At 38.6% G+C, this 71,136-nt stretch overlaps 6 protein-coding genes across 9 annotated transcripts in view; all 6 read right to left on the bottom strand.

Moving 5' to 3' along the window:
• Positions 1–5,357: 5,357 nt before the first annotated feature.
• Positions 5,358–7,245, bottom strand: LOC113046175 (interferon-inducible GTPase 5-like). The gene is made up of 2 exons (XM_026207099.1): positions 6,342–7,245; positions 5,358–6,218 (listed from the first exon to the last, which is right to left on the bottom strand). The coding sequence occupies exons 1-2, from the start codon at positions 6,901–6,903 to the stop codon at positions 5,590–5,592; spliced, it is 1,191 nt and encodes a 396-aa protein (XP_026062884.1). The 5' UTR covers positions 6,904–7,245; the 3' UTR covers positions 5,358–5,589.
• A 10,114-nt stretch (positions 7,246–17,359) lies between these two features.
• Positions 17,360–24,052, bottom strand: LOC113046181 (gastrula zinc finger protein XlCGF8.2DB-like). 2 transcript variants are annotated; one of them, XR_003276056.1, is made up of 3 exons: positions 23,934–24,052; positions 17,914–19,000; positions 17,360–17,879 (listed from the first exon to the last, which is right to left on the bottom strand). XR_003276056.1 is itself a non-coding variant. In XM_026207119.1 (2 exons), the coding sequence occupies exon 2, from the start codon at positions 18,955–18,957 to the stop codon at positions 17,995–17,997; it is 963 nt and encodes a 320-aa protein (XP_026062904.1). In that variant the 5' UTR covers positions 18,958–19,000; positions 23,934–24,052; the 3' UTR covers positions 17,913–17,994. The 2 variants fall into 2 exon arrangements, 1 of the variants encoding a protein (XP_026062904.1); XM_026207119.1 differs by lacking the exon at positions 17,360–17,879 and having other exon boundaries at positions 17,913–19,000.
• Positions 24,053–25,578: 1,526 nt separating this feature from the next.
• On the bottom strand, positions 25,579–27,797 carry LOC113046184 (gastrula zinc finger protein XlCGF8.2DB-like). Its single transcript, XM_026207121.1, has 2 exons — positions 27,748–27,797; positions 25,579–26,700 (listed from the first exon to the last, which is right to left on the bottom strand). Exon 2 carries the CDS (start codon positions 26,678–26,680, stop codon positions 25,865–25,867), a length of 816 nt encoding a protein of 271 aa, XP_026062906.1. The 5' UTR covers positions 26,681–26,700; positions 27,748–27,797; the 3' UTR covers positions 25,579–25,864.
• Positions 27,798–33,129: 5,332 nt separating this feature from the next.
• On the bottom strand, positions 33,130–44,363 carry LOC113046154 (NACHT, LRR and PYD domains-containing protein 3-like). 2 transcript variants are annotated; one of them, XM_026207067.1, is made up of 7 exons: positions 44,292–44,363; positions 41,460–41,634; positions 38,929–40,863; positions 38,611–38,784; positions 35,398–35,571; positions 34,953–34,999; positions 33,130–34,861 (listed from the first exon to the last, which is right to left on the bottom strand). In XM_026207067.1, exons 2-7 carry the CDS (start codon positions 41,609–41,611, stop codon positions 34,314–34,316), a joined length of 3,030 nt encoding a protein of 1,009 aa, XP_026062852.1. In that variant the 5' UTR covers positions 41,612–41,634; positions 44,292–44,363; the 3' UTR covers positions 33,130–34,313. The 2 variants fall into 2 exon arrangements, with proteins under 2 accessions (XP_026062852.1, XP_026062853.1); XM_026207068.1 differs by lacking the exon at positions 41,460–41,634 and having other exon boundaries at positions 44,292–44,338.
• Positions 44,364–53,831: 9,468 nt separating this feature from the next.
• Positions 53,832–56,191, bottom strand: LOC113046180 (gastrula zinc finger protein XlCGF8.2DB-like). 2 transcript variants are annotated; one of them, XM_026207118.1, is made up of 3 exons: positions 56,132–56,191; positions 55,346–55,510; positions 53,832–54,883 (listed from the first exon to the last, which is right to left on the bottom strand). In XM_026207118.1, exons 2-3 carry the CDS (start codon positions 55,428–55,430, stop codon positions 53,988–53,990), a joined length of 981 nt encoding a protein of 326 aa, XP_026062903.1. In that variant the 5' UTR covers positions 55,431–55,510; positions 56,132–56,191; the 3' UTR covers positions 53,832–53,987. The 2 variants fall into 2 exon arrangements, with proteins under 2 accessions (XP_026062903.1, XP_026062902.1); XM_026207117.1 differs by having other exon boundaries at positions 55,808–56,163.
• A 2,120-nt stretch (positions 56,192–58,311) lies between these two features.
• Positions 58,312–71,136, bottom strand: part of LOC113046168 (alanine aminotransferase 2) — a 15,414-nt gene continuing 2,589 nt past the window's right edge. The window contains exons 3-11 of the mRNA XM_026207088.1: positions 66,862–66,970; positions 66,333–66,466; positions 65,958–66,201; positions 64,806–64,885; positions 62,500–62,636; positions 60,519–60,693; positions 60,103–60,258; positions 58,733–58,845; positions 58,312–58,525 (exon numbers count right to left, since the gene is read on the bottom strand). Coding sequence (XP_026062873.1) covers positions 58,435–58,525; positions 58,733–58,845; positions 60,103–60,258; positions 60,519–60,693; positions 62,500–62,636; positions 64,806–64,885; positions 65,958–66,201; positions 66,333–66,466; positions 66,862–66,970 — 1,239 coding nt within the window. The 3' untranslated portion in view covers positions 58,312–58,434. The remainder of the gene's footprint in view (positions 58,526–58,732; positions 58,846–60,102; positions 60,259–60,518; positions 60,694–62,499; positions 62,637–64,805; positions 64,886–65,957; positions 66,202–66,332; positions 66,467–66,861; positions 66,971–71,136) is intronic.

Below are 71,136 nucleotides of genomic sequence, written 5' to 3'. Positions count from 1 at the left end.
AAGATATACAAATAAAACAATAAAAATAAGGTCCTTTCTTCTTCTTCTTGGCGTGTTCAGTATCACATTCTTACATACTGATCGAGTTCTCTTCACAGTCAGTGTGGTTTACAAAAATGAATTATAAACCGTATTATTAGCATGAATGTTGTACATTGTAAAAATAAAAAAAAATCTAGAAGAATCTATAATCTAGGATTAAAAAAAAAACAAACAAAAAAAAAAACATTATGTTTGTATGGCAAGATTCTGCACTGTAGTAATCCAGTAATCCAGGAACCAAACATTAGATTAGCTCAAAATAAAATAACACCGATGAGTGCATTTGCAGAGAAACAAGTCAATTGTCTCATGCTTTGTCTTTGATAGAATTAATAAAACAATCAGCCTTATTTGGTAAGTGTCACTGTTGATAAAGGTCACTTATGGAGCAAACTTTGTGCCAATATTCATGAAACAAAATCAGTGTTTTGCAAATAAACACATTCTGCTTTGCAAAGAAAAACTCACCGTTCAAACAAATGCAAAGTGATTTGCAAATACAAAACTCTGTTTGAAAGAACATGCAGAGGTATGGACAATATGGACAGGTATGTTAATATGGTGTGTTACAATTCTGAGACTCTTTTGGCCTTTTATGAGGAAACTTGGCTTGATTTTCTCATAAATGCAATTGAGCAACTTTCTTTTCCAAAAACAACAAACAGCAGTTGGTGCTGTTGGTCAGTTTACGCTAGTCTCCCGAGACTCGAAACACCTCATTACTTCTCCAGGGAATACTGCAGACCAATATGAGTGGGGGACAGCTGAAACTGTCTTACTATTTATTTGTTTTCACAAAGCATCTCTATACTACAATGTCAGTGAAAATCTCATAAAGTTGTTAACATTATGACTTAGTTAAAAAAAAAAACAGTAGAGACTTAATGGCTAAACACTTAACTAGGCACTCTTTCCTTATAAAACCTGATCCATTCTCCATACCTCTTATCCTCTGTTGGATCGCCAGATATAGAATATATAGGCCACATATGTTGATACAATTATTCAACATTCAAAACAATGCTGGGGTATAACAATATCTTGTATCACACTGTAATACTCAAGTGGGGTTTTGTATTCCAGAATCAGAATGAGCTTTATTGCCAGGTATGTTCACACATACGAGGAATTTGTTTTCGTGATAGAAGCTCCGCAGTACAACATAATGACAGTGACAGAACATAAAACACAATAAAATACTAAAAATACAAATAAGTAGGTAAGGGATGACAATATACAAATTGACAATTGTAGGCAGGTATATTACAATAGGCAGTTATGTATGTACATGTATATATGTGCAGAATTTAAGTGTACACTAAGTATGTGTGTTAGATAAATAGTGTATGTGTATATAAATATAAAGTGTAGTGTGTTCGCCGTTATTATCAGCTGTTCATAAGATGGATTGCCTGAGGGAAGAAACTGGTCCTGTGTCTGGTCGTTCTGGTGCTCAGTGCTCTGTAGCGTCGACCAGATGGACACAGTTCAAAGAGGGAGTGTGCTGGATGTGAGGGGTCCAGAGTGATTTTGACAGCCCTTTTTCTCACTCTGGATAAGTACAGTTCTTGAATAGAAGGGAGGGTTGTACCAATGATTCGCTCAGCAGTCCGGACTACCCTCTGTAGTCTTCTGAGGTCAGATTTAGAAGCTGAGCTGAACCAGACAGTTACTGAAGTGGAGAGGATGGATTCAATGATGGTGGAGTAGAACTGTTTCAGCAGCTCCTGTGACAGGTTAAACTTCCTCAGCTGGCGAAGGAAGTACAACCTCTGCTGGGCCTTTTTCACAATGGAGTCAATGTGAATGTCCCACTTCAGGTCCTGAGAGATAGTGGTGCCCAGGAACCTGAATGACTCCACTGCGGTCACAGTGTTGTTCATGATGGTGAGTGGGGGGAGAGCAGGGGGGTTTCTCCTGAAGTCCACGATCATCTCCACTGTTTTGAGCGTGTTAAGCTCCAGGTTGTTGAGAGTGCACCAGACAGCCAGCTCTTTTACCTCCTGTCTGTAAGCAGACTCGTCACCGTCCTGAATGAGGCCAATGAGTGTGGTGTCGTCTGCAAACTTCAGGAGCTTGACAGAGGGGTCCTTAGATGTGCAATCATTAGTGTACAGGGAGAAGAGCAGTGGGGAGAGAACGCAGCCCTGGGGAGCTCCGGTGCTGATTGTACGGGTGCTAGATGTGTATTTTCCCAACCTCACTAGCTGCTGCCTGTCTGTCAGGAAGCTGTTGATCCACTGACAGATGGAGGTGGGCACGGAGAGCTGATTTAGTTTGGGCAGGAGGAGGTTTGGGATGATCGGTTTGAAGAGCCGAGCTGAAGTCCACAAACAGGATCCTCACATAAGTCCCCGGTCTGTCTAGGTGTTGCAGAACATAATGCAGTCCAATGTTTACTGCATCGTCCACAGACCTGTTTGCTCTGTAGGCAAACTGAAGAGGATCCAGCAAGGGTCCAGTGATGTCCTTCAGGTGGGCCAGCACCAGTTTCTCAAATGACTTCATTTGCAAATCACTTTGCATTTGTTTGAATGTTGAGTTTTTCTTTGCAAAGCAGCTTGTGTTTATTTGCAAAAGGCTGTATTTGTTCATTCATGCAGTCCAGTTGTCTATCTGTGAATGAAGGTGTTCCCAGACCTGCGTGTGTATCCCACTGTGTGCTGACTGTGTTGTTGTGTATTTGGTTTGCAATGTGTTTCCCTGACTGGCAGTATCAAACATGTATGGAAAAGTTAGTCAGGATGTGACTTTCACATGAATGTCCAGACTAGTCTAAAATCTTCTAAATTATTCTTTCATCTTTTCTTCAAATGTCTCCTTCCTGACTTTCGGGGCCTGTACAACAGTGTTTCTGCCGACACCTCATCATGGTCTGATCTATAGTCTGTATGTAAATGTCTCTTACCTTCTGAGCAGGAAGGTGTCTATCTTTTAGTGGTGGAAGATAAAACAGCGTCATGTGTGGGGGTTGTACTTTGTTTTAGGTTGAAAGACACATGTTTATCTGATCTATGGGCTAAATGCTTATGGCTTAGACAAAAAAATCAAAGCATTTGAGAAGACCATTACTCTTCATAGACATAATGGTTTTAAACTATACTGTAATTAAACTACTATCACCATACACCCAGTTCAGAACCTAAACCTACCTCACAGGAAAATATGGGCAATTTCTGAAATTCATTAAACAACATTACAGATGTAAAGTACAAATATACATTTCACTTAAAGCATCTCAGTAAAATAATTACACTCACAAATTTTAAACGTATAAAAGGTTAAACACATTGTGTGTCACTTAATTAAGACATACTGTTTATTGCCTTCAAATTAAACTGGTTTTATTCCGTCATTTTTCGAATAACCTCATGAACAGAATTGTTTTTAGCCAAATGTTTTTCTCATATGAACTGAAAACTCTTTGGATGTGTTTATGATAGACAATTTTTTACTTCAGAAAACTTTTTAAATGTATGACTGAACTTTTATCATTTGACAGATCTACGTTTAAAATTATTTATCCGAGGTGTTAAACACCTTTTTTCATATACCCCTAGATTTTGGCTTATTGTCAATGTTTTAGATGGTCATTCAGTTTGTTGTTAGTTGGTTGGGCTGTGTAAGTTTGTATATGAAGTCTCCTCTTTGTGAGCTGTCATCATAATAGGAATAAATGAAAATTAAGAAATTTAGTAACAGTCTTTCTCTTTGAGATATTTCTTTTAGTGCAACTTCACAAAGTCCGATCACATGAAGGATCAACACAAAATAAAGTCTTGCTGTTTTACATGAACATGTTCAATGTGTGCATGTGCTAAACATCTTTGTTTCTCAACTTCAGTCATATTAGTTAGATGTAATGCAAACACATTTGAGAACTATGATGTTCCACACTTGGCCAAAGAGAGTTTTATCTTTGAACACATAAGAGAAAGCCTCTCTCCTTCTCTGATGTGAATGTGTGATTTGAGATAACTATCTTCCACCACTAAAAGGTAGACGCCCTGGCACCTTCCTGCTCAGAAGATAAGAGACATTTACATACAGACTATAGATCAGACCATGATGAGGTGTCGGCAGAAACACTGTTGTACAGGCCCCGAAAATCAGGAAGGAGACATTTGATGAAAATATCAAAGAATATTTTAGAATATTTTAGACTAGTCTGGACATTCATGTGAAAGTCACATCCTGACTAACTTTTCCATACATGTTTGATACTGCCAGTCAGGGAAACACATTGCAAACCAAATACACAACAACACAGTCAGCACACAGTGGGATACACACGCAGGTCTGGGAACACCTTCATTCACAGATAGACAACTGGACTGCATGGATCCCACTTTAGCTCATGTAAGCTCTCTTAGAACTTTCTTGTTTTATTTCTTAAACTTATTTACTGCTTCTTCATATGAATCATGAGTGGAAAATGTGCTGCAACTCTTAAGGTTTAAAAAGAACATGTCCAGACATAACACTTTTTTCAGAAGCCTGGATGGATTAGATAGTTGCTGCCTCAGATAATTGTTCACCGTTTTGATCTGTTGAGCAACCTGAGCAACCACTGATCGCAAATGGCCACTGCCATAAAACATCAAGGAACGAGAGTTCAGAGGTTTTCAATTCGACACCTGGGTTCATAAACATCAAGGAAACAGGAAGTCAGATGTGTCAATCTGACACCTGGGATCATACGGTGATTTTCTCAGATATGTGTCAATGCAAATCTTTTTGAAAATGTTGTAGTGTATACAAAAAACGTTCAGTATATTGACTGCATCATTGTCATGTAAACGTAGCCTAACACCGTGCCCTAACAGTTTACGGCACTGACTCGTGCAAAATCCATTTTTAAAAATACAGTTGTCAACATATTCAAACACTATTTTTACAATGGAGGCTATGTTCCCCTCACCAAATGAAATAACTTAAAATACAGTAGCTTTAATTATTTCAAATGCAGTAGGTTTACTCTCTGCTATTATACACTACCGCCCTTGTAAATTACTGTAAATGTAGGCATATATGTTCCTTTAAATCTTTGTTTACACCAACTGTGCAACACTCTTCTTTGTTATGTTTTGTTGTATGTTACCAGTTTTGACTGCAGTTGTTTGAAGTATATGGGGTATATATTGAATGCCACCAAATTGGAAAACTGGTTTCATTGCATCCACTGGTCAGAGAAAGTGTTAACAGCAGTATAAACTGATGCTATGGACATTTAAGGCAATCAGCTAACATACTTTAGTTATATTTTTTATCATATCAAGAAAAGAACTGAATACAACACTCATCCCAAAGTGATAAATGTTTATTTATTTTATTATTGTAATGTATCACGAGTATAGCAACAGAGATTATGATGCCGCATTTCTTTCTCCAAAGTGGGAAAGTAAATTTCAGTTAAAGAAATGAAACAAAAGAGCCAAGTAAAAAGAAATGAAAGATCATATTTAGTGAACTAACAGAAATTTGCTATATGCTTGAATCAAAGCAACTGCTACTTGAATACACATATTTCCATGTCACAATCTGTGTTTACACTTCAGTCTGCAATGAAGCCATTAGCACGTTTCTGGCATCTTCTGCTATGTCATTCAGAGCTCTCTTCAGCATTGTTGAGACTGTCATATAGGACATTCCTCCTGCCACCAGACTGCCAAGAAGAGGTACGAGACTCACAGCATACTCAACTGTGTTTTCAGCCACAACCAGAGATGCAGCACCTGCTAAGGATAATATTGAAGCTGGATTTATCCCACCACTCAGTGGCGATTTCATAAGACTTTTGAATTCCTCAATGGTCTTTCCAGATCTTTCACAGAGCTTCTGCAGGGAAGGATTATCCAGACCAAAGACTGTGTAGTATGTTTCTATCTCCCTGGTTACAATAGCTAAATCCACAGCAACTGAAAGACCAGGAACAGGGACTGTAGCCACCAAAGCAGAGAGTAAGGCAACTTTTCCAATGTTTTCCTCTAGAGCTTTCTTCTTTTTCTCATTGATCTCTAGTGTGATATTCGGCAAAGCCAACATCAGCACACGTCTCTTATGCTGTGGAAGCTCTTGCTCCATTCTCTCCTGCAGCAGGTTTAAATCATAGTTGCCGAGCTCAAAGTTAGAGATCAGGAACACAATAGGATCCTCTATACCGATCTTTCTCAGACCTAGACAAAAACAGGATATGGCAACATTAAAAAAGTAATTAAGTATTTTATAACAAACTATTATATATTTTATTATAATTACTGTATCTAATAAAAAAATTGTCTGTGAATTGAAAAACCAACCATTTTCACAGTACTTTCGAATAGTATCCAGTGTCTTTTTCTGGTCAAAACTCTTCTTCCTCTTCTCAGCTTCAATGCTTGAGTCAATCTTGGAACGAACAAAATAAAAGGTTTTCTCCATTTTCATGATCTCTTTGGCCAGCTGAGTGTGGCATTCTCTGAACCGATCTGAACCAATGATGATGAAAAAATCATAGCGTTCAAACTCAACCAGTTTAAGGTACTCATCGGCTTTGAAGTTTGGTGTTCCAATGCCAGGAAGATCCCACACTTTCACATTTTTGTATTTTGGGTGAAGATAAGCTTCAGGCTCCATAGTGGTTTCTACAGGGCCAGTTTGAGCAGAGCCGTCTTCTTCATCCCCTAAACCCCTGAATGCATTGACAAACGTGGACTTTCCAGAACCAGACTCCCCCGTCACACCAACGTTAAGTTCTACATGATACGGTTTTTCAAGGAATTCCTTGATCGTGTTTACCGCAGTTGGGAGATCCTGAGTAGATATGGATTCTTTAATATCTTCCAGGTCCTTCTGAGTTATCATATAGAAATCATCCATCATAGCTTTTTTAGAAAAAATAAATACAAAACCATGTCAATTTCAACAGGGTTATAAAAAAGAAAATCTTGAAAATACGTATACACATATAGCATCCATTTAGGTGTATATGGAGAAATTTGAGGTGAATAAAACCCTCTTGGGAAGGCAGAGGTCTGCCAGGGAAACACGGGCTCCAAGGCTAAACCATGGACTATACAAATATGAGTACTGCTTAAGTATCAATACAGAACCTAGCCTTCCACGGTTCTCACCGATTCATCTTGAAGGCCTGGCGCTGGATGTTCCACCGCGTCCAGCTGCCTAGGGTGATGGAGGATCTCAACAGGGTCTACAGTACGGACAATCTGGAGCATTTTAAGCAAGCCGACACTAACCGGGGCCTCTCAGTGCCACTACCCGTTTGAGGTGAGAACACTGGAGGATACCGGCTCTACACGAAGGCTATAGAACCTAGCGAACGTGTTAAGGGGCGCCCAGTGAGGTACCACGAGCCAGGACACTCTGCTTAGAGTCGGCACTCCCCTTCTGCCAGCCTTTGTAACAGACAAAGAGCTGGTCTGAGGTCCTGAAGCTTTGTGTCTGGTCTACGTAGCATCACAATGCTCGGACAGGACAGATCAAAGCCAGGGCTGGGTCTGCCTCCTCCAGGGGCTGCACTTGCAAGTCCACTACTTGGTCTTTGAAGGATGCTGTGGGAACCTTAGCACATAGCCAGGCTGGGGCCTCGGGATTACCTGGGAGTCAGACGGCCAAAACTGTAGGCACGAATTGTTGACCGAAAATGCGTGCAGGTCCCCTACCCTCTTGATGGAGGCCAGCACAAGCTGGAGCAGAGTTTTCAATGAAAGAAAATTGAACTCAACTGAATTCAAAGGCTCGAATGGGCCCTTCTGTAGTGATTTTAGTACTGGAGTCAGGTCACCTAGAACCTCCGGGTCCCGTCCAGGGACCAGATATGGAGTTTCCAAAGGACTGGATGAGGGGGCCAAACGTTGCCCCGTCTCTGAGTCAGTAGATCCTTCTTCAGAGGAATGGACCAAGGTGGGGCTGTTGCGAGGAGCACCTCATGATTCTGCTGGAGCAGTCTCATATGTAACAGGCCAAGCGGTGTAAGTGCTGCTGAGTTCACCATATGCCCCAGGAGCCGCTGAAAAAGTTTCAATGGGACTGCTGTCCTGCCCTTGAACGTATTCAAGCAGGCTAGCACTGACCATGCACATTCCTCTATGAGGCACGCTGTCTGTTTGATTGAATCCAACTCCATACCGAGAAAAGAGATCCTCTGTGTCAGGGAGAGTTTGCTCTTTTCCCAGATGACCTAAAGGACCAACAGGCTAAAGTGGGAGGGAACAAGAGCCGCCTCCACGACTTTCATGAAGCTGTATGGGTACGGGACATGGTGGAGATTTCCACTCAAGCCCTACCCTCTCGGCAGCCCGGGAAAACATAGCTGTCATCTCCGGATCATCCAGATGACCATCACCCATTGCCACGTAACGACCGCACCCAGAAATGCACGGGTGAAATGGCATCCTTATAAGGACAATCCGTCGTCTTTACAAAGACGCACTCGTGCAGCTCTTTTAGAGAAATTACCGCTTTAGGAAATTATCTTTTAATGCTGAGGCGCACAGGGGAATTGGCTGCTTGCAAGACGACAGGGGGTAGTGCAGCCTGAATTGCACATCCCACTTGATATCCCAATTTGTCGGTCACCGACGTGATGTCGAGAGTGACTGACTGTAAGGGATCTATAGGATAAGCCTACACTACATGTCAGAAGTCCCTTTCTCTGGCCAATTTTATCTAAGACTTAATGTCCTGGGCTGCCTTTCCCAAAAGCATCATAAGGCTAAATTGATCGTAACTCCATTGGTTTCAATGGGTCTACAATGTACTTAAGCTTGCGATGCTTTTGGTAAATCAGCACAGATCCTTTCCAAAACATTCCCACCTAACCATGCTAAGGGAAAATTGCTGTTTACTCTGAATGCTAAAGCCTGATTTGTTAATGTGACAACATACAGTGAGTGGCATGACATACAGCCTAGTATGGTGACCCATTCTCAGAAATCATGCTCTGCATTTAACCCATCCAAAGTGCACACACACTGCAGTGAACACACACATCGTTGAAGACACACCCGGAGCAGTGGGTTTGTTCATGTAGCTGCATTAACAAATTACATTTCAGCCAGGCACAATTGGTGGAGCCGACTGCTAGCATGCATGGCAACTGCATGGGTGATCAACAAGGCCATGTTTAACTTGGTTATGTTTGAGCACCACCTTTGGCTAAATATTAAGGAGATCAAGGATGTGTCTACCTCATAGGGTCATTCAGTCTTGCCGTAGAAGGGTTCGCACAGCACATGACTGCAGCACAGAAGTCGTGGCAGCCCATGCGCCACTTCCTGCCCAAGCATTCCAGTTCATCAGCTGGTTCATGTTTCCAGAATGCTCCATCTTCCCAGCAAGACAGGTTGGTCATACATAAGGGAATGCTCTGGTTACTAACTTAACCTTGGTTCCCTTAGATAACGGGAATAAGCATAGCCTGCAGTGCTATTAAGTTGATAAGTCGAGTCGATGACTGTAGCTACAATTATCTGTCGCAAAAGATTCTGATGAAGTGACATTCGGCACAAACTTCTATAGGCAGCTGGCTCCGTCTGATTTTGCAGGCTGAAATGTCATTGGTTCATGCAGCTACAGAAATGTGAACAAATCAGGCTTCAGTATTCTGAGTAAACAGAAGTTTCTCCAAAATGCTCGTTCCAGTTATTTCAGGGGACTGAGGCTGCTTCAGAAACCAAACAAATGGACCAACAACTAAACAGTATTTTATAATGTAGGTTATTTTGGAGATCTCAGCATTTTTCCCAGTAGAGACTATCTAGATGTGATTCTTTCATACTCAATACTTTCCAACGAACATATAAATCATAAAATTATTTCAATAAGTTTTCAAGTTTTATAAAATAATTTGTGCTTCTACAAAGCAAACATGTAGACCTCAATCCGAAATGTACGTCTTAAATTAAATGAATTGGTATGATCTGAAAACTGACTCTGACACGTTTCAATCTCACCTTTATGTTTCAGAGCACCAGACCCAGGAAAAATTATTAGACAGAGAAGACAAGTTCTGTTGCTCCCTTCACAGATGTGAAATTCACTGCTGTTCAAAGAAAAGTACATTCAATCAGTGCAGTTTAATTCAATGCATTTTAATGTTAGAAAAAGCTTCTAGAAAGCATTTCGCATTACAACATTCAAGAAGACTTTATATAAAGAAATTTACATTAAACATGAGGTAGCAAAACACAAAAATGAGGATATCCCAGATAGACCTCATTTTACAATTATATTCAGGTCAAGAGTTTTCAAAAGTTCTTTAAACATTTACAAGATCAGTGAATCAGTAAAAATACATTGCAAAGGAGCCGATTAGCCTGAATACATTTCTTACCAAAGTCTTCTGAGCAGACCCTGACAGCAGATGATCTGAAGTGAAGCCTGTGAAACCCGGACCTAAACTATTATACTTTACGCAAAACAATAGCATTGAAAGCCACCGAAGCAATGCTTTCACTTTCACTGCTATGAATCATCATAATAACATAGTGAGAGATTTTGAGCATATTATTTACACCCAGAGGCTTCTGGTGCTGTCTGTGGCTGTGCATGTAGATTTTTGTGAAGACAAATTAAAAGACCACCAACAGAAACTGAAGCCACACAAACAGACAGAAGGGCTATTAGTTTCTAGTTTCCTCCCACTACGTTATGATATTCAGGAAAGCCAGCATATTTTAAATCATTGCCAAATCAGGTAATCCCTTGAATATACTTGAATATGGCACCAAAAGTCACAGATAACAACATTTTAAATTAAGTAAATGGTCTATAGAAAGTGTGTTGTTGAGTCTTCATGCAAAACACATGCAAATATTCATGAGATCACATGGCATATATAACAACAAAAATCAGAAAAAAATCCTTAGTCCTTGATAATTAATAACCACCTTTTGTAACACACTATGTGCACTAGACACTTTTCAAACTTCTCAAAATGATGTGTGTACAGAATCCCAAAAAAGGGATAAAAAAGGGATGTATAGGTAAACATATATATATATATATATATATATATATATATATATATATATATATAGTCAAAATCTGTCAGTAGATTAGTTGTGTATAGGTTTATGCTGTTTTACTTAATTGTTGTATGTCTGTATTTACATAGCACAGTGGTCCTGTGAGACTCGACTTTTTGATCCACTGTATGTTCACACATGTAGCAGATTGACATTAATGCTCAACTTTACTTGACTTAAACACATTTACTTGAAAATAAAATCATGTAAAAAAAAAACTATTGTAATTATAATATTTTAGAGTCTTATTTAACCACATTTTAACCACAGTTTTGGACACTATGGGGTATATCTGGATTCTCAGAAGTGTAAATAGCATGCTGCTGTATGTTAATTAAGTGCTGCAACGACATTCTCTTTTGTTTCTTGTAAGGAAACACTGAATGGACCTTTGAAGCCTCGTTATATCTGAACATCAGAGTTTCTGACAAAAGGTTGTTCTCGTTTTAAACTGGTTCTGTAACTTGTTAATGAAAAGCAGTACAGTAAGTCATGAATAAAGAGTGTCAGGACATTTGTCAAACACAGATACCTTCTCAAACAGCTCTAAAGTAATTGTACACACCCAGGTTTTAATAAAGGATTACAGGATTACAGCACTGTTTGGTAAGAATAAAAATAGTTTAAACGAATCACCAGTGTAACAAATTATCTTGAAATGTTAGTGTGGCCCTTTAAAACAAATGTCAAAATGTTATGAAAAAAATAATTGTAGGCCTTACAAATGCAATACAATTTTTAATATATATATATATATTTTTTTTTTTTGTAAATGTAGAAAATGTATTTTGATATCTACTGTTCTTCTTTGTCAATGTTTTATTTTAGGCTTCCTTTATATTATACACTTTATGTAACATTTATGCATAATAAACTTCATTTGAATGCTGACTATTGCACATAATTAAGTTCAGTAGCCAAGGCATATGGTTAATATAATAACCTAATAATGAAATATTTTTTTAAATAAATAATATAATAATTCAAAATAATATATCAATGAATAAATCTCTGCTAATCCTGGGTTGCTATGGTCATGCATGTTTGTTTATGCATTAAACTAATGGCCACGAGAAAAAACATGTCATTCCCTCAAAATAGCATCTCATGGCCACAACATATTATCATGTTCCCATGAGTTATTATTTCATGGCCACGACAAAACTAAGTGAACCATCAATGTCCTCGCCCAGGCACCGTAGAAACCGGTTCCATAGCTGAAACTTCAATTTTAGCTGATGGGAGAAATATCAAAAATATATTTTATTTTGCTAATTGTCCTACAGAGATAATGAAGATATCAATCATTAAAGCTTTCATATGTCCATACATGTCTTTTTTAAAATGATTTGCCCTGCTGCTTTAAAACACTAATTTTATGCCAGCTAATGATGTGGCAATAATTCAATCGCTTGCAGTGAATAGATAATCTAAATGATTTTTGGCATGCCAATGTGTAATTCACAGCTGTAAAAATAGATGTAGTAAAAAAAAAAAATATAATTCTGCAGAAACAAATTCCTCTGATAATGTGAAACTTTAAACAAAGACTAAATCTAATTAAGACAAAAGCTTCGTTAGTATTGAAAAGACTCAATTTAAAATATCACATTCAATAATATTTTGCACTCTACAAGCTAACAATACAAGATATAGAATACTCTAGCCGGTTTCAGCAATCAGAGCAGCTCTTGTGTGCTTTGAATGCTGCTGCTATGAAATTATGAAGCAAATATTACCTCACTTTGTAATAAATGCCAGGGGAATGGTCTCCTCTTGAGCTTTGTCCAGTAGTCTCCATTGGAGATATTTTGTTGAAGTTGGCTGGTCCTTGCTGTCTACTTTCGCTACTTTTGTTTTATAGCCTAGACACCTCTGTATTTTAGGCACAGATTTCGGCAAACTAAACCAGCACATACACCTGATAGTGGTCTGGACTATGTATGTCTGAGAACTCCGGCCTCATTGATTCTGGGTTAATTTTCCCTTTTATTTGCCAATGCCATCCTTAGGGCCCTCACCTTGGACACCAGGACTAGAATGCCATTTATTCATGCAGCTACACAAATGTAGCAATTCAGACTTCAGTATTTGAAAATAACATTTTCTCCATTGCATGGTAAATGTAATGCTCATTAGTGTTATCTCAGGGAACCTAGGTTTCATCAGAAACCTGAGCGTTTTACTTTACAGTTTTTTTTTTTTAAAGTTCTTTGATTCACTGGAGGTTTGTTAAAAACACCTACAATGTGCATAAACTGAGCTGAATTAACATAAAAGGACCTCATCTCCAAGGTCTCAGGGCCTTATGTTCTCATGTTTGATGAAAGCTTAAATCACACAAGCAAGAAGAAACAGCTGGACATACACGTTCGGTTCTGGAATGACGACAAGGTGCATTCCCGGTACCTGGGATCACACTTCATTGGCCATTCCACAGCCCAGGATTTGCTAAAGCACTTTAAAGTGAGTAATTAAAGTTTAATATTTAAAACAAATATGATTTCTAATGCTGCATGTAATATTTGAAATAATTTCATCTTCAAACCTATGACTATGAATAACCTAAATCCTGTGTTTGATCCATTTATTCAAACCAATTTGGAGAGTAGGGAAACTGTTATATAATAATATATGTTAATGGTCTCTACTCTGCACCACTCTAGCCATACTCTTTTGAGAAAATAGAAAAATAACTATATATAATCTAAATCTTTTAATTTGTTTCACCAATTACATGGCGTGGTTGTATTTTCAGAAACAGCCCACATGGATAACTTGAATAGAAACAGACATGTAGGCCTAGTCAAACATTATACTTGCTTGAACTTGAAAAATGCAAAAGTGTGTGTGTTATCAATTAAGTGTATATTTATTTATACTCAAATCTTTTTATTGTTTTCCCTCAAGGAGTGTGTGCAGCAGCTGAATCTCAGCAGGCTGGTCTCTGTATCGATGGATGGGCCCAATGTAAAGTTCTTTGAGCTTCTCCAATCCGACTTAAATAAAATGTATGGAGGTGCTCAGCTGGTGTCTGGGGAGCTGTGGGCTTCATACTCTGCACAATGCTTTCAAGGCAGGTTTCTCCATGTGGCAGGTGGAAAAGCTGTTAAGAGCAATGCACACACTCTTTATCAATGTTCCAGTGAGGAGGGAAGACTACGTGACAGTCACAAAGTCATCAGTGTTCCCGCTATCATTCTGTGGCCATCGATGGTTGGAGAACTTGCCTTTGGTAGAGAGAGCTTTGGAGGTCTGGCCTTCACTTCAGCTGTATGTGGATGCGGTTAAAAGAAAGGAGCTGCCAAACCCTGGTACAGGCTCGTATGATACAATAGAGGCCGCTCAAAAGGACCCCTTCCTGAAGAGGTACCAGACGGATGAGCCAGTAATGCCATTCCTTGCCAAAGACTTGGCTGAGTTGATCAAGTTATTTAAAAAATACATTTTGTGCTTGTCTGGCTCCTCAGCTACTATACTTAGGTATGAGTATGATGTATTATGTACACCGTGTTTAATGGATGAAATTCTTCAACCTTTGTAAAAAAATTTCTTTGTTAAAACTGTGACATTACTGCATGAAAAAATGGGGATGTAGGGCACTTACATTTTTCATCTGGATTTTTCTTCTGACAGAGTATACTGAGGCGGTTTGTGAAGCGAGAAGTCCTGCAGGACAAAACTACAGCTCACTAAGCTGGACTTGAGTGAGAAGAAGAATTTGCTCCTCCCACAGAAAATTGACATTGGCCTAGCTGCAGATAAAGCCCTGAAGGTATTATGGTCAACTTTGAAGTTGTAGTCGAAGTAATTTTAGAAATTTTGGTCAGGATACAAGAAGCAGGAATCATTGTGTTGTACATTCTACTTGTTTTTTTATTGTACATCCCTCTTCAGGACACTTAAATATCAGATCTCAGAGTCCTTGAATTTAGAAGGGACTGCATGCAGGGGCTGACTAATATAGTCAGAAAAGTGCAGGAGAAGAGCCCACTCAAATACGCCACTGTTAGGCAGATGGCCTGTCTGGACCCCTCTAACATGTTCAGAGACCCAGACAGGTGCAAGGAACAAATGAAATGTCTGGTGCAGACCTTTCTACAGGCAAAGCAGCTGGCAGGAGGTGTATCTGCTGGTATGAGTAGTTCTGGAAGGGGCTTTGACCAAAGTTAGAGTACCACACTGAATTATACTAATTATTTAAGTGTTTATTAGACTGTGTTTACAGCATTATACTTAAGTGTGCCATCTTGCAGACATTTGCTACATTTATATACCTTTTCTCTTTTCCCATCAGGGGTATTTTTTAGGTGGATCTCTAACATTTGTCATTTCCTCTTGTAATGGTCCTGCACCTGTTCTGTGTGCAGTGGCTCATGATTTAGGATTATTTTACATAGGGTTTTCCTTGCTTACAATATAAAGTTTAGGTGCATCACCTGAGTGTTTTTAGGAAGCACATAAACCTAATCAGTGTTAACACATTTGAGAAAATAAATGTAAAAATTAGAAGGTAGCTTATAGTCTCAAAATGAAAGGTATCATGACAACAGTAATCAACAAAACAAACTTGATGAGCGAACATGCAGGTGTTGCAGATTAACACATTTTCTGGTCATGAGTTTAAATTTTTAATTATCTGAGTTTAGTGGAGTTTCTATGTCCTCTGAAATCTTAGGAAAAAAAAAACTGAATTTAAACCATCATAACCAAATGTTATTGTAGTCTTTATAGAGGTTAAAGTGGATCAATATAATTCTAACTAATTCCCTTTGTAACTTTTTTTTATTTTTAAGGGGATGTCATTCTACAACAGTTTGAGGCTCTCCTGACTCTTGAGTGTAGGAATGAAGAGTTTCTCTCCTTCCAGCCAATGGTAAAACGGCTGGACACCTTCTTGTGCGGATGTTTAAGCCTTGCCTATCCAGTGGTTTGGGCAATTTGCCAGAAGTTGCTCCTCCTTTCTCATGGACAAGCTTCAGTTGAAAGGGGGTTCTCTGTGAACAAGGAGGTTGAGACTGACAATATGCAAGAAGAGACAATGATTGCACACAGACTTGTGTGTGATTATGTAGATTTGCACAGTGGGGTGACCAAAGTTCCCCTCACAAAAGAACTGCTGGTATCGGTGGGTGCAGCCAGGTCGAGGTACCGCATTTCCTTGATCAGCAGCGTGCAAGGAAGGAGAGTGAAGCAGGGACACAGAAAAGAAAGCTGGCAGAGGAGTATTTGACCGACCTTAAGAGAAAGAAAACCACTGTTCAAGAGGTTTCCACCTGTCTCGCCAGAGAGGCTGACATGCTGGCAGAGGAAGCAGAGGGCAAATCGGGTTCAAAGATGGCCCAGCTCCTTTCAAAATCAAACGCCCTCAGGCGGGCAAGCAAGGAGAAATTGGCTGAGCTGAAAAACGTTGAGGAGGAGATCAGCATCAAGGGAGCTGAGAAAAATGTAGACAGCCATTGACTGACTGACTTGTTATTTTGGAAAGTAATGCCATAGAATAATTGTTAATTTACAATGTTACTTTACAATGTTTCAATTGTTAAGTGTGTCTGTGTTCTTGATACTCAAGAAAAAGGAAGGCGAAGGCTTTAATCCTAAGTAAAAAATAATAGAATTACTCTTTACATAATAAAACTTGTTACTTTCAATGAAAGTCAATAATAAAGACTTTTGAAAGGAATTTTATTGACTGAAGTTTTTTATCGTAATTTGTGAAGGTCATAAATTCAAATCATAATGGTCATAAAAAGTTTTAAATTTGACTGATAAAGCCTGCAGAAACCCTGCTCCATGAATCCGTGAGAACCGGTAGAGGGCTGGGTTCCACATGTCCCATATGTGTAAAGCCCACAGTATAGCCTCATAGCCTGTGTTTCCCCAGAAGGCTTCTTGCTATTTTCTAAGAGGGTTTCAATCACCCCTAATCTCCCATAAGCACCTAAACGTCTGTTCATAAGTGCTTCCAAAACCTTCTTCAGGAAGGATGGGGCTTCTGCAACGTTCCTGTCCCAAGTTACACGGGTACGTTTTCCCAGTGTTATCCAGTCTTACTGAGTGGGTTGAGCCATAGCAGCGGGAGCTGGTCTTCTTGTGGTAGGCACTGGCCAGCACCAAAAAGTAGGGATGCAGGAGGCTTCCACAGGACACTGGAAGGGCAGTACCTGTGGCCCTTTGGTAGGGATTCCAATTCGTTGGTCATCCAGCATGATGTTGAGAGTTTACGACTGGAAGGGAACGTCTTGATTAAGTATTGTAACCCTAATTCCCAGTAGGAAGGAACAGAGACATCGCATCCTGTCGCTACACCTTCTGTACCACTGCTGAGCGGACAGGTCACCAGCTCGTCTCCTTAGCAAAAACCTGTTATCAGCGGCAGCTGGATGCAATAATCACATACCAATGTGCGTTGGCTTGTTTAGTTTACACTCAAAGTGGATTGGTCTCTCGAAGAAAGATTCCAATTCATTGTACATGCAACGAGACGTCTCTGTTTTACCTTCTTCAAGGACCGAGGGTTACCTTCAGCTTTGCAATTATATAAAGCCACAGAGATTCAAATTTGCATGTAAGAATGATTCTGTTGCAGTGCTCTCAGTGGAATTTTTGTTTTAATAAAAGTCCATCACTACAAGAGAATATTTTAACAGAAACTGGATCTTATTTTGTTCCTTTTCATCAGCAACATTGAATTCTAAGAACCCATTACAGCAATACAAGTGTATGAAGAATCAAAGTAATAAAATAACGAAAATTTGAACTTTACTACATCATTCATATTATATGCATGCTCAGTAAGGTGTGTCACATTTTGAATCCCAAACAGGGTGTGTTTTTTTCACATTTCGAATCCCAAACAGACTAAAACAAGGGCGATATTTCAGCACTCATGGACTGCTGAGCTCTTAAGCTCTTGTGTCTCCAGTCATACTGACTTTAGTTTTGGGCAATGCTTCTTTCTGTGCATCATTGCAGTTTTGGAATGAGTGAATCTCCTGCCGCACGCAAGGCACTGGAACGGTTTCTCTCCAGTGTGGATTCTCTCGTGGTCTTTTAGGGCTCCTGACTGTTTGAAACTCTTCTCACAATGTGAACATTTGTAAGGTTTTTCTCCAGTATGGATCCTGCGGTGCACTTTCAGCTGAGTGGCTGCAGTAAAAGATTTACCACAGTCTTTGCACAAATACTCTTTCTCACCAGAGTGTATTTTCAGATGGTCTTTAAAACGTATCAGCCATGCAAAACTCTTTCCACAAACAGAACACAAGTAAGGCTTCTCTTTAGTGTGAGTTTTCATGTGGGCCTTTAGGTCTTTTTCCAGGACAAACCTTTTATCGCACTGATCACACTTAAATGGCTTTTCTCCGGAGTGAAACAGTTTATGAATTCTGAGACTATTTGACCATTTGTAACTCTTTCCACACTGATCACATGTGAACGGCCTCTCTCCAGTGTGAATTCGTATGTGACTTTCAAGGTTGGTTTTAGCAAAAAAATACTTCTCACAATGTGGACATGAGAATGGATTTTCTCCACTGTGAATTCGCATGTGACGATCGAAGTGGTCTTTACGTCCAAAACTCTTTTCACACTCAGGGCACTTGAATGGTTTCTCAATATTGTGAACCCTTAAGTGAATGTTAAGACTTCCTCGACTTGTGAAACTTTTTTCACACAGCTGACACGAAAATGGCTTCTCTCCGGTGTGAATCCTTATGTGAATAATAAAGCATTCTTTGTGTCTGAAACTCTTTCCACACTGAGGGCATGTGTACGGTTTCTCTCCAGTGTGAATTCTCATGTGTACTTTGAGGTTTCTTTTACTTGTGAAGCTCTTTCCACACTGATGGCAAGTATCATCATCATTCTCCTCTTTAATAAACTCCATCTTTACGTCACTGCTTATTCTTATAGAGTGTGGAAGGCCTTATCTGAAAATAAATAAATAATAATAATTACACACACACACACACATTACTCCATAAACTAGGACTGAAACAATCAGTCAACATTATCAACAATAAACCATTCTCAACATATTTACGTTTGAAAAGACTTTTGAACTCATATGACCGAATGCTCAAGACTCAAATAGTTAGTTACTAGTTACTTTGGGTAATATATACTGAGCCTATTTTTATTTAGATATATAGATAAAATGTATGTAATGTATGTGTGTGAATAAATGTATATATTTCATCAGCCTTTACTGCAATTTATGTAATTTATTATAAAACCCTGTCTGTTTACTTAAGTAACAGATATAGATGTCATACCATGACATATTTTTAATATGACTGACTTTATATTAAATGTGAATTTAACATTGAAAGTTAATGTGATATAAATATTGCTACTAATCTTTCATTGTTCAGAAAGAGAGCAAATAACATTTACATTATTAAAGATCATTTTCACTGACAGTCTAGAGTTCAATCACTCTCAGAAACTCCCATTAAAATCACTGAAACTGTTAACACTGTGAAATCAATATCTTAATTATAGATTCGTACACACATCTGCACTTTGTTGTTTCTGACGAGAGAATTCGCCAGAGAGCGGTCTCCAGTCACTGAGCAAGTGAAGGAAGCACCGGCATTTCAGCGATGACTCATCGGAACACCTCTGATTGGCCATTGCATTCAAAAGCTCAACAGAACCGTCTGTGATTGGTTATAATGCGCAGCGCTGTAAAAACGCGTCTGTCTCTGGCTCAGCGCCAGAAAGCGATCACAGATCTGAATTTAGTAGCTGATGATATGAATCGCTGAATGTACTCTCACCGGTGTGATTGTATTTAAATTAATAAAATCTTAATCGGCTATTTTTTGTCTTTTGGAAGCTGCATTCAGCTTGACTCCCCTCTGTTATAAGCCACACACGTACAACAAACTAATGTCACAGTGGTATCTTGTACTGTAATCGAATGTAGCCCAAGTTATTACCTGTTAAACAGTAGACAGCACACGCGGTGTTCATCTAATAAGGATCTCCATCGCAAGCAAATAATAGCCTTTGCAGATTTGCTTTCAATTCAGTGCAGTTCATAGCCCCGTTTTCAACGCTGCTGATGTTCTAAAATGTTACAACTCTGAGTGAACCGCTTCAGTCGCTCAGCGCGTGCGGCAGGGAACTGAACGAATCATTCAAACTGATCCATGAACCAATTCACTCGTTTGTCTATTGGTTTGATCAAGCCTTTGAACCGAGTTGACTCAAAAGAATGAATCATTCGCGAATGGGCATCGCTCATTGCCCAGAGAAAAGTAGACGGCGCGTTTGGAATAAACTGAAGCATTTATAACATTTATTGCATTAAGATAAAGTAACGAGAGGACAGTCGCCCACAGTAACGAAGTAAAAGTACAGATTTTTCCCCAAAAAATTACTCAAGTAAGAGTAAAAGTACCCATCTTTAAATATACTCCGAAAAGTATTAGTTACCCCAAAAAATTACTCAAGTAAATGTAACTCGTTACTACCCACCTCTGGCCAATGGTGACCTTTCAAAAATGGGCAAAGAGCACTTTTCAAGTTTTTTCTTAAGTTTGCAGGCCTGTAACTCAAAACGTATTAAAGGTTTTGTAATTCTCAATTAGGTATTGGGTCTTAACAAACTTCTCTTTTGGCATCTTTATTTTTAAGGCCCTTAAAAAATACATGAATAATAGAATAAAGAATAGATTTAACATGATTTATTGGAACACTACAATTTATGTGCATGCTTGTGTGCTCCATCCATGTGCAGCATTGTAGCAGCAAATTAGTTTCGAGCAGAGATTAACAAACTGTATGACTTAATCAGTTAATTAATCACTAAATTACTGAAAGAGCTGTTACCTGTAGCCGAAGAACCGCTTCTCAATATCATTAACTTGTCGTTATCTTTAGGTCACGTCCCAAAACCATTCAAGCTGGCGGTTATCAAGCCTCTTATTAAGAAAAACCAAAACTAGATCCTAGTGTACTGGCAAATTATAGGCCTATTTCAAATCTTCCATGTCTAAAATTTTAGAAAAAGTTGTGTCTTCTCAAATGAGCACCTTTCTGCACAAAAATGATCTGTATGAAGATTTTCAGTCAGGTTTTAGGCCCCACCATAGCACAGAAACGACAAATTACCTGCTCCTTGCGTCAGATCAAGGCTGCATCTCATTTCTAGTCTTACTTGATCTTAGTGCTGCGTTCGACACCATAGATCATGACATACTCATAGATAGATTACAAAACTATACAGGTATTCAAGGGCAGGCTCTAAGATGGTTTAGATCCTACCTGTCCGATCGGTACCATTTTGTTTATTTAAATGGGGAGTCATCTCATTTATCATCAGTAAAATATGGAGTGCCACAAGGATCCGTCCTAGGTCCCCTTCTATTTTCAAAATACATGTTGCCCCTTGGTAATATTATTAGAAAATACGGAATTAGCTTCCACTGTTATGCTGATGATACTCAGCTATATATCTCAACGAGACCAGTTGAAACTTCCCAATTATCTAAGCTAACAGAGTGTGTTAAAAATGTAAAAGATTGGATGACAAATAATTTTCTCCAATTAAATTCAGATAAGACGGAGATATTAATTATTGGACCAAAAAACACTACACAGAATCTTGTAGATTACAATCTTCAACTAGACGGATGTACTGTTACTTCCTCTACAGTCAGAAATCTGGGTGTTATATTAGACAGCAATTTGTCTTTTGAAAATCATATTTCCCATGTTACAAAAACTGCATTCTTCCATCTTAGAAACATTGCCAAGCTACGAAACATGTTATCTGTTTCTGATGCAGAAAAGCTAGTTCATGCATTAATGACCTCTAGACTGGACTATTGTAATGCACTTCTAGGTGGTTGTCCTGCCTCGTCAATAAACAAGCTACAGGTAGTCCAAAATGCAGCAGCTAGAGTCCTTACCAGGTCAAGAAAATATGATCATATTACCCCAATTTTACAGTCTCTGCACTGGCTACCTTTTAAGTTCCGTATCAGTTACAAATTATCATTACTTACCTATAAGGCCCTAAATGGTTTAGCTCCTGCGTACCTAACTAGCCTTCTACCACGCTACAACCCATCACGCACCCTAAGGTCACAAAACGCTGGACTTTTGGTAGTTCCTAGGATAGCAAAGTCCACTAAAGGAGGTAGAGCTTTCTCACATTTGGCTCCCAAACTCTGGAATAGCCTTCCTGATAATGTTCGGGGTTCAGACACACTCTCTTTGTTTAAATCTAGATTAAAAACACATCTCTTTCGCCAAGCATTCAAATAATGCATCTCTTAAATTGTGAGTGTAGTTGCATCTGATCAAATGTGCATCTTTATTCATTAGCTTGGGTTAAACTAATTTTAGTTTGTTGGATCAGCAGCTATGCTAATGATGTCTTCATCCCGTGGTAACTATGATTTACACAAGCTCCAGTCTGGATCCAGAACACCTGAGAAGAGATGATGCTGACCCTCAGAGGACCTGAATCAACAAACAGAACTAACAAATATTGCTACAAATGTGACTGTATCACATAATAATTATTAATTAATAATATTAGTAATGTTCATCGTCTGGCTGACTACGTCTTGTATTAATTTGTCTAAAAATCCTGTCAAATGTGCACAAACTGACAGTCACCACTTAAAAGCTACTACTAAATATTGTAGAAACATAATTTTCTGTAAAGTTGCTTTATAACAATTTGTATTGTAAAAAGCGCTATACAAATAAACTTGAAAATATTGTGCTTGTGCAATTTCACTGACAAAAATGGTATCTATAAAACGTTACTGAATGAAATTTTTTTTACACTACAAATGAGTCAATGATTCGGTGAGCCAAACATAACAACAGTCCCTGTGTCCCAATGTCCATACTATCCATCCTAAATAGTATGTGAGATTAGAATAAGTGTGAGGATTTTTTGAAGTCTTGCCCTACTCTAACAACACACTCAAAAGTGTGTACTTTTTTCTTCACCAAAAGAATACATATTTTAAGTGTGCAGTATAAGTAATCACATTGGGACAATCATTTGCTTAGTTTAAAAATGAATCAACTAATTGATTAAATTAATGACTCACTCATATAGACAACGATTTGCTGCCACCTATTGAAGCTTTTAGTTTTATATTAATAAGAGTATAGTTTTCTTTTTAGAAATCATATTTCTGTTTTTATTGTGTTTTGTATGTTGAATCAACATATTTCTTTCTAAACCTTTTTTTTTTTTTTTTTTTTCAATGTCGTCTTATATACCCAATCAACTAATCTAATTAATTTTTTCTTTGCAATTAGACTGAACATTTTAATATAGTTAAACACACAAACACTAAAATCATGTAAATTTACAGACTACAATCTATTCACTATTTGAATTAAAGTTATTGTTCATTTTGCTAAGAGGAGCAACTGCAAAGATTCAGGAGTAAAAACTACATTTAAACAGGTTTGGACCCAACAAAATTCATATTTGTTTTTATGTTTTAATTTAGATTTTATTAAATAAGCCAGTAAAAACTGATCTTCTAGGCAGCCATCTAAAGATAATCTGCATAGCAGGGAGGAAAATTAATATAGGGAATGCTTGTTTGGGTAGTTTACAGCATCAAGGTTAAAACGTAAAAAAAAAAAAAAAAAAAATAAATAGTTACATCCAAATGGAGGTGTGTAACGTTAGCTGATTTAGCTCCAGCCTGGCAAACAAAGCTGACGAACCTGATTTAAATACTAGATAATAATCATTCAAATACTACACAATTCCTTCTGCCATTATACTTACAGAGAGACAACTACTAGACATTACAATTACTCAAAACACCTAAATCATGAGAATGATTAAATCTATCTCAAACCACCACTTACCAAACAGAACAAGAGCAGAGGACGGAAGAGTTCGCGCTGTTATTGTTCTTCTTCTTCTATTGTTGTTACTGGCGGAGAGCAAAGAAGTTCTAAATGAATTACCGCCACCTGCTGGACTGAAGGTGGAAAACATTTCTATACAGTTCCCTTAAAGGGTTGCAATGATATAAAGCCAGTTAACTTTTAATTTGCATGTAAAAATGAGTTGGGTGCACTGCTCATGGTGGCATATTTGCTTTAATAAAAGTCGATTTTAACAGAAACTGGGACATTTTGTTGTTTACATTTTTTCCAACAGCAGCAGTGAATGCTAAGAAACAATTTAAGCAACACACTTACATTTAGTCATTTTGCAGACACTTTTATACAAAGCGACTTACAACTGGGGGATACATAAAGTGATTTTTCTTAAAGAGGCAATCAGACACAGGAAGTGCTTGTAATACCAAGTTTTGGAGATTGTTCAAATAAATACAAACTAAAAAGATAATAAAGGGGAATATATTTTTTTTTATTATGAAGTTAAGTATCTTAAGTTTTCAGCTGTCGCTTGAAAGGAATGGTGAACGAGAATGTTCTGGGACGTGATTTTGTGCCTCTGTGATGGTACCACAAGCGTGCTCACTAGCGGATCTCAGACTTCAGACACCAGGATTTCTGACTGAAGTTAATGGTGAAATTGTAGAAGAGCCTAGCTGGATGGAGAAATCGTACTGTAGAGCTGGAGTGGCAAGGAAGACAAGAAGCCCAGTCTTTGCCAGGTTGAGATGTAAGTGATATTCTTTCATATATGGAGAAGAGAAGGGGTCCAAGAACGGATCCCTGAGGAACCCCAGTGACAAGTTGATGTGCTTTGGATACCTCCCTCCCCAAGCCACCCTGAAAGACCAATGAGATATGATTCAAAACAGCGAAGTGGAATCCCTGTGATGCCCAGTGATGAAGGCAGACAGAAGGATCTGATGACTGACAGTGTCAAAAGCAGCACATAGATCCGGCGGAATAAGAACTGATGATTTGGAATCAGCTTTTGCAATCCATAGGGCTTCTGTGACTGACAGTAGTGAAGTCGTCATTGAATGGCCACTCCTGAAACCTGACTGGATAGTTTCCAGTTTGTTGTTCTGTGAGAGAAACAATGATGTCTGGTTGAAAACAACTCTTTTGAGGGTTTTCGTTATGAATGGAAGGAGAGAGACAGGTCTGTAGCTATCTGTAAGAGAAGTGTTTAACATTGGTTTGTTGAGCAGTGGGGTTGAATGCAGTGGAGAAGGTGCCTGTGAGGAGAGATGTGTTGATGATGTGTGTAAGTGCTGGTAAAAGTGTATGAGAGATTGTTTGGAGGAGGTGTGAGGGGACTGGGTTTAGAGGGCATGTTGTAGTATGACTGGAGAGGAGAAGCTTTGATACTTACGCCTCAGTGAGGGGACAGTTTTAGCAGTGGGTGTGGATAAATACATCATCTGAAAACTGTATAAATAAGTTTGTATGGTTTGTTGAAAATCTGGAATCGGAGCGTGCAAAAAAGTAATGCATATTACTAATCAAAAATCACGTTTTGATATTTACAGTAGGAAATTAGTAAAATATCTTCATGGAACATGATCTTTACTTAATATCCTAATGATTTTTGTCATAAAAGAGAAATGTATTATGACTCACACAATGTATTGTTGTCTATTGCTACAAATATACAGTTCCTTTGCTACTGATGACTGCTTCTGTGTAAAGTTACAAATCTTTATTATGTATATAACATAAAAGACTGCAACTTTTTTCACATTTCGAATCCCAAACAGACTAAAACAAGGGCAATATTTCAGCACTCATGGACTGCTGAGCTCCTAACATTTGTAAGGTTTTTCTCCAGTATGGATCCTGCGCTGCACTTTCAGCTGAGTGGCTGCAGTAAAGGCTTAACCACAGTATTTTTACAAATACTCTTTCACACCAGAGTGTATTTTCAGATGGTCTTTAAGACTGCCCGGCCATGCAAAACTCTTTCCACAAACAGAACACAAGTAAGGCTTCTCTTTAGTGTGAGTTTTCATGTGACCCTTTAGTCGTGATTCCAGAACAAACCTTTTATCGCACTGATCACACTTAAATGGCTTTTCTCCGGAGTGAAAGAGTTTATGAACTCTGAGACTACTTGACCATTTGTAACTCTTTCCACACTGATCGCATGTGAACGGCTTCTCTCTGGAGTGAATTCGCATGTGACTCTCAAGGTTGCTCTCAGATGCAAAATATTTTCCACAATGAGAGCATGATAACGGAATATCTGTGGCGTGAATTCGTTTGTGAATACTAAGGCTACGTTTAGTTGTAAAACACTTTGCACAGTGTTGACATGAGAAAGGCTTTTCTCCTCTGTGATTTCTCATGTGACGACTGAAGAGGGCTTTACGTTTGAAACTCTTTTCACACTGAGGACACTTGAATGGCTTCTCAATACAGTTAGACTTTTTGTGAGTCCTAAGTTTTCCCCAACTTCTGAAAGCAGTTCCACACTTCTGACACACATATGGCTTCTCTCCCGTGTGAATCCTTATGTGCCGTATTAAGCCTTGTTTACGTGTGAAACTCCTTCCACACTGAGGACATGTGAAGGGTTTCTCTCCAGTGTGACTCCTCATATGGTCTATGAAACTAGCTTTATATGACAAGCTCTTTCCACACTGATGGCATGTGAAATCCTCTTTCTTCTCTTTATTAAACTCTTTCTTTACAACCCCAACACTCATTGTGGCATGGAGGACCAGATCTGAAAATAGAATAAAAAAAAAGCAATTGTAATGGAGTCAAACATGCATCCTTTGTGAGTATACTTCATCTGATAGCATCCACAAACATACCCTGCGTGATTATGACAAATTATAATTGTTGATTATTTCATTGAAACTGTAAGTGTGATTATTAACTGCAATTATCAAAGTTTACACTGAGTGATGCTTATACCACTGTTTGAAGCAACTGCAAGCCATATTCTTTATGAAAATAAACTGAAAAAAACTCTAACTGAAAAAAATTATTGCATTTCTACGTTAACATTAAGCCTCAAATGTCAACTATACATTGGATTGGTTTCTTTACACAACAAAAAAAGTAAAAGTAAAAATATGCATGGTATTATAATGCTATACTAAAACAAAAACAAATGTAAAAACCCTTAACATAACGTAGAAAAAACACACATCTCAAGCATGCAGAATAACATGAGTGGACTTTTGACAGTTAATTGCTTCTTTGAATGATTATGTAATTGTGGCATTTATAATTGTTATCAAGATTAGAAATGTGATTAATTATGCAGCTCTCTACAATAATAATAAAAAAATAATGTAGTTGTAAAAAAAATCTATATTTTTTAAAGTTTAAGAGATTTTCTTGTTTTATTTATTAGTCAGAATATGTATAACTCAATATTTTAACTAACTGCAAAAGCTGAATGATCGAAGTTAATTGATGCCTTTTAGTTAATTGATGAAATAACCAACATTTAGTTGATTAACCACTCTAATAATGGTTTTAAAAAATCGAAATAATATTTTTTTGCAACCATATTCCATACAATGATTTCTACCACAACTTTACTTAACAGTTAAACAAATTAAATGCATTTGAGTATTCATCTAAAATGTTTTACTTTTATATCAGATAGTTGCAACTAAATTTATATGATATTTTATACGTAATATTTTAACAAATTAGCCTTTAAAAATTGACTTGCTAGCAAAACATTAACATTATTCAGAGTATCTAACCCATGATAAAAAATAATATAACTGACTGAACTAAAACCAGCGCTTACCAAAACACAACAATACAATCAGAGGACTGAAGAGTTTGCGCTGTTATTGCCTTACTGTCTATGGTTATTGCTCTTCTTCTTCTTCTTCTTCTTCTTCTTCTTCTTCTTCTATGGGTTGTGTTGTACTTGGCGGTAAAGACACTTAGGGTGAATACCGCCACCTGCTGGACTGGAGGATAGAGCTTCGATGGACAGGGAAAACATTTAACTTGGTAGCTTACAGGTGCTGTATGTAAGATTTTGACTCTACTAAAGCATTAAATACCATAATATGTTTGCAGATATTTAAGAAACATACTAAGTTAACATATTTGTTCATCTGAAAAACAGTGCTACAGTCTGTATGATGTATTTCTGTTGCTTTTTCAGATGAAATGCTTTCTTCTTATACTGTACCACCTGGTGGACGCTGTTATTAGCATAGACATAAATAAATAGGCTAAGTATTTATGATGTCTATGGTTATTAGTGCGCGTTTGAACTGCCAAAAGCCCAAAGTAACCTATACTTCACTTTGACCATAAAAAAATAAAAATGAAAATACTTCACTTTGATAAACTCCTAGGATTAAACAATATGTTATGTAAAATATGTTATGTATTGCTAGGCTTATAAATTAAACCAGTCTAGCTGGCTCAAATATGTTCTGTGCATGAATTAAATGATGAAGAACAGCAGTTTGAAGATGAGTTTTCCTTGCGCTGTAAGCCTTACCCATTCTACTGTTTCAAAGTGTTGGGGACTGTGTGCAACATGCTGCTGTGACCATTATTTTATTCAAAACGAAACATGAGCAGAAGTATTGCTCCATACCGCACTTCCTTAAATGGCATCAAATTGAAATTAAGGGAAAATGCACATTTAGACATAAATAACAGCCATCACAAAGTGATACATGTTTTAATGCATCATGTATCATGATTCAGTGTAATTCATCAAGAGAGGGACAAACAAAACCACACTATAAAGTTAGAAAGATATTTCAGATGATGTTGGGGCCTAAAGGTGACTGTGGTCTCTGTGGTTCCAGTGTGCATGCTTCACATACGGCTCCTTCAATACTGTCTAAAAGCCAAGTTTTAATGCATCCACCTCAAGGTGTCTCTACCAATGTGTCAGCGCTGTGGCCCCTTGGAAGAACCCCTACCTTTACCAAACAGGTGTCCAACTGTGACTTACCTCCAAAAGCAACATGGCCATGATAAACGAGGAGCACTGTATGAGGGCAGATCGGCGTCTGACTCCATGTCCAGCCTTAAACAATGCCTTTATATCAACTATCTGCAAATGATGGCAGTTTTTCTGTCCCTTAAATCCTTCTTTCCAGTCCTACAGGGGCACCATGTCTTTGTCCAAACTTCATAATCTGCCAAGGAGGTCTCAAGGAATGAAAAGCACACTGTGCACACCTGTATACCTTCCCTCTGGTTGCTCTGCTCCATTAGAACGGGGTTCAGACACACTCCCTCTGTTTAAATCTAAATTTAAAAAAAAAAAACATCTCTTTCACCAAGCATTCGAATAATGCATCTCATAATTTGTGACTGCAGTAGTATCTGATCAAATGTGCATTCTTATTCTTTAGCTTGGGTTAAACTAATTAATTTTACTTTGTTGGATCAGCAGCTAATGATGTCTCTATGTGTTTCTCTGTTTCTGCTGGGATCTTCATCCCGTGGTAACTAGGATTTACACAAGCTCCAGTCTGGATCCAGAACACCTGAGAAGAGATGATGCTGACCCTCAGAGGACCTCAGATGATGCTGACCCTGAATCAACAACAGAACTAACAATTATTGCTACAAGTGTGACTGCATCATATAATAATTATTAATTAATAATATTAGTAATGTTCATCGTCTGGTTGACTACGTCTTTTATTTTTTTTCTGAAAATTCCTGTCATACGCACACAAACTGACAGTCACCACTTATAAGCTACTACTAAATATTGAAGAAACTTAATTTTCTGTAAAGTTGCTTTGCAATGATTTGTATGGTAAAAAAGCACTATACAAATAAACTTTAATAGAATTTAATTGAATTAAACTTGAATATTTTGTTGCAACCATATTCCATACAACGATTTCTACCACAACTTTACTTAACAATTCAACAAATTAAATGCATTTAATTATTTTTATCAAATGTCTTACTATTAAGGATGTGAAAAAGGACAGATTATCATAATTAGAGTTAAAGTTGAGAACAGGAACAGAGATGTTTTAATTTGTTCACACTGACTCAGCGAAGCTCATAAACACCTAAAGCTGTCAGATAGAGTGCCAAGTAAAAAACAGTGTCAAAGTCCAGGAGAGTATGAAAGACGTTGTCAGAAGTGTCCATCTAACATCAGTGATTCGGCCGTAATGTTATGAACAGGGGCTTAGCCACCTAACCTAACCTAACCATCTTTTCAGAAGTGAGGGGGACAGAAATCACACACACACACACACACACACACACACACACACACGCACACACACACACACACATAACATTATGATATATCATTTCTGTAATCTATATAGCCTACTAGTCAACAGTTTTTTAACAGTAAGATTTTTAATGTTTTGAAAGAAGTCTCTTCTGTTCACAAAGCCTGCCTTTATTTGATCCAAAGTACAGCAAAAGCAGTAATATTGTGAAATATTTATACTATAAATAACTGTTTTCTATTTGAATATATTTTAAATGTAATGTATTCCTGTGATCAAAGGTGTATTTTCAGCACCATTCCTCCAGTCTTCAGTGTCACGTTAATCAGAAATCATTCTAATATGATGATTTTTTCAGCATTCTTTGATGAATAGAAGGATCCAAAGATCAGCATTTATGTGAAATAAAAAAGCTTTCGCAACATTATACACTATATCATTCGAAAGCTTAGTCAGTATATATATATATATATATATATTTTTTGTTAAATAATTATAGAAATTAATACTTTTATTTAGCAAGGATGATAAAGACATCATTTTACAAGAGATTTCTATTTCAGATAAATGCTGCTCTTCTGAACTGTGTATTCATTAAAGAAACCTTTTTTTTCTTTTCTTTTTTTTTTAGCAGCAAATCAGTATATTATTTTTGAAGGATCGTGTGACTGGAGTATTGATGCAAAAAAAAAAAAAAAAAAAAATTCAGCTTTGAATTCTCAATAAATTAAATTTTGAAGTATATTCAAATAGAAAACAGCTATTTTAAATAAGCTAGTAAACATATTTCAACATTTCACTGATTTGCAGTACTTGGATCAAATAAATGCAGGCTTGGAGAACAGAAGAGACTTCTTTAAAAAACATTAAGAAGCTACTGTTCAATAACATTTGACTGGTAGTGGATACTATAGGCAACTTTAACTTTTCTCGAATTTCTAGCTTTTAATTGGCTTAGAAATCTATAACTGCTGGACAACAACAAATAATAATGACAATTTTGGTTGGCCAACAAATGCCAGTTGACAATTGCGCAGTGTGAATGTGCAAAGACATGATCTGAGAGAATTGGCGACACCCGTGAGATATTTGGCATGCTAAATATCTGGACCTGTCGGCAAAATCCTGCTGTGTGAAAACTATGTTGGTGATGACCAACAGCCAATGAGAGAGCAAGATAAAGAGCAGCGAGGAGAAAGTTATAGACCACAATATCAGCAAGCATGGCTACATTTGAGAAAAAAGGCTTCTTCTCTGTCAATTTGAACCCAAGAAATGGAAGAAAAATGTGTAGAAATCCCCATCCATTTCCTCCTCCATATTCTTATTTTTCTTGTTTTTGCTGTAAATCAGCACGCAGTCTGAACTCGGCTTTAGCTGTGTATTTGATTAGACATGTTTAAATGAATGGGGGCATGTTTAAATGAGCCGTTTAAATGATTGAATCTTCACTCTGATGAAGAATATCTCTTTGGGTTTGAGACTTTATTCTTTGCAACTTTACAGATCTTCTTTATGCACCAAGAGCTTTTAACACTTCACAGAGAAAGGAAAACATTAAATTGCAATATATGACCTCTTTAACATTTAAATTACCGCCCTTTATCCGCCCACATTCAACCATATATAGACAATGCAAATTACCTCATTGGCCATGCATATTAAAAGGAGCAAGGAAATTTGTGTTTTTTAAAAACAAAATCATGGCAGCAATGGAAATCAAGAGCAAGAAGCGAAATTTCTCTGAGGCAGAAATAGAGGTTCTTGTGAGTGAGGTGGATGAAAGGAAGGCTATTTTGTTTGGTGGCCACAGCAGTGGAATTACCAATAAAAAAAAATATTTAGAGTGGCAACACATCACTGCTGCGGTAAACGCAGTTGCTTCGGCAAACAGGACGGTTCCAGATGTAAAAAAGAAGTGGTCCGATCTTAAGGTGGGAGCAAAGAAACGGCTTGCCTCTCACCGACAGTGTGTGTGCGACTGGTGGGGGCAAAGGCGGCCCCGATTTGTCCCCAATGGAGACCCGAATGGCCTCAATTCTCGGCCAAACCAGTGTGTGTGGCATTGTGTCTGAGAGGGAGGGAGACACAGATGTGCTGGATACAGGGGAACCAGGTAAATAACTTTATTGCTTGTGTGCTCAATGAAACAAAATAAATTATACACTCAAAAAATTCAACTAGCCATTTGTTTGATTTGCAAAATACAAATATGTCTGATTAATAAGAATATAACACGTTTACTTATGTTAAATGATTCATTCTTGTTATTTGTAACTAAATTATTATTCGAAGCAGTGCAAGTTTACTTGATTTGATTAGATGCATAATGGGTGCTACGAATAAATCATGTTCATTCAACAATTTATTTTTTTGAGTGTACAATTGGTTTAGTCCTTATTCTTGCAGAGTCTGTGGGAGACCAGTGTGACGAAACTCCCAGCGCAGAGTCTGCAGGGGCTATGGAGTTTCCCGAGGTCCCCAGCACAAGTGCGTCCCGACCGTATGGCACGACGGGAAGTGGCCGGGTGCTGACTGAGGCTGTTCTGCAGACACAGAGAGACACCATTAATGCAATTACTGTAATCGCAGATGAGCTTAAGCAAATAAGGGTTGTGCTGGGTAACATTGCATCTACATTAAAAGATCTTGTTAAAAAATGAACCTTTGCACTGTTCTTCACAAATGGTGCATTACTTCCTGACGGAGCCTTGCTCCCTGATGATGTCCTTCTTGTTGGGGAGGGGGGTGACCGGGACCTATGAGCAACTTGTAAATATTGTAAATATTGAAATATGTCAAAGTAAATTTTGCCATTTTACAAAGGGTTAATTCCCTTTATCCACAGTCAGTTCCTCAACTCACCATCAGTGTCGCCAAACTGCTCTGTCTTCAAAATGTGCGTACGAATGGGTCAGAGTTTGCGTGTAGGTGCTCATATTTTCACGTCAAGTTTTTCTTTAAAAATCCCACCTTTTGCGCAGGAACTGGCGTACACATGTTTTCAGCCCCGTTTTGTGCGTACGCAAGCTTTATAAATGAGGCCCCAGATCACACAGGCAGTTACAGATGTGTGCAAAAGCATAATGAAGAAACTAATATAACCAGTTAATGCAGAAAATCCACTGCCATATGATGGAGCTCAAAATGGATAATGAGAATTGATTTATTATTTTATTTTTTATGTTCCTTGAATAAGCATTACAGTCTTCATTGCACCTTTGAGCATTTTTGTATCATGCCACCATAAAGATGTTTAATTAAGATAGATTTTGTGACATTTGTCCTTGTTTGTACAGAAGCAGCAGGTCGCCTGAGTCGGACACACATCACTTTCACTTTGAAACACTAGAGAGGAGATAATTATTTGTAACCATAGAAACAAGCATAATCAAACTTAATAACATAATCAGAAACAAAGGAAACCGATGAAGACAACTTTAAATGATGACAATATAGAATCTGATATAAGCTAAATGGTTGATTTAATTTAATCAAAATATTTTTAGCATGAATATAAAGATTTTATTTTAGCTTTGTTTAAGCATAAATACTTGGCAGAAACTTATTTTAAATTCATAACAGTTATTGTAATCCTGAGATATGTGAACAATGTGAAATTATAACATTGGCCACTGGGGTTAGGGTTAGGGTTAGGGTTAGGCCATTTGGGACGTTTTATGCTGCAAACATTTTTCTATACCCTTCCCCAGATCTATGTCTCAATACAATCCTGTCTGAAGTCTACAGACAACTCCTTGGACTTCATGGCTTGGTTTGTTCTCTGGCATGCAGTGTTTACTGTGGGTCCTTCTGTAGACAGGTGTGTGCCTAGTAACTATGCAAATAACAAATAAACACCTCTTGACTCTTGAACAGAAAACAATAACAACAGCCAATTCTGCGAATTATTTAAAGAAAGTGATTGCTAATTTTTTTTCTTCAGCCATTTCTTTCTTCCACAGCAAAAATGAGCATTAGAATGATTAATAGTTATTTTTTTAACTTTTTTTTTAAATTCACTGATATATTTAAACAAAGGAAATTACTGTAAAAGATAATGATGGAGTCTCACTTCTAATACTTCAAATTTACATAAGATTTAATGATTAAAGTATCTGTAAGTTAGTTAGAAAGCTTCTCTTTTTTGTTGAATCTGACACAAAGTCAGTGAGGATTTGTAAACCTTGAATCCAGCATAGAGGGGTTCAGTAAATGTGGTGTTGTATGTGTGTAAGTGTGTGAGTGTGTGTGTGTCAGAGACACTGTAGAAGGACAGAGTGCCTGCCTCCCAGTCCAGATACACTCCTACTCTATTAGACAGTGGCGAAGGGGCAGGTAAGTCAGTTCGTTTATTATTGTGCCAGACAGTGAATCTGTTATCAGAGAAGTCCAGACTCCAGGATTTGTCATTGTATCCAAACCTACATTCACTACTTCCCTTCCTTTCGATTCCTTTGTATGCCACTGCTGCATGTCCCCAGTCGCTCCATTCAACCTCCCAGTAACAGCGTCCAGTCAGACTCTCTCGACACAGGACCCGCTCACCAACAGCAAATCTCTCTGGATGATCAGGATATGACTGCGGCTCTTTCACATATGTTGCCCTCCTGTTCTCATCAGTCAGAATGATGTAATTGTTTGCTGTGTTTGGATCCAATGTGAGATCACAGGCATCTGAAGACAAGATGACAGATGAGAAATGTGTCAAAATAGTTTGCATAACTTTTTCTTATGTATGAGAGACAGAGAATGAAACAAGACCTACATTTTCTCAGTCTTGGAGTGATTCTAAAAGGGCCCCCATGGTCCATACTAAAGAAAGAAAATGTTTGATTATTTAGAAAGTAGACAAGTAATACTAAGAATATGAGTAACAATCACTGATATATGCTAACAACTCCAAACCCATCTAAAGTCTATTATGCATCAGTGCTAATAGTAACAGTCTATGTCCACATCTCTTCTTCCTACAATAAGACACATTTAAAGTTGTGTAAAAGCTGGATTATAAAAAAAGGATTATATTTATCATAACCAAACCATATGTGTTTGAATCCAGAATGTAAAATGATTTATTTCTCTCTCAAGGCATAATCAGGAGTGTTACAGATAGATAGATAGATTTAATTGATTAATTGATTAATTAGTTAATGTTAACAATAAACCTTTCATTAACACACACAAATCAACATATCAGCTTCCATGCATACTTGAGTATCTGCAGTTTATAGTGTGGATCCTGCAGTTTGTGTTTGAGCAGCTGGACTCCTGATGGTCCTGGGTGATTGTAGCTCAGATCCAGCTCTCTCAGGTGTGAGGGGTTTGAACTCAGAGCTGAAGACAAATAACCACAGCCTTCCTCTGTCACCATACAGCCAGACAACCTACAGACACACAACAACAGAAAGATATTCTACAGATATATATCAACAAACAGGTCATCTACATACACAACTACAGCCTTTCTCTGTCACCATGCAGCCACACAACCTACAACGTAAAAAATTATACACTATATTTACTCAATAAAATAGTTATTAAAATAGTAAAAACAGATTACAAGCAATATTATTAATTAAATTCAACACATAGGAATTGATTAGAATTAATTAAATGAGATGCTCAGGACTTAATTTGTGCCGGAACAAGCAGGTTCCGGATCCGGCACCTCATTTTGGCAGATCCCTCTCCTCCGGGTCAGAGTTTTTATATGGCAGAGTAGAGCCCTGCCTTTCAACCCGGGCCTGACTATTTTACACCCTTGGACCTGGCTTCGGGCAAATTTTCACGTCATAGTTCAGACGCAGTTTGGGTCTGTTTTAGCCTTCTATTTATTTTTATATTTTAGACATCCAACAATAAGTGATGAATAATAATAATAATTGCCATGCTGGTGGCAACAACACAAGACCATGCTACCGCTACTGTCAAGAGCGAATAGACATTGTTTCAGCAGCAGCAGTATGTAGGCTATGGTGCATGACTTAAGCAGATGAACAGTTGCTGCATTCAAATACATGTAATAAGCTTAAGCTTGTCGCAAAGGACCAGCAAAAGTATCTGCCATAAATGTGACAGGGGGAAATACTAAGGAGATAAGCCATCTTCTCCTTAGACAAGCCTTTAGAGAGAAGTACATCTTTATGGATTATGATTATAATTAAAGTGTTTTTGTTTCATTTCCTTAAGTAGACTGTGGCGAGTGGGGCGGGGTCGAGGGACGTGGGAACAAGGAGTGAGGCCGGCGGAATGATTGGGAAATCAGCGACACCTGCGACCCACCGCCAGTCTCGAGTCCCACGTAGGAGATGGAAGGATATAAAACTGGAGCGATGACAGTGAAGGATGAGAGAGGAACAGGCCTGGGCTTTTAGTTTATGTTTTGCTTTTTATTTGTGTGCATTAGTCGTCCGTGAGGGGCTGATGCGCTGTTTTGTTTATTTTGTGATTATTAAAGTTTCATTTTAATTGTGCGCCGGTTCCCGCCTCCTTCTTCCCGATGATTATGGAGTTTATATTATTACAGTGGTGCCGAAGCCCAGGAGAAGGAGGGACGCGCTGCTGAAGATCCTTCACCGCTGTGGTGAATCCGCGGTGCCATCGAGCTGGCGAGGAGTGTGCCGGCATGGACGCTCGAGGCGGTGGGCTGGAGCGAGTTGCCGGGGATGGGCGAGCTCGCTGCTGGCCGCCTGCGATGTGGAGGGGCGGATGCCATCCGTGAGGGAGCGGAGGAGTCGGCGCCATTCGCCAGAGAGCCGGAGCCTGCTGCCGTCCGCCTGAATGGGGAGGAGCAGGGAACGGGGGACTCCTGCCGGCTGCCCAAAACCGGAGGAGCCGTCCACCGGGCGGCGGAGGAGTGTCGCGCTGTCCGCCGAGGGCCGTCCAGTGCCACCGCCAGGCACCGCGGAGGAGATCACCCAGTTGGTGGAGGGCCGAGCAACAGTGCGTCTGGGAACCGGATTTTTTTTTTTTCCTCTCTCCCCTCTCTCGTCTCTGTCGCTCCTCCTTCCATCTCCTTTTCTCTCACCTCGTCTGTCCTACCCCCAGGTTCCCGCAGGTCCTAGTGAGCAGGAACTATCCAGACTTCATAACCCTATTATAATCTGTTATAATTATTTTAAATCAGAGGCTTTTACAAATATTTAACCGATTATAAATATTAAAAAGAACTATATAACACCCTTGGATCCTCGAGCTCTCAGCGAACCTCGTCACTCCACCCGCCTCCACTTAGACTGACGCGCCGTGCACAGCCTGGAGGAGACAGATCTCTGCTTTAAGAGCAGACAAATAATTGTTTGAATAGTACAGCATTTCTTTACTCAAACACTATGCCTTTTTTTGTGTGTTTGAAGACTGGAGAAGTACGTTTTTTTTGCCATCTAGCCAATATAATTTTTGGTCCTAGGTTGTAGAACCCTGCATTTTATCCCAAGCTAGATGAGGCCCAACTCATTTACACCCTTAAGGTTGGGCTTTGGGCCAAGTTTAGGGAAATTAAATGAAATATAACCATCTTGCCATTAAAAACAAAATTGAACTATTTTAATGGCTGCAACAGCATGCTTTGTAATGGGGAAGAGAGAGAGAAAAAAAGTAATGGGCAGAGAATTTTGGCAAGCTGTTGGACAAGGGCCAGGGCCGGGCTAGGGCTTTGAATTGAGGCCTGTGTAGGACTCTAATAGGGAGGAACTTGCATTCTGAAAATAGGTGTCAGTCACCTGGCACCACACAAGAAACAGGATGCTACAGGATACCATGGCCACATCTGCCCCATAGCATCCATCCCTAATGGAGATGGAGATGTGAGGGAAAACCAGAGGAGACAGTGGGTTAACCTGACTGAGGCAAAAAAGTATATTTTGGCTTGGCTGTACCTCTGCCAAATCAACTTACGCTGCCCACAGCTGAAACTATTGACTCCACTCATGCTGGAGACACATTTTGGTCCAATCCCATAACACCAGTGGTAGTCTGACTAGCAGAAAATACTTTTTTGGGGGTTCAAACTCAGACCCAAGCTCATTAAGTTAATGAGAACATAATCTCACTGTTGAGCAGATCTATAATTGGACCTTTTGGAGACCAGAAAATAATCTCTGGAAAGGTGGAAGGTGGGGGAGGGCACACCCCTGAAATGAAGAGAATGAGTATGGAACTGATTGTATCACCATTGTTCTACTTTGCATTCAGCTGCCCTCCTGCAGTGTTAAGCTGGATGTGCTAGTGCTAAAAAGGACATTACATGAATCCCTAAAAGGTCCATGAGAGGATGAGGAATGGCACAACTGGCTGAGATGGACTGCAAATAATAATAATAAATAATTATAATAAGCATTTTCTTGCCTGAAGCTTATTTTTTCTCCTCTAGCGTAAGTCTGTCGATGGAGTACATTTACTTATGTTAACACGTTTTTACTCACCTCAGTATCTCCAGCAGACAATTTTGACTCTTCAGGCCATCAGAGAGCAGCTTCACTCCTGAATCCTGTAGGTCATTGTTACTCAGATCCAGTTGTCTCAGAACAGAGTTTGAGGACTGAATAGATGATGACACAATTTCAAAATCCTGAGCAGTGAGATTACAGTCAGCAAAACTATGGGGAAAAATACAAGGAAGTAGGTTGTCACTAATTGTATTTATAAATATATCAGCCAAGGACGAGTGAAGTATACAAATGCCATGTGATTTTTAGATATTGTAAGTATTCTAAATCTTTTATCACAAATTTAACACTCACTGAGCTTTTGTGCAGTTGATCACAGCTATTATTAATCTTCCTCTACCCTCATCTGATGTGTTGTATTTCTTGAGATCCAGCTCATCCAGTGGCTCCTCAGACATCTGAAGCATGTAGGCAATTGTTGAGCAGTGAGCAGCTGAGAGTTTATTCTCTGAGTGTTTGTCTGAATTCACAAATTCCTGAATCTCTCTGGACAAAGCCTGATCTTTCACTTCCAGCAGACAGCGAAACAGATTGATGGATCTTTCAGTGGAGAGCCCATGTCCATCTTTGATCTTCTCTGTAATATACTGTGTGGTTCTCCTGATGCTCTCTGAGCTGTTCTCTGTGTGTGTCAGTAGATCTTGTAAGAGTCTCTGATTGGACTCCAGTGAGACGCCCAGCAGGAACCGCAAGAGATGATCCAGGTGTCCAGTTTCACTCTCAAGGGCTTTATCCACTGCACCTTTGAGCAAATTTTGTACTGAAACAAAATTGTTTAGTCCCTTCATAGTTGTACTTACATAAAAATAAAACACATGAAAAGCTGCAAGAAACTCCTGAATGCTCAGATGAATGAAGCTGTAGACTTTCCTCTGATGAAACACCCATTCCCCCTTAAAAATTTCAGTGCAAATACCAGAATACACTGAGGCATCAGTGACATCTATGCCGCTCTCAATTAGGTCCTCCTCATAAAACATCACATTACCTTTCATCAGCTGTTTGAAAGCCAGTTCAGCAAGTTTCACAATAACTTCTCTATTGGACTGCTGGAGTTTGTCTGGATGTCTCTCCTCATACTTCTGGTTCCTCATGTTGATCTGAATCAGCAGGAAGTGGATGTACATTTCAGTCAGAGTTTGAGGGATTTCTGCACTCAGATCTTCTTCCAGGAGCTTCTGAAGCACAATGGATGAGATCCAGCAGAATACAGGGATATGGCACATAATGTGGAGGCTTCTTGCTCTTCTAATGTGTGAAATAATTCTTCTAGCTTGATACTGGTCACTGATTATCTTCCTGAAATATTCCTCCTTCTGAAGGTCATTGAATCCATCGATTTCAGTTAGACGGTTGATATATTTGGAGGGGATCTGATTGGCTGCTGCTGGTCTGGAGGTAATCCAGATGAGAGCAGAGGGAAGAAGTTCTCCTTTTATTAGGTTTGACATCAACACACCCACTGATGAAGTCTCAGTCACATCACAAACTTTCTGAGCGTCTGAAAACATCAGTGTGATTCTGCTTTCATCCAAACCATCAAAAATAAACACAACTTTACACTCCTCGTAAATCTGTGAGTCCAGATCTTGAAGTTCAGGATGAAAGTTCAGCAAAAGTTTGAGAAGACTGTACTGATGATCTCGGATCAAGTTCAGCTCTCGAAATGGAAGCACAAACATGAAATCTACATCCTGATTGGCTTTTCCCTCTGCCCAGTCCAGAATGAACTTCTGCACAGAGATGGTTTTTCCGATTCCAGCGATGCCTTTAGTAAGAACAGTCTTGATCTGCTCTTTCTCCTCACATCCTGCTTCAGCGGAGGCTTTAAAGATGTCATTGCAGTAGACTGGAGTGTCTTGTGAGTGTTTTGTTCTGGCTGTTTTCTCCATCTGTAAAACCTCATGTTCTTCATTCACTCCTTCACTCTCACCCTCTATGATGTAGAGCTGTGTGTAGATCCTGTTCAGAAGGGTTTCATTCTCTTGGTGTTTGATTCCCTCAAATAATCTCTCATACTTGTTCTTCATGCTGTTTTTGTGTTGGTCTTTGCCTCTCTGAAGGTGATCATTCACTGGTTGGCCCATGACAGCTACTTGTGTGTCATCTACCCTGAGTTCAGAGGGCACTGGTGCATCACTGAAGTCATTGGGTTGAGACATAGATCTGTTACTCTTCACAGACACAGAACAGGTTTCTGAAGTCTCTGATCCCTGTCTTCTGCTAATGCTGCCAAAATCAAACAAAACAACATTGTATTCATACATTTTGCTTACCTTGAATGATCTTCAGAATTACATTGATTCATTTACAAATAAGGAATACCATAAAAATGTTCCCAAGACAAGAGAAGTGCTTTAGACATCTGGGGATTAGATATTAGACACATTGCTTGTGTTTTCAAGAGAACAATGTTTATGTGTGGTTAGTGAAAAATAAGGTTAATTCACTTAAATAAGGCCATAAAACACATACAGTACATTTTGTCTCAAGACTTTTAAGAACTGGATGTGGTAGACTACATTTTTTGCTATAAAATTATGTAAAAATCATCATGCTCACTCAATCACACTATATATCTGAAGAGACGGCAGAAAGTGCATCCTGTTTGTTTTCTTTATTTTACAAAAGCACATTGTTTTGTTATTATGAGTCTATACAAATAAAGGTAGACCCTTTTAGAGTTATTTGCAGTCTTTTTGGCGTTGGTCGAGCCCAGACACGTTTTAGTCAAGTACTCACAGAACATTTTTTAGATTTTACTTTAAAAAGGACTTCACTTCAGGTAAAGACTATGCCAAATGCTAAAATGGTTAGTGTATTACCTGGGGTCAGAGGTCAGTGTTCCATCACTGAATTTAGAAGGATCATTATTCATGGATGCATTACTCTTTGTAGACATACAGCTTGATCCAGAAGATGGATAACTAATTTTACAGGCAGTGCCCTCATCTTCTCTCTCATTATGGCGACTCATTTTAAAGTCACTGTCTTCACAGTCTAAAAAGAATGTTGAGAGGTTAATTTTGGACCTTTTATGTGGGAAACAGAGTTTAAAAGTTTTTGTAATACTATGAAGTTGTTTTAATACGATTTTTTTTTAACATAAGAACAGCCACATTAAATTATTAATTTAAAGGACATACCAATCTTTTTACCTTCTTAATAATTTGATAAATGAATACTAGTTCATTCTAGTACACTCAAAAAAATAGCTTGTTGGTCTAACTTATTATTACTTATTACTAAATTATGACACACATTTCGACGCATTTAAACTGATTTATTTGAACTTGGATTTAGTTAAATGTACTGATGAGTAAAATTCATGCTAATTTAATGAGATCACAACAATTACACTGGACATATTCTGTGAATATTCCCTGAAATTTTTATTTTTATGAAAATAAAAAAGGCCTCTTAAGAGTTTAAGTTTTTAATGTTTAGTATAGTTCAGACAACATAAAATAGTTTTGTTGTTGTTGTTGTTGTTGTTGTTGTTGTTTTTGGTTACCATTGTGGTGAAGAGTAGAGCTCTAGATTAGGTTGTCAATAGGTGCATACACACAATTATGTTCTATGATCGTTTGATTGTGAACGGTAATAATGCTGACAATATATAGACTGTGTAAACCATGTGCTTGTCACGGATTTGCCAGGTCCTCCTGCACTCACAACCACTTATCCCCGATCACAATCACCTAACTTTTAATTTGCAGCACCTGTCACTCCTCATCATGCACTCACTACAAAAACCAGCCACAAACACCCAGTCACTGTCCGGTCTCATCTATGCAACTTTGAGTACATGTGTGGACACTGCTATCCATCCCTCATCTGCCATATACGATCACCCATTCAATAACCCATTCAAGCTTTGATTTCATCTCTGTCTCCGTAGTCTTCTGTGTGTCACAGTGCTGGCCCTCAAACCTATTTTTCTTTTTTTTTAATTATCATATTTATTCTTATGAGAGTGTAACAGGCAACATAACACTTGTTCAGTACAACATAATACTAAGTTCAGTTTTTGCAGCATGCAAGTACTGATCAAGCAAAAATGTTCTCATGACATTAGCATAGTTACAGCTCATGTGGCCTATAATCTAACCACAAAGTCTGTACTTCACCATATTGGTAACCTCAAAAATAATCATAAACATAAACTCTTTTAAATGTCAAAAATAACTAAACAACAAACTCTAATATGTATTTCCCTTTAGCAAAAACACATTAAACAGCACTTAATTTCAACATTTATTCTTCTGGTCTATCCCTACGCAAAGCATGCTGGGAACTAGAAATCCACTGCCCAGTTTCAGTCAATGCAACATAAATGATTCATGTAGGCCCAACTTAACTTCAAAGGTTTAAGTTAAAATTTTACAAATGTCATTTCAATTAACATAATAAAATTGAGTGCAATTGACAACTGAATAAAAAACTAAAGGTTAATCTTGTTTTAGCTTATTTGAAGTAAACTGAGCAAACAATTTAAATCTTTTTTTTTTGAGTGTATGAACAAATATGGTTGTTTAAAAGTTATATTAACTTTCCATTCATGCTGAAATTATTCTTTGTGGATCAGAGTTCCTTGTTCCTGCCTTATTGTGCTTTGGTCATAATAAAAAATAGTTGCTTTTACTTAAAAGAAAGAGACTGTACCCTTAAATTATTATTTTTGCCATGACAGTCACATGCCAAAGGCAAGTCAAGGGAGGAACTGACGCTCAGTCACAACAAAATGCCAAAACCACATCATCTGCAAAGAGGAACTGTTAATCAATAACAGCAAAACACTCATACAAAATTCTGGGCAATGAAGCCATTATACAGGCTCGCTAAGATACTTTACAGGAACTTATTTTGTGTTTGTTTTTACTTCTTTTTAATAATAATTATTAAATAATATATACAGCTTATACTCTAGATGGCATATGAATAAATTAATAACAATATTTATATTAATACACAGTTATTAAACAGCTATTAATTCATTTGTAACACTGTGAGTTGTTGATTAAAGTAAAGATTTTTGAAGTTGTTGATTTATATATATATATATATATATATATATATATATATATATATATATATATATAAATTTCTAAACATATTACTTTGTAATATGTAATACTTTCTAAATATGTTTAGAAATTTACAATAGTTTTAGAACTAGTATTTGAACACTAATTTAGTAATTTGGATGGAGTAGAAGTAGAGTATTCAGCACTGCTTTTGTACATATTTTAAGTAATATTTATCACATTTGTATTATAGTTAAACACAACCAATTATACACAAAAATCAATTATGCATTTTCAATGTATAGTCTTTTTATAGTGTTCAATATTATATACCAATTATATATAATAAGTAAAAAGCAAAAAAAAAAAAAAAAAGTATTTTGGTCAGACCTAAGATTATAAGCAATTATACAGACATATAAGGTGAAAAAACATGTTAGCCTGAATGCACTGTAAATCGCTTTGGATAAAAGCGTCTGCTAAATACTTAAATGTAAATGTAAATATAAGAGGTTAACCAAAAATTGCACACAAAAATCATCTGGATTTGAAACCTGTTGTAAGAAAGAAAAATAAAACAAATTCATATTTTCGCAGCATGTTTATATTAAGAATAAGTTCTGAACTTACCACAGAATATGCAGCCGTTTCAATGTTCAGTGTTAACAGTTTTTTGCCTTGGGATAGTTTCTTAAATTCTCTTTTACTTTCAATTCCAGGCATAAAAAAACCCACTAGGTCATACTCTAGTGACACAGAGCAGCATTACATTATCAGAGTGGTTTTGTTTTAAGATAGCTTGGCTGACTAAATACACAGAGTAGTTCAACTTAAATTACTGTAAAATAGATTTATTTAATAAGGTATATTAATAACTTTTCCCGTCAGTCACCAGTATTAAGCTTCCTACCAGATTAAGATGCCCTAAAAGTAGTTAAAATCATCTAAAATTACAACATCGAAACATTTTGTGAGGCAGAGAATAAGCTGTTGAGACTACTGCACTAAAAATGTTAAGGTAAGAGAAACTATTTTCCTTTTGTGACGCACATACTACAGCTATTAACTACATTGTTAAAGTGTGCTTAAGTGACACAGTAAGAAAATTTGACTTTCAAACTGCAAATTCCATGGTTTCCAAGGTTTGATCTTTTTGGTGTGGTATTTTTAAGTTTATGTTGTTTTCTAGTTCCCTTTTGTGATGTGATAAAGTCTGTACAGCCATGGTAGTATTTTTTGTTTTTGTTTTTTAAGTGCCAGACTACTTCAAGAATAAAAAAATACAAAACCACAAATCTCATCCTTCAGCCACTGCAGTTTGATGGAGACCCAGGCCACACCCAGGGCCCAAATTGTGTCTGCTTTGAAGTCGAAGTATTCTGTGATGGTGGGGAGAAAGGGCTTGCCTAGACACAGCTCCTTTAGATGCACTGTAAAACTGAACAGTGAAGTTAATCAAATTTAATCAGGTAATTGCACTCAAATAATAATGACAGCTCATTGGATTTAATTTAAATAAGTTCTGTAAACTCAAAAAGTTGCTGTAGTAAGGTGAACTTAAAATGATTGTGATTTCTAGTTCCCAGCATGCTTTGCATCAGACAACCAGCAAAGTAAATGTAGAAATAAAGCATTATTTTGTTGTTTTTACTCAAGATAAACATAGAGAGACATAAGTAAGTACTTCAAAGTTGTGTTATGTTACGATTTACATAGGTTTGTTATGTTGGTTTTGTTGTGTTACCGTTGTGGTGAAGATTAGAACCTGTGGTTAGGTTGAGGATGGACAGGAAAAAAACAAAAACAAAAAAAAAATATATATATATTTGTGGTAACTACATTAGTACATGCCAGTGTGCTGTTGCTAACTAGCAGTTATATATAAAGAGTTGAATGAATGTTGTCCGATAGTTGAGGGTTTTCACACACATCCACTTACAATTTAATGGACTTCTTTCATAAATTGCTTTGATTGCTCTAAAATATGACACACCATAGTTTATGGAGTTTAATTCACAGAATAGGACACATTCTTATTTGATAACTTTCATTTCCTATCTGGGTTTATTTATATGAAAAAGTAATCAAAAGTATTCAGTTATATTTCTTCATTAAAGTAATTGAAGTAGTTAACCTACTTGTTACATTTTAGACAGGACAAGATGCACAAGGGATCGTTGGCATTGCTTGGTGTCGCAGTGAATGTTTGCGGTCGTTTGTGTTGGATGAAATACAGGCTTCTGAGTTTTCTTGGCAGAGGATGGCGGAGTTCCTTTCGTGCTTATTTATCTAGCAGACTCGCACTGCATAATTAAGATGCTGATCAAATTAATGCATGCAATGTTTGAAATAACTCTTTTGTAATGAGGCATTTTAAGGCTTGTTAATAAAGGCTTCAATCTTTTATACTGGTAAAGATTGTTGCTCACATTATTAATTTCTGTAAAAATATGCTAGGTCTAGCACACTAAAGGAATGTGTTGCCTTAATCATTGTTTCATTCGCATCTATCTATAACAATTACTGAATGCTTTGTACTGTAATGGGGTATTACGACTTAAGTCTCTCCTGTTGCAAAGATCATTGTGCAAAGAGGTCTTCGCTGTCTTTTTCTGCATCAGCATCCTCTGAATAAGAGCATGAATGTTAATGGACACGTTTTCTTGATATGCTCAAACACATTATATTGACTAATTATTTCATCATACTTTTGTCTAATCTGTCATTGTCTAATCTTTTTCTATTCTCAGGACATATTTAAGGCGATTAGCTCTAGCATAGCTATGTGGCATTAGTTTGCTCTGATTAATAACTAGCTGGCGTCTTTCTGTGTGGCGAGCATTAAATAATTCCATCTTGGGACTTTCACTCACCAAGGCTGTCCTATCGTCTGTTTTTATGTACTTCCTATCATAGGTGACTTCATCTCCAAATTTCCTCGTAGACGTCACCAATGTCTGGACTTAGAGGTTATATTTACTGTTAATTTAGTTTGTGCCCTGTGATTTAATGTACTGAACAGTGTATGCTCACTCATAACATCTGCTTTAAAGTTCTGCAAAAATCTTTGTGTAAGGACTTTATGCTTTTACAGGATTCAATAGGCACTGAAGTTCAGTTGGCTAGTAAGGCAGCTTTGTTAAATGTAAAGCGTTTTTATCCTTCTGCAATGGTAATGTATCAAGATTTTATTTTTCTTTGTCCTAGTCCATACATTACTAATATTTGTGATCTGCTTTCTTTTTAATTGTTCACTTCTCGGGTTCATATGGTTAAATGGAGTCTATTATGTTTTTGTGGGAGTTAGCCAGAGAATAGTTCTGTTTTACAGTACTTTATTATATTTTACTAACCTTGGTATTTCATTACAATGCAATAATTTAGATTCTATGGCTGAAGTTGCAGAGAACCGTTGCTCTCACTTCTTCTTTACACAGCTCACTCTTTGGACTGGCGCTATTATGAACATGGGATCTATCAAGCTGATATACATGGTCCTATTCTATTTGAGTTCTAGGTAAAATTTGGCTCAATGCTCCGCAGACATCCTAAAGTCCACGTGACCCGGAAGTGGCTGCTGACTTTATTTCATTGTAGTGACATATCTCCAGCTGAAACAGAATATTAATTAGAGGGCATGGTTTTGTTTGCGCTGCTGGTCTCTGTCTCCCACTCTTGCAGAAATGTTAATCCATGCGTTTATGACCTCAAGGTTAGATTATTGTAATGCTTTATTGGGTGGTTGTTCTGCACGCTTAGTAAACAAACTACAGCTAGTGCAAAATGCAGCAGCAAGAGTTCTTACTAGAACCAGGAAGTATGACCATATTAGCCCGGTCCTGTCCACACTGCACTGGCTCCCTATCAAACATCGTATAGATTTTAAAATATTGCTTATTACTTATAAAGCCCTGAATGGTTTAGCACCTCAGTATTTGAATGAGCTCCTTTTACATTATAATCCTCTACGTCCGCTACGTTCTTAAAACTCAGGCAATTTGATAATACCTAGAATATCAAAATCAACTGCGGGCGGCAGATCCTTTTCCTATTTGGCGCCTAAACTCTGGAATAACCTACCTAACATTGTTCGGGAGGCAGACACACTCTTGCAGTTTAAATCTAGATTAAAGACCCATCTCTTTAACCTGGCATACACATAACATACTAATATGCTTTTAATATCCAAATCCGTTAAAGGATTTTTAGGCTGCATTAATAAGGTAAACCGTAACCGGAAACACTTCACATAACATGTACCTTCTACATCATTAGAAGAATGGCATCTACGCTAATATTTGTCTGTTTCTCTCTTGTTCCGAGGTCAACGTGGCCACCAGATCCAGTCTGTATCCAGATCAGAGGGTCACTGCAGTCACCCGGATCCAGTACGTATCCAGACCAGATGGTGGATCAGCACCTAGAAAGGACCTCTACATCCCTGAAAGACAGCGGAGACCAGGACAACTAGAGCCCCAGATACAGATCCCCTGTAAAGACCTTGTCTCAGAGGAGTACCAGGACAAGACCACAGGAAACAGATGATTCTTCTGCACAATCTGACTTTGCTGCAGTCTGGAATTGAACTACTGGTTTCGTCTGGTCAGAGGAGAACTGACCCCCAACTGAGCCTGGTTTCTCCCAAGGTTTTTTTCTCCATTCTGTCACCGATGGAGTTTCAGTTCCTTGCCGCTGTCGCCTCTGGCTTGCTTAGTTGGGGTCACTCCATCTACAGTGATATAATTGACTTGATTGGAAATAAATGCACAGACACTATTTAAACTGAACAGAGATGACATCACTGAATTCAATGATGAACTGCCTTTAACTATCATTTTGCATTATTGACACACTGTTTTCCAAATGAATGTTGTTCAGTTGCTTTGAAGCAATCTGTTTTGTTTAAAGCGCTATATAAATAAAGGTGACTTGACTTGACTTGACATGCTGTCAACCTGACGTCATCAGAAAACTAATGCATTACAGAGTGGAAGTAAATGTTCAGATTTCGATTTCGATTAAAAATTACAAAGACAAACAACAATTAATTGTTTACATCAAGACTAGCAATGTGTGCTAGTAAGTAAAGTTAATTTTGATTTTATGCAGACTTTAAACTATAATCAAGGCTTGTTTATTTTACTAGTGCATCTACTAGTGTTGGTTCATTCTGTCCCTCATACCTATTGACTTCTGTCTTACTTGGCTGTTGCATCCTTCAAATTACACAGACTGTTGTGGCACCTTGCATAACTCTACTATGGTGGTCTATCAGGTAATTTAGTCCAGTACGGTTTATGAAATTTGGCCTATTTTGGCCTTCACATATCACAGTCTATCGAGGTCTTCGTTTAACATTGAGTATCTCTTTTTATGGTCCTGCTGATTGGGCTCATTTTCTTTTTTGGGGGGGGGGTCGGTTTCCTCTGCGGGTTCTCTCAGTTAGACGGAGTTCTATCAAGCATGCACAGGAGTCTAGCCTAAGCAATGTTATTTATCTGTGTATATGCTCTTAAGTCGCTGCTAGGACCCTAATTCAACCTCTATCGTTTATCCTAAACTAATGGTCTCTCTTACTCAATGCGTTGGTTTAGAATTCCCATAATACGCATCAATTGCTATGTACATGATCATCCTTATCGTATTTCTGTCAAGATTAAACTCTAAACTATTTCAATTAAAACTCAAGGTACAGTATACTCTTCACAAACTACTGGTGGTGGTCCTTCTCACATGCTCCTCATGTTAAGATAATCACAGTCTTCACATACAATGGCCTATTGCGGTCATCTACACACAAGGCTTTCACATCACACAGCCCATCGGGCCGCACTTTACATGGCCTAATGATGCTTCACATTACTCACCCTATAGCAGTTCATTTGACCTATCATAACCTTCAGGTAAGTGACTATTATCGTTTACATAACTGTTGCCTCTCTCTCTGAGGCTCTGCGGGCCATCTTCCTTGCCATATAAGCTAATACTTTAGCTATAATCTGATGCTGTATTCTTAGTATGTCTGGCAGACAAAAAAACAACTCAAACCTTTTTAAGCTGAAACTAAAAGAAAATTTTTCTTTCTTTATCCTTTCCTCTTCACTGTGTTCCAGATGAATGCAGAGTGAAAAAAAGCTTTGTAACAGATCGATACAAAGCTTCGGAAGTGTTGCACAATTCTGAATTGACTATCCTTGAGCTTTAAAAATGTAATCAAATCAATTAGCAGCATCAGAAGGGCATTCTTTAATATGCTTTTACAAGAGCAGAACAACTGAGTGGCCTGTCTTCACTCTTTTAACTGTATTAATGATGGAACATAATACACTGATTCATTTTCTAATTGATTTCTATCAAGCTATTGTCTGTGATCAAACACCGGCTGAAGCATAGGTTACACGGGTCAGCTGAGCAATTTATGCGAGCCGGCTCATAAATATTCACGAGCTGCTGTAATGATAGTGATGTGACTGGAGCAATACAGAAACATGCAAATAGAGTCCAGAGAGTGAAGCTAGCCATGATTAAGTGAATGAGTTATGATTTATGGTTTTAATCTCAGGTTCGCTGTATTGTGAGTCAAGATGTAGATACAAACAAAAGAAGATATAGCCTACTATTTTATTATTTAGAGTGAACGGATGACCAGAATAAAAAATTGGGACAGTAGTGCAAGTGTTCCTCTCCTATATCTATCTATCCATCTATCCATCTATCTATCTATCTATCTATATATATATATATAGATAGATAGTTAGATACAGATATGGATTAGTTTTGTTTTCATTTACATGACATGTTTAATTACCTTTTTCAGCACACACATTTATTTTTTGACCAACAAAAACAAATGATTTTAATATGTTAAATATTTTATTTACTTATTTCGATTGAAATGATTCCAAATGATTAAAAAAATTTTTAATTACTGTAAATGTTATAGAAATACTGGATCTATTTCAGTGTGTCTATGACAATGGATTTATTTTTTACAATCTATATAGTTATATAAATATATATTTCTTTTTTGATATTGTTATTAACATTTAGACCATTAAACAGTAACAAAAGCACAGTAATAATCATTCAAGAAAAAAAAATCATTCATGTAATTACTAATAATAACAATAAATGTCTTTTTGTTGTTGTTGTTGTTGTTTTTTTGTTGTTGTAGAAAATCAGATTGTTAAAAGGAGTTCTGAAGGATTGTGTGACTGGAGTAATGATGCAAAAAATTAAAGCTGCAGTAGGTAACTTTTGTAAAAATATATATTTTTTACATATTAGTTAAACCTGTCATTATGTCCTGACAGTAGAATATGAGACAGATAATCTGTGTAAAAATCAAGCTCCTCCGGCTCCTCCCAGTGCTCCTATTGCCATTTGCAGAAACTCCATCGCTCCCGGTAAGAAACAACCAATCAGAGCTGCGGTCCGTAACTTTGTTTGTGTTCAAAATGTAGAAAAATGTATATAATAAGCGAGTACACCATGAATCCATTTTCCAACCCGTGTTTTTAGCTTGTCCTGAATCACTAGGGTGCACCTATAATAAGTGTTTATATTCGGACTATTTTAGATTGCATCGGGGGTACCGCGGCGGAGTAACCCAGTACCTTTGTGATTCTTCATAGACATAAACAGAGAGAAGTAGTTCCGGCTACGATGTTCTTCCACAAGACGCAAGCAGTTCTGTTTATTAACCGCTAGAGCGTCAAAAGTTACCTACCGCAGCTTTAAGCTTTGAAAGTCAGCTTTGATTGTTCCTAATAAACTGTTTATCTGCACTTGCAAGTGAACATTACTTTTTTGTGTAATAATTAAATATATTCTAAATAAACTACAAACATAAAATTATATACATTTACTTCCTTTCTTTTAACTCTTCTATCTTAGTCACAAACCTGAATGAGAGGCTCATTATGCAGCTCATTATGCGGCTCATTATGCAGCTCATTATGCAGCTCATTATGCGGCTCATTATGCAGCTCATTATGCAGGCCTTTGTCTTCTCAGGTGTAAATCACAATGATATTCATGATAGTTGATGCCTACTCGCATATGACTTTTACCAATTAAAAGTGTCTCAGAAAATGTAAATAAATATGTTGTTTTCTGTGAGTGAGTAAGCAATATGATTTTCACAATTTAGAAAGAACAATTCTAGGCTACAAGCTCCAGTTCCCAAAAGTCCTGCTGAAAAGTAGCACAGAAAAGTTCATTAGACTATTTAATGTTTCTTCACACTCATCATGTTGTAAATAATTTTGTCTCTGGAAAGTGAGATCTAGTGAGATAAATTGTCCTGTCTGGTCCAGAACTCGTTCCAGACGAATTTTCTGTTAGTTGCAATGAGTAGATATAACGAGTTACATATACTTGAGTACATTTTTTGGGTAACTATACTTTTGGAGTATATTTAAAGATGGGTACTTTTACTTAAGTAAATTTTTTGGGGAAAATCTGTACTTTTACTTCGTTACTGTGGGCCACGCTCCTCTCGTTACTTTATCTTAATGCAATAAGTTATAAATGCTTCAGTTTATTCCAAACGCAGCGTCTACTTTTCTCTTGGCAATGAGCGATGCCCACTTCATCAGTGGTTCTTTGAAGAAGCTTTAAAAAGGGTTCTTTGTAGTACCAGAAAAGGTGCTTTATGGCACCAAGAAAAACACTGGTACTTTAAAGAACCTTTCACAAAATGGTTCTTCAGGGAACCAAAAATGATTCCACTATGGCATCGCCAGGAAACCCCCTTCATGGCTCTTCCTGGCACCTTATTTCTGAAGAGTGAATGACAGCTAGCATGTAGCCGATGGTTGTTTTCCTCCATTTCAAACTTTTCACATTGTGTTTATATTCTGGACTCATCTGCTTGCCTGTGCAAAACAGACATCAATGAGGTGTTAACTGAATCTCACTTTTTAATATCTGCACTTAATATCTATACTACATTACTACTTATTGCAAACTACGGAAAAATAACTGGCGGTCAGTGGAGAAAAACTTGGTTTTGTCCTCCAGGTGAGTGTGTGATGTCACATGAAACTATTAATACTTCACTTTGATAATATAATAATTATAATAATAAATACAAATACTTCACTTAGATAAACTCAAATGATTACAAATGATGTTAAAATATGTTAGAAACACCTTATAATGTGCATGTATTCATTATTACAAGTTGCATTTTAAACCGTTAGCTACACAAGAGTGAGACAAGTTCTTGGTTTTACAGAACAGTTCGTTGACCTCGTTCTTAATCAACTGCAATCTGCTGAAACCAGCGGCGATGTGCTGAATGCATGTTAGGTAAAGACATTCAGTCATATATACGAAGTTAATATTGTATTTATCTGAGGGATCATGGTGTTCTGCCTCGTAGAAAAACTAACTTTAAAGTGATGAGAGAATTCATATATGGTTGCATGTATGTAGAAACACTGACATTTAATAAAAATGTGGTGTATTTTGTGGAAGCATATAATTTAATTCCATCACTGTGATTGTCAGGAAGGCACAGGTCACTTTAAAATCAACATTTGTCACAATCTAGTATCCAGTGTTACTATGACTTTCCCTTCTCATGGAAAACAAAAAGGCTTTTGGAAAGCAAATGTTCTTTCTTGTCCTTTTTAAAGCGTGATGGTCAGAATCACGTTCTGTCTGAACAGCTGTGTGACACAGGTGAGAGAGTTTCGTTTCTCACATCAACACTGCTTCAACAGAAGAGAAACACCTCTAAAACACGGCACTTCACAGCAACCTGCTGCTCTGATCTACACACACTCATCCACTAAACATCATCGCTCGAAGAAATGCATTTAAAACATCACGCTCTTCTGTGGATATCTCCATTACAAACCTCACACCTCACATAAAACATGACACGTGACCCTGGAGCACAAAACCAGTCATTTCTGTGAAACTGAGATTAATACATCATCAGAAGCTGAATAAATGATCTCTCCAGTGATGTGTGTTTGTTCGGAGGACAATATCTGTCTGAGATACAACTGTCTGAAAATCTGGAATCTGAGGGAGCAAAACATCTAAATATTGAGAAAATCATCTTTAAAGTTGCTCAAATGAAGTTCTTAGCGATGAATATTACTGATAAAAAATGAAGTTTTGATATATTTATGAAAGGAAATTTACTAAATATCTTCATGAACATGATCTTTACTGATGACTGCTTCTGTGCTGCAGGGACACGTGATAATAACACATACAGATCATTTTAATACAATTCTTTGAAGTGATCCCAGACCAACTCTGTCAGCAGTATACATCTCTTATTAATAAATATGAGAGTCTGATGTGTTATTCTGGCAGAAGCTCCTCCTTCGGGTGAATGGTGAGTGTTTCAGCTGAGGAGGACTGCTCCCCCGGAGGCCTGAAGAGGAACTGCGTCAGCTTCGGACAGCTCTGGTGTTTTAGGTGTCTCAGTAAATGGCTGAACTGACTGAAGCTGGCAGCACACGAGGGACACTGGTAGGGCTTCTCTCCGGTGGGTGTCCTCTGGTGCATCTTCAGCTCGCTGGCTCTCGTGAAGGCGCTGCCGCACTCGGAGCACACGTGAGCTTTCACACCCGTGTGCTTCTTCTGGTGGTCTTTGAAGTAGCAGAGCCACAGGAAGCTCTTCCCGCAGAAGGAGCACACGTGGGGTCTCTCGTTGGTGTGGATCCGCAGGTGTCTCTTCAGGTGCGCCGCTAGGATGAAGCTCTGTCCGCACTGATGGCAGCTGAAGGGCCGCTCTCCGGAGTGAGACAGCAGGTGAGTCTTCAGACTGGTGGCGTGTGTGAAGCTCTTCCCGCACTGATCGCAGGAGAACGGCTTCTCTCCCGTGTGGATCCGGATGTGATCCGTGAGGTTGGCTTTATGTGTGAACCTCTTCCCGCAGTGCTGACAGGAGAAGCGTCTCTCTCCCGAGTGAATCCTCATGTGATCCTTCAGGTTTCCCTTGTGTGTGAAGCTCTTCCCGCACTGGAGGCAGGCGTAAGGCTTCTCTCCGGTGTGAGTCCTGATGTGATCCTCAAGATGACCTCTCTGTCTGAAAGTCTTTCCGCAGTGAGGACAGATCAGTGCTGTTTTCTGTGTGCCTTTATCTTCAGTCTGTGAGAGACTCACTGATGATGTATCACTGGTTATGTTTGCATGAGTTTCCTCAAACGGACATTCATTCAGCTCTTGACTTTCCTCCTTCAGCTCCACCAGGTCTGAAATCAACACAAGAGATCTAAAATTATCAAGCAATGCAGCAACTATCTACGTTTGTATGCTTTTAGTTTTTTTTCCTCAAAAACTACAGGTGCATCTCAATTGACGTACTTATGCACCATTATGCACACTACAGTGTGTTTCAATTTTATGAGAAAACATGCACTTTAAATATCTGTATGATGCACTTAACCCTAAAAAGGACAAAGCCATAAAGAAACAACAGAAAATGTATTTACTGCTATTTCTCATCTTATTCTGACTCTGATTTGAACAACTTTAGATTTTGTTGCTCCCTCAGATTCCAGATTTTTAAATAGTTGTATCCCAGACAAATATTGTACTCCGAACAAACCACACATCAATGGAGAGATCATTTATTCAGCTTTCAAAAATTTTAATCATATTACATCTTTGATTTATATCAGCAATAACCATAATTTGACAAAACTAGGACTGACCTGTGTGCTCCTCGGGGTCATCCTTCAATATCTTGAAGGGTTCTGGATCGCTCAGGTCCCCAATCAGCACCCTGACAAACTCCATGTCAGATCAGAGTTATTCTGCTTCTGAGACGACGGATTCACTGAAGATCAAGATCTCTGCTGAGATACAGCGCTCCGGATCTGACAAGACAAAGTCAACTATTAACTAATCAGTATGCTTTCTAGTAATACTGCTAAATTACTGCAATGCAACGAGTTTTACATTTGTTAAACATCTACTTTTGTATTTTTATTGGAAATGCATTGTAATTGAAATAATAAACACTGAGTTAGACAGATATTTAACTGTTTTGAAAATAATGTCACAATGCAAAAACTCTTAAATGGTTCTAAAAACAGTTTTTTTTAAACAGTCACTTCAATCATTCACTTTAAAACAAGAATGCCTACAAATCACCCTCAATAATGAAGACATACCTGCGATAAAGCTCTGATGGGCTGATTCTGAAGGACTATAAAGGGTACTGAATTAATGCAGCTTCAGTGATACATGGAGCAGTGCAGAGTGAGAATAAATATATTTAATATTCTTATTTTGTACGTTTGTGCTTCACTCTTAATGGGAGCAGGCCTCAAAACATTACAGCACTGCATTCTGTAATTTTCTTAATTCACTTCACATTACTGAGGCACGATGGTTTCAGTAATATTTCCGCGCTGTTAACAGCAGAACTTCAAGCACCTTTAACGTTTCATATCGCTTTAAATACAGTAAACACTGAAGCGCCGTAAAGCACAAACCTTTCCTCAGCTGACGCATAGCTGCCTGCGTCACTTTCGTTGTGACGTCATCACGCCGTTCGGCGGAGCCAAAACAAAAGTCTCTCTCGCATGAACAAAAATTGTTTAAATCGTCATTATGTCTTCCATTATTTCCTCTTGAGTTCAAATCTCTGATTCTGTCCCTTAGGCTTTTGCAAAATAATACAAAAATCATATTTCATATGTTTAAATAAGAGTTTTATTTTCACTACTGTGTTTTAAATGTAATTGTGAATAAAATAAAATGGCATGTCTTGCAATATGTATTGCTTCATCTTCAACTTCAACTTTGCTTTATTGTCATTAAGCCACATACACTGTATACAGAATAACGAAATGTTGTTTCTGACTGACCAAGATGCAAAGACTGACAAAACAAGTATACACATGTGTTCATGACAACAGGGGTCAGACATAAGATCACATTAAATATTGGCATGACGAGCACAATAAATATAACAAGGCAGAAATGTTAAATGAGGTTTCTTTCTTCTTTCCTGTGGAAATAGGGTAGGAAGGCAGTTTATGATGGGAGTAAGATGCTGGGTGGGATCAGCTTATTCAAGATTCTGAAAAGCCGCTGCAGAACCTTGCCGTGCGGTCCTGATGCTGCGTAGTCATCTGCCTGATGGCAGAGGGTCTTAAAGATGGTGGGAGGGGTGAGATGAATCATTCACAATGGCAGAGGCTCAGCGTACACGGTATCACCATTGACTTCTTAGGCAAGGATGATTGTGGTCTTTTTGAAGCACACAGGGACAACAGCCTGGCTCAGGGAGATGTTGATGAAGCACCTGCTTCTCAGGAGTGGGCATGGATTTAAAGAAATACTCGACCACAAAATGAAATTTTGAAAATGAAAGACGCCGTCATGAAGTGAACAGATATTTCCCAGACAGCTGAACAGTGCGGGCCCTTCAGTCACAAATAAAAATAGATGTGCGCAAAATGTAAAATGTATTGAAGGAGCACTTTTGCAGATAAAGCAAAATCTCTCTTGGTGATTTTTCTTAAATTTACTATCATAAAAATTCTTTAATACATGAAATGGTAAAACAAACTTCTTGATCAGCTGCACAATTAATCATTAAAATATTGTGATCTCGATTCAAACATCCATGCGACCACATTTCTAAATGATAAATTTTGACTAACTCGTTTTAACTGAGGCATTTATACAGCGATCTATCATGCCAAAGGAAAAACTGTATCGCAAGCTCAAACTAGACTGACACACAAAATAAAAGCAGCGTTGCTAATAAATGCATAGATATAACCATGGAAAATATGTATTGCACAATCATTGCTTCGTGCTGTTTCATCTTTGTTTTGCAATTCTTTATTTTTGTTCACAAATAGCAAATACATTTTTTCGTTTGCAAAACGTATTTTTTTTTTGCGTATATATGCGTTATTATATTGCCTCCATACTGAACGGCCCCAGCTGCAGCGGTCACCTGGTCTTCAGTTGAGTCGTTCAGAGCTGGAGAGAGCAAGGTCAGGAGCTTCTGGACACATACAATCTGTCTGGAGCCAGTCTGCGCTTCATACATGGTGAGACACACATAATGCTAAAACTAGCCATGAATCACTGACACTATATGGCCATCTAATAACACTGAATAAAAATCTAATTTATACAACTGTTGAGGCCAACATTATTATGAGTGCACAGGTCCATGCTGAGTTTATGAATACTATCCCTCATAAAAATGAAAATAAAAAAATTTAAATTGTATAGTACATTTTGGTAAGGAAATGGAAGTTTACAAACCCTTAACATACACATTTATTTATTTATAATTGTTTATTAAGAGATATAACCATAAAAAACTGCATAACTAATAGATGGTCAAGTTTTAATTAACTAAAACCTGACTAATAACCAGTACAGGTTGCCTAAATGTGTGTACCAGAAGAACAGAAGCAGCCATAAGTACCACAGGTATATTTGTAGCAATAGACAACAATGCATTTGTATGGATTAAACTTATAAATGCAAATCTGTGACAATTTTTTTTTTTATTGAGAATAATGTATTGAAAGGTTCAGACCCCCAATAAGAGCCAGATGCTGAAAGTAACCTGTCAATGTGAAACAGTTGCTCAAAACACCCGACCAAGTTCCAAAACATAATGAAACATGCTTTATTTTTTTTAGTTGTAATTAAAATATCAGGACAGTCTAATACTATTGGGGCAGTTTAGAGATCATTACAGGTCTGATTTGTGAAACATTTATGCATTCAAGGGTTAAACAGATCTGATAATCTAAAGATGACACTAAGAAAACTCCTTCATGAATCGCATGTGGAACGTCTTCAGCCTTTGCAGAGCATCTTCCATTATGTCCTGTTGAGTTGCCACAAAAAGCCTGAGAAACAATAAGAATCGGTTTTCACAGGAAATCAATGGAAGATGCAGTTAAGACGGGTTAATATTTGATTTATTTGAATGGCTACTGGGGTAAAACTGACTGTAATTGACAAATTCACATTTTCCAGCATGATTTAGTGTTTTGTGTGAGGTTACCATTCACATACATGCAGTAGCTACCTGAAAACAGTGGCAGCGCACAAACCTGATGTGATGGCTATCCTTTCTCTGTCCGTATTCACAACCTGGCCTCACATGCAGTCCGGTTTCCTCCAGCAAATGCAAACAGTACAGCATGTCTGGTTCCATCTGTCTTTTCTAAGAAGAGAAAACATCAGAACTACAGTCTGGTAAATGCATTTGCTCACTGCTGAGGTACTCAGAATTAATGGCTGGACTGAAGACATTGCAGTCGATCACAGATCATGTGTATCGAGACAGTTACGCTTTCACGGCTCAGGAAAATTACATTCTGCCTCATGACACATTACTTGCTTCAGATAAAGGCATGATGATGAACAACTGTAAATAGATTTCAGTGCTGACTGGATGATGGCACATATTTTGTGTAAATATACTACTTTTATTAGCCTTCAGTGGAGAAGCACTGTTTTATTTCTTTGTATAGAGGCAAACATTTACCTTTCTTCATGGTCACATCACTAGACAAAATGATTTGGCCCTCCAATCAATAAGTCTAACCCTGGTTACCCTGTAAAATATGAGTACCAGACACAGTTCTAGAATGCGTTTATGAACTGTATTTCTATGTTTGCTTCTCCCAGTATCATCGAAATTAATGTACAGTTTGGAATTACCTGGATTTCTGCGTTGATTATTCCAATAATGATATTGGTCAGATTTATAGACAAATACAATCCAGACTAAACTAGTAACATGAAAACAGTTGTACTTTTCCAGAATTTTAATCAAATACAATCGGCAATCATTCACTGGAAAAAGTAACTGAACCCTTGAAATTGGTACACTGTAGATTGCTCAATCATGTTCCTGAAAATCTGCCTTCCTGCAGTGTTTATCTCTAACCCCAATCAAATGCACCTGATTTTCTGATTGAAAACACGGAATGAACAGATCCTGTTGTAGATCCTCCTTTAGCAGCAACATCCTCCACCAAATGTGTCCTCTAGCTTCTTAAGATCTGAGCATGCATTTCAGATCTTTCCTCCCCAGAGATCTGTTTCAGTTCAGTATTTCTTGAGTGGTATTGAATTGCACAGATCATGCCAAAACATCATGATTGGGGTAAAAGGTTTATGACTTGGCCATTCCAAAACACTTCACTACCAGCCATCTGGGGGACTTACAGGTTCTACACTGGGTTGAACATCCATGGAAATTTCCCATTCCACAAAATGTTATTTTTAGTTCTTCAGATAATTCAAATGTTCTACACACTAAGACAAGATGGTTTTATTTAAGAGCTGTTAACAGAAAGGTTATCTGGCCAGCCCAAAATGACTTTGTTGAGCCCTTGATAAGCTTGGCATTACTTCTAATTAACAACAGTACTTTTAATTCAGTCACAAATTTTTAAAATACACAGATTCTCACCTTGGCCCATTTTATTGCCTTCGGAGGGAAGTGTAGACATGGAAAGACAAAAAAACCAGCCTTCAGCGGCTGGCAGCTGATCCCCGGCAGCTCAGAAAATACCTCCTGAATCCGACCAGTGTTTTTACATATCATATTTTTAATGGACTGGGCCTCCTGATAAAAAATATTAATTCAGTAAAATTCAAAATCAAGAAAATCTCATAGACTGATAATTAGTTTGACTACTGTTGTTTACTGATGTTGGACAATTTCCTCTCATTATGTCAACAGTTCTAGAGACTGAAAAAAAAAAGATAATTATGTAATGTATAAAAAAGTTGTTGTTTTTTCTCCGGATGCATGTAAACCTATTTTAAGAACTTTTTAAATGCCTTAATAGGGTTACTTTAATTGCTAATATGGAGCACACCAACCTCAGAGAAGGTGGGGAATGAAGGATCGCCAGGTTTTGGAGGATCTGCCATGAGGTCAAGTGCAATTTGTCCAATAACAGGTGGGCAGGACCTAGTGGAAAAAAGTCTTTGAGCATATTCCCTCACCGCAGGGTCGAGATTCACCAGCTCCACGTAGCCTCCGCGAAGCCCACACCTGGACGCAAAGTGCACTCAAGCAGGGGACTAGCACAGCTTATAATATACAAAACAGATTCCAAAAAAGTTGGGACCCTGTACAAATCGTGAGTAAAAAAGGAATGGAATAATTTACAAATCTCATAAACTCAGATTTTATATACAGTAGATATCATAGCAAATGTTGAAAGTGTGACATTTTGAAATGTCATGCCAAATATTGGATCATTTTGGATTTCATGAGAGCTACACATTCCAAAAAAGTTGGGACAGGTAGCAATAAGAGGCCGGAAAAGTTAAATGTACATATAAGGAACAGCTCGAGGACCAATTTGCAACTTATTAGGTCAATTGGCAACATGATAGGGTATAAAAAGAGTCTCAGTGTCTCTCAGAAGTCAAGATTGGCAGAGGATCACCAATTCCCCCAAATGCTGCGGCGAAAAATAGTGGAGTAATATCAGAAAGGAGTTTCTCAGAGTAAAATTGCAAAGAGTTTGAAGTTATCATCATCTACAGTGCATAATATCATCCAAAGATACAGAGAATCTGGAACAATCTCTGTGTGTAAGGGTCAAGGCTGGAAAACCATACTGGATGCCCGTGATCTTCAGCTCTTAGACAGCACTGCATCACATACAGGAATGATACTGTAATGGAAATCACAACATGGGCTCAGGAATACTTCCAGAAAACACTGTCGGTGAACACAATCCACCGTGCCATTCACCGTTGCCTGCTAAAACTCTCTAGGTCAAAAAAGAAGCCATATCTAAACATGATCCAGAAGCGCAGGCGTTTTCTCTGGGCCAAGGCTCATTTAAAATGGCCTGGGGCAAAGTGGAAAACTGTTCTGTGGTCAGACGAATTAACATTTTAAGTTCTTTTTAGAAAACTGGGACGCCATGTCATCTGGACTAAAGAGGACAAGGATGACCCAAGTTGTTATCGTTGCTCAGTTCAGAAGCCTGCATCTCTGATTTTATGTGGTTGCATGAGTGTGTGTGGCATGGGCAGCTTACACATCTGGAAAGGCTCCATCAATGCTGAAAGGTATATCCAAGTTCTAGAACAACATATGCTCCCATCCAGACGTGGTCTCTTTCAGGGAAGACCTTGCATTTTCCATCATGACAATGCCAGACAACATTCTGCATCAATTACAACATCATGGCTGCGTAGAAGAAGGATCCGGGTACTGAAATGGCCAGCCTGCAGTCCAGATCTTTCACCCATAGAAAACATTTGGTACATCATAAAGAGGAAGATACAACAAAGAAGGCTTAAGACAGTTGAGCAACTAGAAGCCTGTATTAGACATGAATGGGACAACATTCCTATTCCTAAACTTGAGCACCTTGTCTCTTCAGTCCCCAGACGTTTGCAGACTGTTATAAAAAGAAGAGCGGATGCCACACAGTGGGAAATATGGCCTTGTCCCAACTTTTGAGATGTGTTTATGCCATGAAATTTAAAATCAACTTATTTTTCCCTTAAAGTGATACATTTTCTCAGTTTAAACATTTGATATGTCATCTATGTTGTATTCTGAATAAAATATTGAAATTTGAAACTTTTGGTTTAATTATATTTATAGATACATCAAATAAGAATTTAGAAACATTTGAAAAGTCTATTTTTGAACTGGCAGTGAAGAGTTTGTCCTAGAGATACTATTCAGGACCACAACTACAAGTCTGCCAAATTTAATAATTTTCCTGTGTACTGTTCATAGGGCTGCCACTGACTACCTTTAAAAAAGAATAAGAACACCGACAGATGCAATAGGGGCCCTTCAATAACATTCAGTAGCACAACTACTCACTCTCCCATGAAGCCCTTAGAGACCGAATTGAAGGAGGCCAGTTCCACAGTGCTGGAAATAGTAGAGCCCATTTCTGATAACACCTTCTTATAGGAATAAAACTCAGTGTCATCTCCATACACACAGCTCTGATACACCTGAAGAGAAAAAAATGACCGAACATGTCAGAAGGTGGTCCTAGAGCAGGGGTTTCCAATCCTGCTCCTTCAGGGCAACTTTATTCAGAGTTTAGCTTCAACACACCTGTCTGGAATTTTCTAGTGGACCTTGATTAGCTGGTTCAGATGTGATTAATTATTATTATTATTATTATTATTATTATTATTATTATTATTATTATTACTAGTATATTGTGACAGTATAATTACCAGTATTATTATCAGTATAGTATTGAATTTCTAAACTGAAAGAGGCTAATAAAACTCTCAGAACAGTGAACTGTAAAATCACAGTTTACCTCTGGGTCAAAACTGACCCGAACGCAAAAGGTGTAACAATTTAGTTTGAATGGTTATATATCTTTAAAAACATATTTTAAAGTGAAAGTTAAGTGATGTGATGGACAAATATGGTAACCATATTCAGAATTTGTCAATTTAACCCATCCAAGTTTTACACACAAACACTCTGGATGTGTAATTTTTTGCTGTGGTGCCCAGGAAGCAATTGGGGGTTTAGCACCTTGTTCAAGGGCACCTCAGTCATCGGTATTGAAGATGGAAGAGAGCACTGGGCCGGGTTTCCCAAAAGCTATGTAAGCCTAAGAAGTTCGTAAAAACAATCGTACAACTGATCTTAATATTATGGTCTGTTTCCCAAAAGCATCGTAACTTAGGTAGCACTTAAAAATCATAGTAGATCTACGGGTGCTCTGGAGTAATCGTAAAGCCCTAAGTGCATCGTAAGAAGAAAGATTTATGCATCACCTTCAGGACAATCAGCAGATTACACCTTTAACCTGTTAAATGTCACCCCGTCCCGTATACGGGACGCCTACGTTGACTATACTATATTACAATCAAATCTGATCTAATCTTGACAAACTATATATCGTTGGAAAGGTCTAAGACTCCCAAATATATATTTTACCAATATTTTTTATAAAAAATTATGTAGGAAAAGTAATAGATTAATTTATGAGAAGAGTGCACCCTCAAAAATCTACATTACAAAAGGAGTTTTGACCTGCGTTTAAAAAAAAGACTTCCTCGTTGCCTTTTTCTCTATCACATTTTAGAAATCATCAGAAGTTATATATCACTTGAAAACATAAAATCTCAAAATTCATCCTTTAAAACCCATTTTAAAATCAGACATTGCATTACCATGTAAATGGCACATCAAAATCATGTTACAAAATGTTTTCAGTCATTCTGAAAAACATTCAGTCAGTTTTCATGTTTATCTTCAAAAACGTGAGTGACAGTTAACAGGTTAACTTGATTCAAGTGCAAAGTGATTATAATATAATGGTTTGATTGTGCTTTATTGTACACTTTATGACTCGTTTTCTTATATTTGTTTTATTAATTTATAAATGAAATAAGTAAAAAGGGCAGAAATATCGAAATACACATTTAAATTAAATGACTGAACAAAAAATATGTCAATGATTTGCTGAAGTGCACGAAAACCAGCTATGTATTTGGTCCAAAATAACGTCTCACTCTCTCTCTCTATACTGTGTATAAATAAATTAATTTAAATAATTTTATGCATTTAGCAGAAGGTTTTATCCAAAGCGACTTACAGTTCTTTCAGGCTAACATTTTTTACCTATAAGATGAGATTTCAGCACTTGACAAACGGACAGCGGCTCCTAAGTAGCACTTAAAGCACAGCTACGTGCGACTGTTTTAAGTGCATTGTTGGGAAACGTACGTGAAACAATAACGAACAACTGCAAAATTACTCGTAGAAAACACTCTTAAGTGCCAAGATCAATCGTTATCGGGAAATCCGGACCAGGTCATTCACTCCCCTCGCGAAACCACAACCTTTGGGTTACAAGTACAACTCTCAAATTTTTTTCCATTTCAAATTTTTAAATAATAAAATGAATAAATGATGAGTATTTTGGTAATTTTGATCAATTTGCATTTTCAAGTTTTTTCCACACTAAAAAAAATTCTGTAACGCTTTTCGGTCAAAACTGACCTGAATGCAATGAGAGTGTTAAAGCTAAAGCTAAACTCAGCTAGGAGGTAACCCTCCAGGAGCAGGAATGGACACCCTTGATCTGAAGATTTAGAAATATTTGAATTATATTTGACAGAGAGCTCTTACATTACCTGAGATAAACTCACCTCATCAGCCAGTATAAACAGCCTTTCTTCTGCAGCGAAGCGGATCACTTCTTCTATTGATTTCCTACTCTGTATGTGACCTAATATTCAAAGTAACATTTATTCATCCATTCATAAATACTTTCCTTGTTTTCAATATTGGACACTAAATCCATTTACTTTTTATAAGTGTGTTTCAAAACAGTGAACAAAGCTGGGTACACCAAAGAGGAAAGGCATTACATTAAGCAATATGTGAAGGCATGTACAAGAACACCAGTACTAGTTGATGCAAGACATGCAGATGACTCATTTTCTCTAGATGGAATTATATATGGACCAAGTCATATTATTAATGTCTGCTTCAAAGCATGGGCTACTAAAATGATGACACCCAAACTCTTGTCCTGAGAAGATGGAAATTATAGGTTTATCAATAATCAATAAAAATGGTCAGATTTTGTCAAATTGAATTTAGTTCTAACTTCAGTTTTATCACCATTTAATTTAGGAAAAATGCAAAAATGGAATTGAATAGAATCAGGCTTAGGGGACAGAGCTGGGTGTCATCCACATAGTAATGAAAATGAAACCCAAATTTCCTAATAATATAACCAAGTGGTAGAATTGGTAAATGGTAAACAAAAGATGGCACAATACAGAGCCCTGAGGAACACCAGTAGTAAAAAATTAAGTACATGGCCTAAATTTGTATAATTGAACAAACTGATCTAACCAGGTAAGCGGGGTACCACATATTCTAATAGAAGCTTATCTCTCTATGAGGATTTTGAATGAATACAGTTAAGAGTACAGAATCAGCCAACATCAACAGATCATTAGTAACTTTAACCATTGCAGTTTCTGTACTATGAAATGCACAAAAGCCAAACTGACATTATTAGTTTAGTATTTAAAGGTGAGCATGGAACTGAGCTTCTACAGTCTTCTACAGTATTTTTGAAATAAATATTACGTTAGAAATTGGTCTAAAATGATAAAAGTAGGGTCAGGACTAGTTTTCTTTATCCTTGGAATTATTACAGCAGAATGAATTATAAATATGGTTAGAGAAGAATGTATGTTTTAGACAGGATAATGAAGGTAAACAAGCTTCCGCCAAGTTAGACTGCATAGATTTCTTGCAATAATGAGAATAATTCCTTATTGTACCAGTTGGATTTCCTGGGTTGCAGATATAAAGCGCGACTGGATTGCAGGTCTTTCTACCAGTAAGAAGAGCCTTGCGAAGCTCTTCCACATGCAGCGTCCAGCCCTGCTCCTCACACAAATGGTACGGTATTATGGCAGCTCCCTGTTCTTCCAGAGCAAGAGTAAATGAAGCATATGTGGGTACAGGTATGAGTACACCAGTCTGACATGAGTCCTTGCTACGAATCAGCAGCTTCAGCATAATCTAAAGAGAAAATATTAAGTCAGTCTGGCATAAAGTGCCATACACCATGTCCAGTTATTACTTTTTAAAGGAAAGTATTATAAAATGATAATAACAAATAAAATAAGATAAAAGATTTTTGTTGACTGAACCATGAGAGCTGTCTGTGACCCAGACTTGATGAAGATATTATCGGGTGAGGAAGGAACTCCTCCATCTCTCCTGGTAATGTACTGAGACACGCAGAGTTTAATTTTGGCAATTCCGCTTGAATCTGTATATGAGCCTGAAGAGATTGTCACCACATAAGTATCACATACACATGAAAGGATTCAACATTAAACTCAACCAATTCATATATGTTAATGAATATTCAAACAGACCTGTCCACATTGTAAAAAAAAAAAAAAATCAATTGAAACTGAAAGCTTACATTCATTTGAAGTAAAAAATGAATTAACATTTGACAAGTGGTGCAAATGTTACCTTTCTGATAACTTTATGTTCGATTCTCAAAACTTTAAGCTTCCAGATGGAAATGAGGATGCTTTTACATTTAGTCATTAAGCTTTTATAACGTGTAAACATTTTTTTTTTTTTTTACAGTTTTTTTAAGGTAATTAAATGTATGAAAACAGCAAGATATGCCAGTATATTTACTGTGCTGGGACAAAAACTCACCTATGCTTCCACCATCACATTCACTAAGGAGAATTTTGGCCCTTTGTTTAACATCTAATGGCAGACTGTCATCCTCCAAAAGGGCTGGATAGAAGCAGGCAGCAAGGACCTGCAAATAAAAAAAAATAAAAAAAAGGGATTGGCCAATTATTACGATCGCCAGCTGGAGTACCCATGAACTCTGCTAGAGGGAACTACATTCCTTATTATTACTGCATTTCCCAGGTTCCCTCTGCCCAGGAACTTGTTATTGGCTATCACTTGTTTCATATTATAAGGACTATAAAGCTTGCACACGCAGATTGACACATTGTGGAGTATTATTAGCCTGTAACATTTTCCTGTTTTCTGCTTTGCCTTGCCTTTGTCTGTTTGATTTCGGACTGTTTATCTGTTTTATGACCATTTGCTGCCTGACCTGTCCATTACTGTTTATTTTTATAACCCTTTTGGATAAACTTATTTGTTACTGTTTGCTGGTACTGGACCCTACCTGTCTGTTAATTAAAGCCTGCATTTGGAGCCACATCTCTTATGTCACGTCCCCTTTTTACAGAATACTCAGCCACACCCGGATCCAGCAGCTCTATTTAATGACCCAGACCAATAATGGACCCAGTACTCAGATTTGCCTATAAAACACATGTAATCTGTCCCTCGAGGACCACATCCACGATTTTCTGGACATTGCTCATCACTCTGATTTCCCAGACTGTGCACTCATACACTTTTTTTTTTGCTATAGTCTAAATGAACCTTTAAGATCTGTGCTTACAGAAAGTGGTCCTCGAGGGTCGCTAAGTGAATTTATGGATTTTGTACTTTTACTGATTCCTCTTTCAGCTGAAAATGCCTGTCAATCCAGAGTCTTGTCCCATCATGGCTGCCATCCCAGAGCCTCGTTCTGTCATGTCAACCATGCCTAGAACCACAAAGTCAGTCCCAAGGCTACCGAGTCCGGTATTAACTCTCTGCCTATCAAAAGGGATGCACCTGAACTGTCTGCTCACCCTGATACGGCCAAAGATGCTGTTTCTGAACTGTCTGTTTGTCCTTTTATGCCCCCTGAGACCACTGTTAACCCCTTACTAGTAACCCCCCTTTTTTGGCATGTAGACAGAAATTACATACCCAAAATAAAAAGGTTTCTGCTCATGATTCTTTCTGACTAGATACATAATTAACCTTTGTTCACAAAGCTGACACTTTAAAGTTTACTGAATCAGAATCACTCAGACTGTTATTATAATAGAGATATATAAACTCAAACATAAAAACAAAAATAAAAATATAAAAAATATATTTTTTAAATGTAGTTTTAAAATTATTGATGTAGGAAATGAGAACAGCATCGAGCACCACCTCGGACACCGCCTCGGGGACGACAGCGGTCCACTCGGGAGCGTCCTCCTGGATGGCAGCGCTCCGCTCGGGAACATTCTCCAGGTCTTGAGGAACGGTAGACGCCCGTCTCCCCGTCCTCCGTCCTCTATGATGGTGAGTCGGTGGTGCCTTGACTGGCAACTCAGGCATTGAGTCGGCCATCTTGTGCTGTGGCGCTGGGTTGGCGGCCATCTTGTGCTGTGGCTCTAAGCTGGCGCCCATCTTGTGCTATGGGACTTGGCTGGCGGCCATCTTGGGCTGTGGCACTGACTCAGCAGCCTTGACGTGAATAGTCTTGGGAACTTCTAGAATCTGTGACAGCGTGGAGAAATACTCTAGGAATGAATCAGCGGCCATCTTGAATGTCGGGGCTGAGCTGGTGGCCATCTGGTCCTGTGGTGTGAGGCTGGCTTCCATCTTGCCTCGTGGTGCGGGGTTGGTGGCCCTGCACAGCAGCGGCGCTGGGTTGGCGGTCATCTTGTGCTGTGGCGGTACTGGGCTGGCGTCCATCCTGCCTCGTGGCGTGGATCTAGTCAAAGCCTGCGCCCTCCAGGGCGGAGCAGAGGACCACCACGTCCTCGTGGTCGCCGCCAGAGTCCCCCAGGGCAGAGCAGATGACCACCACGTCCTTGTGGTCGCCGCCAGAGTCCCCCAGGGTGGAGCGGATGACCACCACGTCCTCGTGGTCAACGTCGGAGTCCCCCAGGGCGGAGCAGATGACCACCACATCCTTGTGGTCAACGTCGCAGTCCCCCAGGGTGGAGCAGATGACCAACACGCCCCCGTGGTTGAGGCTGGAGTCCCCCAGAACGGAGCAGCAGACCACCCAGTGACTTGACTTGGCTCTGGAGGGTAATCGGTGACTGGCCCTGGCTCTGGAGGGTCATCTGTGACTGGCCCTGGCTCTGGAGAGTCCACCGGAACCTGACTCGACTCCGGAGAGTCCACCGGAACCTGACCCGACTCCGGAGAGTCCATGGGAATCTGACCCGACTCCGGAGAGTCCACCGGAACATGACCGACTCTGAAGAGTCCACCGGAACCTGACTCGACTCCGGAGAGTCCACCGGAACCTGACTCGGCATCGGACACCACCTCGGCCTCCGGAGCAGCATTGAGCACCGCCTCGGCATAGGGCACCACCTCGGCCTCCGGAACATCCTCGGGGACCACCTCGGCCACGGCATCGGGAGCGGCCTCGGGCACAGCATCGGCCTCCGGAACAGCCTCGGGCACCGCCTCGGCATCGGGCACCACCTCGGCCTCCACCTCGGGGGCGTGTTGGTCATCTGCTCCACCCTGGGGGACTCCGACGGTGACCACAAGGATGTGGTGGTCATCTGCTCCGTCATCTGCAGCGGCCCACTCGGGAACGTTCTCCAGGTCTTAAGGAACGGTAGACGCCCGTCTCCCCGTCCTCTATGATGGCGAGTCGGTGGTGCCTTGACTGGCGACTCAGGCGTTGAGTTGGCCATCTTGTGCTGTGGCACTGGGTTGGCGGCCATCTTGTGCTGTGGCTCTAAGCTGGTGCCCATCTTGTGCTGTGGGACTTGGCTGGCGGCCATCTTGGGCTGTGGCGCTGACTCAGCAGCCTTGACGTGAATAGTCTTGGGAACTTCTAGAATCTGTGAAAGTGTGGAGAAATACTCTAGGAATGAATCAGCGGCCATCTTGAATGTCGGGGCTGAGCTGGTGGCCATCTGGTCCTGTGGTGTGAGGCTGGCTTCCATCTTGCCTCGTGGTGCGGGGTTGGTGGCCCTGCATCGCAGCGGCGCTGGGTGGGCGGCCATCTTGTGCTGTGGCGGTACTGGGCTGGCGTCCATCCTGGCGTGGATCTAGCGGCCACCATGGCGGGCATGCTCTTCTTCTCCCCTCTCCGTCCGCCATGGTGAGACGGTGGCTCTGACCCATTCCACAGAAGCCCCGGATTGACGGGAGACCATGGTTGAGAGTGATGCCGAGTCTCCTCTCGACCACTCCCCCTCGGCGACCTCCCCTGGTCCCCCGGAAAACCACCAGACGAGTTCCCTCAAAACCACCTCTGTCCCGCTCTGTGGTTGGGGATGAGGCATGAGCAGACATACCGCTTGTTCTCTGTTGTGACGGAGTCCTTCTGTCACGTTCGGCGTTGCAGGAACGAAGCGAAAGAACCATGTGCAGGTATGTATCTTTAATAAGGGTAATCCAAACGGGTAATCAAGCAAAGCAGGGTCAAATCCAGAATATCCAAACAAAACATAAACAGGACACGAACACAGGGCAAGGCAAGACAAGGCAAGAGTTGACAGACATGTAACGCTCTGACATCAAACAAGGACTGAGAAAGACAGTAACAACCCAGGTATTTAAAGATAGGTGTAAGTGGAATGTAAGTGGAAACAGCTGAAAACAATGAACAGTGATGATAAGTGGAAGTGAGACCTCTAGTGGACACCCAGGGATACACAGACCAGACACTGTGACACTTCTGCTCCACTTGCTACACACTGGTGGACTTCAGCTTCATTTGCTCCACCCTGGCCTCCTGCTCTGCCGTCTTTGGTGTCTTGTTCTACCAGCTCCACACTTGCTTTCTGCCCTACCTCAATCCCCTGTTCCTCCACTTCCACATGGGCCTGGCCCTCCAACCACTTTTGCTCCACCTCCTATAGTGTGTCCTATAGTCCAATTTCTTTGCTCATCAGTGATGTTAAAATTTTAGCAACGGTGCTTGCCTTAAGACTGGAAGAGGTCCTCCCCACCATCTTCTCCCCTGATATATTCTCAGCATCAGGCCATTCCAGAATGTGTTGATTCCTTGGATCCTGAACAGGCATTCGACAGAGTGGAGTGGGGTACCTTTTTTTAACTTTGGGAAAATGTGGATTTGGCCCAGTCTTTCTCTCTTGGATT

Source organism: Carassius auratus, chromosome 27, assembly GCF_003368295.1.
Source record: "Carassius auratus strain Wakin chromosome 27, ASM336829v1, whole genome shotgun sequence".
Lineage (NCBI taxonomy): Eukaryota > Metazoa > Chordata > Actinopteri > Cypriniformes > Cyprinidae > Carassius > Carassius auratus.
This window is presented reverse-complemented; position numbering and strand designations above follow the sequence as displayed.

Bases quoted from the DNA above. Each gene is read 5' to 3' on its own strand.
- LOC113046175 (XM_026207099.1), bottom strand. From the start codon at position 6,903: ATGATGGATGATTTCTATATGATAACTCAGAAGGACCTGGAAGATATT. The intron at 6,219-6,341 runs GTTGGTTTTTCA...GTTTTTGTCTAG, and splicing joins TCGAAAGTACTGTGAAAATG to GTCTGAGAAAGATCGGTATA.
- LOC113046154 (XM_026207067.1), bottom strand. From the start codon at position 41,611: ATGAGTCGCCATAATGAGAGAGAAGATGAGGGCACTGCCTGTAAAATT. The intron at 40,864-41,459 runs GTAATACACTAA...TGATTTTGGCAG, and splicing joins ACACTGACCTCTGACCCCAG to CATTAGCAGAAGACAGGGAT. The intron at 34,862-34,952 runs GTAGGTCTTGTT...TCTTGTCTTCAG, and splicing joins CACTCCAAGACTGAGAAAAT to ATGCCTGTGATCTCACATTG.
- LOC113046180 (XM_026207118.1), bottom strand. From the start codon at position 55,430: ATGGAGTTTGTCAGGGTGCTGATTGGGGACCTGAGCGATCCAGAACCC. The intron at 54,884-55,345 runs GTCAGTCCTAGT...TGTTGATTTCAG, and splicing joins TGACCCCGAGGAGCACACAG to ACCTGGTGGAGCTGAAGGAG.
- LOC113046184 (XM_026207121.1), bottom strand. From the start codon at position 26,680: ATGAGTGTTGGGGTTGTAAAGAAAGAGTTTAATAAAGAGAAGAAAGAG.
- LOC113046181 (XM_026207119.1), bottom strand. From the start codon at position 18,957: ATGGAGTTTATTAAAGAGGAGAATGATGATGATACTTGCCATCAGTGT.